This window comes from Thamnophis elegans, chromosome 9 (assembly GCF_009769535.1).
Source record: "Thamnophis elegans isolate rThaEle1 chromosome 9, rThaEle1.pri, whole genome shotgun sequence".
In the NCBI taxonomy this organism is placed as follows: Eukaryota; Metazoa; Chordata; class Lepidosauria; order Squamata; family Colubridae; genus Thamnophis; species Thamnophis elegans.
Window position 1 is genome coordinate 57,449,540 of NC_045549.1, and position 60,948 is coordinate 57,510,487.

Consider the following 60,948-nt stretch of genomic DNA (forward strand, 5'->3'; position numbering starts at 1 on the left):
CGTGACCTCAAGACTGGACTACTGCAATGCGCTCTACATGGGGCAACCCTTGAAGAGTATTCGGAGACTTCAACTCGTCCAGAATGCAGCCGCGCGAGTGATCGTGGGTGCACCTCGGTACACCCACGTTACACCTATCCTCCGCGAGCTGCACTGGTTACCGATCAGTCTCCGGATACGCTTCAAGGTGCTAGTCGTAACTTATAAAGCCCTTCATGGTATTGGATCTGGGTACTTGAGAGACTGCCTGCTGCCAATTACCTCCCACAGACCCATTAGATCTCACAGGGTTGGCCTCCTCCAGGTGCCATCTACAAGCCAATGCCACCTGGCTATTACCAGGGGGAGGGCCTTCTCTGTGGCAGCTCCGGCCCTCTGGAATGAACTCCCCGCAGGGATTCGGACCCTTACCTCTCTCCAGGCCTTCCGGAAAGCCGTCAAAACCTGGCTTTGCCAGCAGGCCTGGGGGTGATGAGTTCCCTCCCCTCTCGACATGTATGGTTGTGCGATTGTTGTCGACTTTTATTATTTGTATTTTGTCTTTTATGTTCCCCCTTTTTTCCCCTTTGAATTGTTCGCCACCCTGAGTCCTCCCGGAGAAGGGCGGCATACAAATAATAAAATACCAATACCAATACCAATTGAAGCAGATTCCCATGGAAGATATATTGCAATAGATCTGGTATTAGAAGGGAAAAAGACACTGCTCTTGGGAATATATGCTCCCAATCACCAACAAGACAAATTTTATAAAATGCTTCACGCTAAGTTAGTACATTGGGACTATAGATCCTGCATATTACTGCGTGATTGGAATGGTGTTATGGATACCAAGAAAAATAAGAAGGCTCTCCGCCAAAATACCCAAACGCGAGCAAAACTACCTAAGTCCTTTTTTGATATGATAGAGGATTTTGAATTGAGAGATATCTGGCGAGAAAGGAATGCAGAAGAATATGACCTTTTTTTCTGATAGACATCAATCCTTTTCTAGGATTGACTTTATATTAACAACCAATGATTTGCTTTCTAGGGTAAAGAAGATGAAAATATGTTCCAGAGCCTTATCAGATCATAATCTGGTTTGGATGGAGTTGGAATCCAAGCAAGAAGGTCTTGGAGACTGAATGAAAACTTATTTAGATATGAGAAAAACATTAATGAATGTAAAAAGTTGTTAAAAGAATATTTTGTTTTTAACATGAATAAGGGTACATCTATGGAAATGGTATGGGATGCAAGTAAAGCGTATATGAGAGTTCTGATAAATATGAATAGATTACATAGACGCAAACAGGGGAAAAAGAGAATTGAACTTGAAAACGAAATTAGGAAGAGAGAGCAGGAGCTAATCTTAAAACCAGGAGACAAAAAGATTAAAGAAACAATCACATTATTAAAAGAGCAATTTAACATGCTGATGTCAGACCAGGTGGCTACCAATTTGCTATATGCAAAACACAACACTTTCTGTAATGCAAATAAATCTGGTAGATGGTTAGCATATTTGATTAGGAAAAAACAGAAGTCTTGTAATATATTGAAATTACATTTTAAAGGGAAGGAAGTGTACCAACAGAAGGAGATTCAAAGGGCTTTTCGTGAATTTTTTATAGGATTGTACACGAATGATAAAATCCAAAGCTTAGATATAGATAGATACCTGGATAAAGAAAAAATACCCATAGTTAAAGACGAGCAGAGGGAAAGACTGATCAACCAATAACTTCGGGGGAAATTCTCCAGGTAATTAAACAGCTAAAAGCAGGGAAAGCACCAGGTACAGATGGCTTGAAGGCGGCTCACTACAAAAATTTGCAATTAGAAATGGTAGAACCGCTTAAGGAATTATTTAATAAGATCCAAGTGGAAGGGAAGGTACCCCCATCTTGGAAGACAGCCTTTATATCCTTGATACCCAAAGAAGATCAAGATCTTACTCAACCAAAAAAATTATAGACCCATATCATTACTCAATATAGATTATAAAATTTTCACTAAAATACTAGCGAAGAGGTTAATGTTGACTATTCAGCAATTGATTCATAATGATCAAACAGGTTTTATTCAAGGGAGACAAATGAGAACTAACGTAAGACTAATTCTCAATACATTAGATTACCTGGGAAAGAACAACCAATTTCCTGCTGTGCTTATATTTTTAGATGCTGAGAAAGCCTTTGATCGAGTGAATTGGCAATTCCTGCTGAAAATATTGCAAAAAATGCAAATAGGAGAGCACTTTTTACAATCAATTAAAGCAATGTATCAGGAACAAACAGCTCAAATCATAGTTAATGGAAGTCTAACAGATTCATTTAAAATTGAGAAAGGTGCAAGGCAAGGTTGTCCCTTATCCCCATTATTGTTTATCATAACTTTGGAACTATTGTTGAATAAAATACGGGGTTCAGGGGACTTATATGGAATCAAGATTAGACAGCAAGAATATAGAGTATGTGCTTTTGCGGATGATTTGGTTATAACATTAACCCAACCACAGGAATCTAGTAAGATTTTAATGAATATGATTAATCAATATGGTCAAGTGTCAGGATTTAAAATAAACTTAGGGAAAACAAAGATACTAGCTACAAAAATGAATACTAAACAAAGGGAAGAACTAGAAGGAATGACAGGATGCAAAATAGTTAAAAAGGTCAAATATTTAGGAGTTTATATCTCAACCTCAAACGGGAAGTTATATAAGTATAATTATGAACCACTATGGCATAGTATGGCATAGTATACAGATAGAGATGAAAAAATGGGAGAAATTACAGTTATCTTTGCTGGGAAGAACAGCAGAAGTGAAAATAAATATTCTACCTAAATTTTTATTTCTTTTTCAAACGTTACCAATACTTTAAAAAGATGCAAGCCTGCTAGAATGGCAGAAATGTATTAATAAATTTGTATGGGCAGGGAAGAAGCCGAGAGTAAAACTAAAAATAATGTAAGATGTGCGTGAAAGAGGAGGCTTGAAATTACACAATTTAAAACTATATTATGATGCAGTAGTTTTATCTGTAATTAGTGACTGGATTAATTTAACAGAGGATAGAATACTTAATATCGAAGGACATGATTTGGTATATGGTTGGCATGCTTATTTGCTATACAACAAAAAGGTGGATAAGATTTTCAAAAGTCATATTTTAAGGAATGCTCTACTGCGGGTTTGGAAAAAATATCAATATAAACTAAATGATAAGATACCCATGTGGGCTATTCCCAGACAGGCAATAGACAATATGAACATAGTACAAAAACAGGATGTAACTACTTACAGACAGCTTCTTACCGCAGAAAGAGGTGTACTACAACTGAAACCCTTGGATGTACTAAAAGAGGAAAAGGTAATTCAAACATGGTTTCAGTACGGGCAGTTACAGGCTAAATGGAAAATAGATAAAAAAATTGGCTTTATGCAAGTCGAGGATAATTTACTTAAACAAATTAGAGATCAAAGTCCAATGCATATAAAGAGACTATATAATGTATTAATAGAAATTGACTCGGAAACAGAACTAGTTAAAGACTGTATGATAAAATGGGCTCAAAATGTTGAAGAACCAATAATGTTGGATACATGGGAAAAGATTTGGGTGAGAAATGTAAAATTTACACAAGCCCAAAACTTGAGAGAAAATTTTTATAAGATGTTTTATAGATGGCATTTAGATCCTAAAAAAATGGCTTCTATGTATCTGAACTTACAACCTAAATGCTGGAGATGTGATTGTGTGAACGCTACATATTTTCATATATGGTGGACTTGCAAAAAGGTTAAAGCATTTTGGATAAAAATATGGTGGATTATGCAAAATGTTCTTAAAAAAAGGATAAATTTTACCCCTCAGTTATTTTTGTTAGGCATAATTACTGATTGTACAGTTGTAGAGACTAATCTGATATTGCATTTAATAACTGCAGCTAGATTGTTGGTGGCGCAATACTGGAAGAAAGAAGATTTGCCTACTATTCAAGAATGGACATTGAAAGTAACAAACCTAGCTGAGATGGCCAAAATATCTGCATATCTTAAGGACCATTCAAACGAGAGATACAAACTGGAATGGAAAAGATGGATTGACTATACTCAAAATAAATACGGGACTAAGAAATTCCAGATAGTTTATGATTAGAGAGCAGGAATTACAAATTATCTAGAATTAGTCCAGCAAGGAGGAGCTAGACCTCAATGGAAATACGTTATTAACTATCTTTTTTGGTTTTTTTTAAACTGTACCTTAGATTCTCTTTGTTAAAGATTTATACCCTGTATTGGTTCTGGGAAGTCGGGGGGAGGGGGAAGGTTGGGGAGGGTTTGGGGGGGAGGGTGGGGGGGGGGAAACTAAACATTTGTAAAAGTTTGTTTTTTCAAAAATGCTCAATTAAAAAAAAAACATCAAAATAAAGAGATTGTTGATTGAGAGAAGAGCGGCCGCCATTTTGGACATTAGTTCAGGGCAGCCGCCATTTTGGATTCCATGTTTTTGTCTGTCAGAAGCAGCAACAGCTCCGGTCTTGTCTTAAAGCCCCAGTCTACTAGTTCCAAGGAAGCCCCAGTCTACCAGTGCAAAGAATTCTGCCTGAAGGTACCGGTCTACCAGTTGCCTGAAAGTCCCAGTCTACCACAGCTCTAAAGACTTCAAGTCAGTTGCAGACACAAGAAGTGGTGCCAGCGCCAGAGGCCTCGAACGAGGCTGCCCGAGCACTCCAATCAACCCAGCCCTAGGCTATTCACTGTCCAAGTACTTGGTCAAAGATCTGGTGAGGCTGTGGCAGAATTTCATCTCCGGAGTTGATCGATCAGACCTGGTCCCGAGGTAGTAAGTGGGGCATTCGCAGTTGCCATTCTAGCTAACCACAGGAATGGCTGACTCGTGTCACGGGGAGGAAGAACCCTGCCCAAGCCCATCCTCCATCTTGCAGCTAGCCCCAAGGAGAAAGGTGGCTAATGGCAAGTCCTCCAGCAAGTCAGGCAGGTCTAAGACTTACTCTCACAAGTCTTCTACAACAGATAGATATGCAAGCAGGCACTTGAAGGCGTAGGTAAAACAATTTGCTAAGGCGCAAAAGGTGCTGATGGTTAATCCATCTTCCCCAAGGCAGGCTGAATCCACTCAGGCCAGGGATGAGGTACAAGATACCTTTCCAGATGATATTTCAATCTCACAAGGTTTCCAGGCAGCTTCTGTTGAGGATTTTGCTCCCTTCAAGTGTCTTCCTGGGCCAGCTGAGGTCTCTCCTAATGGCCCCAGGCAAGAGGAGGCCACAACCAACTCTAGGCCTACCTCAGCGTGCTTCTCTGTAGAACTGCAGGAATGTATTTCCCAGGCCATAATGCAAGCCATGGACTTTGCCTTTCAGCGTAGGGTCATCTCCAGCAAACAGACACCTCAGCCCCCAGTCCAGCAGGGCCAGAGTAAGGACAGTCCTATTCCCATTCAGGACCCTTCCTCTCCCAAACCTTTTGTGTGCAGTGAGGAATCACTAGCAACAGAGAAGGTGGCCATTGAGCGAATCCTTTCAAATGATGAGGATATGACCACTGAAAAGCTGGCCTTCACTGGCCTCTTCAAGCCTGCATTCTTCAAATCACTTCTTCACAAGGACAAGGCAACCACTAATTCAGAACTGGCCAGTACCTCGGATCCAGTTTTGTGGATCGAGGGTAGAGAAGACATGAGAGCCAGGACTACAACAGAACTCAAGTTTATTCATAAGATAGTTGACAGCGATTCAAATGTATCCTCCGCTTGACATTGTATTTATACAGGCAGCAAGAACAAATGGGCCAATGGGCGCTCTCCAAGCGTCTGGCAACTGCTGACGCTGTGCCCTGACCAATCGGGATGGCTTTAGCAGCTAGCAACAGACTATGCTGAGCCTCAGCCAATCAGGGCGCAGCCTGGTATGTTGCTAGCCTCCCGGTCATAACTCGAGGACTTTATGAGTCCTCAACAGCTACTAAGGAACAACCAGCCAAGAAAGCTAAGAGCAGTGCCTTTCTTTTCTGAAACATCTCCAGAATGCGAGGATGTTCCTACCTCTCAGCTGTTCCTCGACGTTGTCCAACACCAGTGGTCTCAGCCTGGGTCTATCCCAGCTCCTAGTGGTTGTGACAAATGGTTATATGCAGTGGCTCCTGATCCTTGTGAAGCCAATGGCCACCGGGCCTCATGTATGCCTTTCCCCCGCTCACTCTCATCCCGTGAGTGATCAGGAAGATCCTCACCAAGGGGGCAGAAGTGCTGTTGGTCACTCCATACTGGCCCCGCCATCCGTGATTCGTGGACTTGGTTAGCCTGTCGGTCTCCCGCCCGTGGAGGTTACCACAGGCCAAGGTCTTTCTCAGCCAGGGTGTCAGGCCTGCAGCAGTTCCTTTAAGAATCTTTGGCCTGCTACACTCTCTCTTCTAGCTTCATCTTTAGTATGCGTATTCATTAGTGGGGGGGGGGGAATAGAAAGGGGTAGAATGTGTTGTTTTCAAAATAAAAAATTCTTTTCTAGGAGCTCAAGGTTATTCTTTGTCTCCGCACCACTGCATCTGACTGGAACCAGCTGGGTGGAGATGCCAGCGTGGAAGAAGATTGGACCATGTGATGGATTTGTGGGTGTAGGGACAAGATCATGAACTTTCAACTGGGTGGAATTGCAGGAAGTGTTTCAGAACTGGGATTCCACAGTACAATGCCAACATGTCTGATTTATTAAATTGGAACTTTAAGAATAGTTTTGCCTTGGATTCTGATTTAATTCTGCATGATATTTGGAATGCTGACATAATCCCAATTCTCCCTTAAAATTACTTTATCAGCATCCCAAGCTGGGAAGCTGTCAGGGGTACTGAATCCCAGTTCTGATCCAACCCTGGGCAGTACGACATTTCAGTGAAGATGGAGGAAGAAAAAATGGAGCAGAGAAGGCCAAAGATAACGGATCGCTTGTATTTGTCGAGACTACCTATGCGCCTTCTAAAGAAATAGTTGAGGCTGCAGAAGCTAAAGAAAAGGAATTCTGGCTGGGAGCCCGGTGAAAGGAACCAACCCCCAGACTTCCCTCACAGACGGAATTAGACCTGTGAGATGAAGCTCAGGATTTATGACTTCTAAAGAATGCCTGCTAGAAGGAGGGGGGGCACCAGGGAAGCTCCAACAGATGACTGGATGATGGCCAGAAGGTCTGATGAATGGAGATCTCAGCTACCCTCACACAGTCATTCTCTGATGGGCCTCCCAGACCAATTCGGATGGCTAAACGTGAGTGGAATCAAACCCCTCGCCTCTTCAGGACAGTAAGTGGAACCTGGCACCATCCACTTTCTCCTTTCCTAGTAGAGAATTTGCTACGCAGTGGAGTGGAGATCTTGGCTCCTTCCACACAGCAACCAGCGAATCAACCCAAACCCATGCTGCTGGGGTAAAGCCAACATCAGTCACATCAGCACCCCTCTCTCCTTCTGGAATGCAACCAGGGCCCCCACCAAATTGGGGAGTTCAATCCAGCCAGCAGAAAGGGACCTGGAACACATTCACCTCCCCCCAGCTGCAAAGGGGTGGCTCCGAGCCCATGAATCAAGAAACCCAGGGTGGGCTTTCTTCCCGGGTCATGGATGGACTCAATGTCAATGGATGCCTGCCCCCTCCCAGCAGATGGTGCCATTCCAGATAACTGACCCTGGGCAGAACCAGGGACTGGGACCGCCACAGGGTCCAGCCTCCCCAGCAATGCCTCCACAGGCTTTTGCCCAACCGATGGGTGTGGCCCAACAAAGGGGCTTACCACCCCAGGCAGCAGGCCAATAGGCTGCCCCTGTTCAACCACCAGCACCCCCTCCTCCCACACCCCCATGATTTCGTGCAACATTCGACAGGACCCCAGATAAGCTGGCTTACTTCCTGAATCGAGTATGTTGATCAAGTAGGCCCACAATACCTGTCAGATCGAGAGTTGATCCAAGAAATAGCCAAGGGGATGAATGAAAAGGAGGCTGCACAATGGATAGCAGAGCTCCATGAAGAAGCAGCTCCTGAGCTAGATGATGTAACTGGGTTCATCCAACTGATGCGCGCCCAATTTAGCATGTCTGATTCCCTGAGTTGCTAAATAAGTCTCAACAACAGGGCCCGTTGTTCGAGACTAGGACACAGGCTGTGTGTGGAGAAAAGTCTCTGTAGCACCTTGATGACCACCTCTGCCATGGTGGCGGTCATGAGGACTACCTCTAACCACTTCGAGTAGGCATCCACAACTACCATGAATACTTGGCCATGCACGGGGCCAGCAAAATCAATGTGCACCCTGGACCAGGGTGCCTGAGGCCATTCCCATTCCTTAGTGGGTGCCTCTGGGGAAGTTGGTCTGGATTCCTGGCAAGGAATGCAGGTTGCCACCCATTCTTCTATCTCCCCATCCATGTTAGGCCACCACATGTAACTCCTTGCCAAAGATTTCATCCAGACAATTCCTGGATGAATTACGTCTAAGGTCTCTAATACTGCAATTCACAGTTTGGGTAGAACAATCACCCTGTCCTCCCACAGAAGACACCCCCGCAATACAGACAATTCATTTTGTTTTTTAACAAAAGGTTTGAACTTGGACTCAACCGGCCCCTTAGGCCACCCACTCCACATCCAGTTGAAGACCTGAGAGATCGTCTTGTCTCGCACTGAGTGGCGGGTGACCTCGTTAGATGAAACCAGGCCAGCATCAAGGCACTCAATTAACAAAACTACGGTTTCTGGGATAGGATCGTTCAAAAGTTCAGGGAGTGGGTACCTGCTGAGGGCATCAGTATGTCCCAGAGAAGGTGAACAAGGCAGTAGCTGTAGGCCACGAGGAAAGTAGTCCAATGGGTCATTCATGGTGACAGTAATGCAGGAGTTGGTTGGTCCCCAGCTAAGAGCCCCAGCAGAGGTTTAGGGTCCGTGATGATTTCAAAATCACAGCCATACAGTTATTCATGAAACCTCTTGACCCCAGCCACTGCAGCCAAAGCTTCGCGGTCTAATTGGCTGTAATTGCACTTGGTGGCTGACAGAGTCCTTGAATAGTAAGCAAGGAGGGCTTCAGGCCCGTTGGGCATGCGATGGCTGAGGATCATTTCGACACCAAAAAATGAGGTGTCGCAAGTCAGGACAAGTGGCAGAGTCTGGTTATATTGGACCAGGAATGTGTCTGTTGACAGCAGTCTCTTTACTGTGGCAAATGCAGTGGCCTTGGCTCTGCCCCAGGTCCATCTGGCGGTTTTGCTGAGGAGCCGATGCAAGGACTCAGCTACAGTTGCTTTCTGCTTGAGAAACACAATGTAAAAATTTAGAAGTTTGAGGAACGCCTGCAGCTTGGTCTGGTTGCAAGGTGTGGGTGTGTGCCTTGATTGCCATCAATCAAATACCATAGGAATTCTACCCTTGGTACAGCAATTTGACATTTTTCTTTTTTCAAATGGAGGCCCTTGTCTCAAATTCTAGCCAAAACTATTCGTAATTTTTTTAAAAGTTGCTCTTTATTTGCAGCTGATACCGAGACGTCGTCAAAATAAAAAATGACTCCCAGTATTTCCTACAAAAGCCTTTCCAGTCCAGGGGCAATACTAACACCAAATTGTAGCCAGGTGCATTTAAATGCATCACAATGGTCTGGGCCTCTGCTGAAGTGCCATCTACCAGCAGTTGCTGGTACACCCGCACCATCTAATTTTGCAAATACTTTTCCCGGGCCAAGGGAATGAAGTAGATGCTGGACAATGGGCACCGGATAAGCACTCTGTTGGAGACCCTTGTAGAGGGTGCACTTGTGGTCCACACAGATGCAGACAGACCCGTTAGGCTTGACCGGGGGTCACAATAGGGGTGACCGGGGTCACAATAGGGGTCTCCCAGTGGGCACGATCAACCGGCTAAGAACTTCCTGGCCAATTAGCTTGTCTAATTCTTGGTCAATTTTTGGTTGGAGGGCAAAGCCCTGGGGCTTTAATTGAATGGGGGTGATGTTGGGATCCAGAGCTTCCATGCCTCTCGCCTGGGTGGTCTTGGTCATGTGGTCTGGGCGGCAGGCTGTTTCAGTGGTGGTGCGGCTGGAAACTCGGTCCTGCAGACTCTTGCAATGTGTCTCCTACGATAGCAGCATTGGCAGATTGCGTCTTGGAAATGGCAGGCAGATTGCTGGTGGTTGCTCCCACAGCTGGCGCAAGGCGGGAAACAATGTTCAAATTCTCGCAGTTTCCCTCCTCTCTGTGCGCATGCAGAAAATCTCATCCTCGCTTTCAGAGCGTTCTCGCTCGGCAGTCTCGTGATGAACTTCAGAGGTTCTGCACATGCTTTTGGGGCTATTCTGCCTTTGCAGCATCTCCATCGACTTGGTCAAGGACTCTATAGCCCTGGCTTCGTCCAACACGATTTGCAAAGTGAGATTGGTTTTTGCTAGCAATCTCCTTTGCAAGTTAATATCTCAGACGCCGCAAATAATTCTGTTCAGCAACAGTTCATCTAGATCGCGAAACTCACAATATGCTGCAGCTTTTCAAATTGCGGCAACATACTGGTTGATGGTTTCACCTTCTTTTTGATTTCAGAGGTTGAACTCGTGTCTCCGGACATATTTAGATGGTTTGGGAGCGTAGTGTGTCCTCAATGTGTGTTGAAGCACCGACCAGGTGATAGTCGGATAGATCTTTGGCAGTGTCAAATACCTCTGGCTCACAGTAGCTCAGGAACATAGCTTTCTTGCGGTTCTTGGAGAGCCCAAGGAAGGTCATTCACTTCCAAGAAGCACTTGAACCTAATCATATACAAGTCCCAGTGTTTGGTTACTGGGTCATAAGGATCTGGTGGGGCATGCATTGTCATCTTGTTCAGTCAAGGCGGCTTCGAATTTGCCACTAAAAGATGGCCACTTTATGCCGCGCTTGCTCTGGCTGGATTGTATGTCACTCTTTTTGGCCCTAGTTGCATTCCAATCACACCTTTGTCGCCCGTGTTAGATCGGGTGAATGACTGAGGCAGACTCAGGCTTAGCAGTAAACAACAGCTCTTTATTGGGTTCAACTATGTACAATCCAGCGCCGCTCTGTTTGACAGCAGCCAATGGGAGCTGTCAAACGGCTTGGCCAATCACCTTTGAGTAACAGGGCTACTTCTGACAGTAACTTTAGATTGGGAACCATCCAGAGTTGGTTAGAAAATGGGCAGCTATATAAATATTTTAAATAAATAAATAAATAAATTAATTTGCAGATCACGTTACATTTCCTTGGAGCCCAAGAATGGAGGTTGGTTACTGTCAGTCGCTCCCTCCCACTTCAACGTGTTCTCTGTGCCTGGCTCTTTTTGGACCAGTATTTAATGCTTTGTTAGTGTTTTGTCAAATACTCTCCCAATTCACAGCCTTCCATACTGAAGAGAGTGCCTGATGGGTTTTCCTGAAACGTTGACATTTAACTCTGCTAATCAGGAACAGGATGACACTTCTAACCCGGCATCTCTCCCGAAAGGCTAATTGCCGGCATCTACCTTGCTCTCGCCCGGATTCTAATTCCTCCGGTTTCAGTACCCCACAAACCCTTTACTCGGCTTTTGAAACGGAAAAAAAGGTGGGGCAAATGTGGGCGACCGCCAGAGGGCAGTGAGGGAATAGCTGGATTGTTGGCAGTCCGAATCCATGCAGACTCGCTGCGGGAAGCGTAGGAATAACTCGCCGGTTCCTTCCTTTCTGCCATTCCGGGCAGCCGCCGCCTCCAGGCGGGAAAGACGAACACTTGAGGCCCGGAGCTCCCCACAACCCAACCCTCTCCCGCTGCGTCGAGCCGCGGAGGAAGAAGACGCAGCGCCAGGATCCGAGCGACTTCTCCCTCCCGGCGGCGCTTTCGGGCCGAGCCCTTCCAGCCACGCCACACGGCGCGGTCGCCGTTCTTCCTCCGCCCGTCCGTCCGTCGCGCGAACAGAGTTGACTATATATGGTCAAAGCCGGGAGATAAACGAGAGCTGGGTGAGCTGCGCTTCCTGCTTTGCGCAGCCGGGAGTTGACGTCGCTCCCTCCCAGCCCCAACGCCACTGGAGGAGGAGGTGGAAGAGGAGAGGGGACTGGCCAAGCCCTTCCTTGCTTTCCCTTGCCTTTGCTCCCGCCGCGGACTCGTCGCCCTTGAAGCCCCCGCAGCAGCGACAGGCAGCCACGATGCCCTACCAGCTGAGTGAGTGGCGGCATTCCCGTTCCCGTTCGCGGGAGAGGCTGTTAGATAGGCCGGGGACTGCGGGAACCTGGTTCTGCCTTCCATGACCAGGGGAGAAGGCAGAGGAGGAAGAGCGGCGTCCCGGCTGGTCCCGTTACTGCCGATCCGAGGCTCCCTGCGCTTCCCCTTCGATAAAATGAGATGGCGGGCCTCTCTTGGGAGGGGCCCGGGAAGCGAAGCTGAATGGGAGAGGAGAGGCGGGGTGGTGGTGTAGGGATACGATTCCACCTCCGATCCGGAAAAATGTAGCTCCGATCATTCCGGAATCCGCCGTCTGGCCGGGGAAACCTTCCCAGCCACTCGCGCATCGCCGGGCCGAGGCGGGTTTCTTGATCTGGAAGGAGGAGAAGAGGGCTGGCTGGAGCCGCTTGCCGCTTCCATGGCTGAGTCAAGCAACAGGTTACATTTGGGGCCCGACGCCTCCCTCTTTCCTCCGCAGAGGCTAACCCTGTGTCTGTCCCCTTCTCTCTCGTAGAAACAGTGTTTGCCAGCCTCCCGCAGGTCGAAAGGGGGGTCTCCAAAATCATTGGCGGAGATCCGAAAGGCAACAATTTCTTATATACCAATGGAAAATCTGTCATCATTCGAAACATAGATGTAATGTATTCTAGTTTTTTTTATATTTGCTTAATTTAAAGCTTGCGTGGGAAACCACTTTATGGCTTTGTAATTTCTGTGTAATTGGGGAAGAAATGTTTGTGCCGATCTAGGAGGGCGTGGAGAAGCCGCGGTAGCGTATAAGTCAAGAGATCTAAGAATATCCAACAGCCAGGTTGCCTTTAGGGCTCCTGCCATGAAATCCAGAGTAGGAATGGTGGAGGGCAGCTGTTCTAAATAGCACGAAAAACAAAGGATAGTTCAGTGGTTATAATTACTGTGAGATATATTTAATTTGGGTGTGTGCCTAATTAATAAAAGATCCAGAATAAGTGCGTTGGATTGCAAGTACAGCCCTCCCCCCTTATGCTTCATGAAGTCAGCCCCTCTTTTTTTTCATATCCCTGTCAATTTAAAGTGGATTTTCTTCCTTTTCCCTCCTACTCAAGTGGAAATCAGAGAAAAGAGGGGCTGCCTTAGTGACTAGAAGGGCTGTGATTGTAGTTGCATAAAGTCCAAATCAATTTATCAGAATATTTTTTAAACTATACATACCCTTAATTTATATAGAAAAATGCAAAGCACTAGATACATTGAACAAAATTAAACAATTAAATATTAAGACCTTGCATGTTGTATTTTCCTTAATATTGTAACCAGTGTGGCAGAACTCCTGTATTAGTTTCATGAGTTATGATATTGCATGTTCAGATTGTATAAAATTATTATTTTACAAAAGGGGAAAGAGAGCCAGGATAGGCATCCTTCAAGGGCCAGGTCCATTGACAGGCAGGAGTCCTGGCTATGGTATCTTGGTCTCAGAAAGCAGAGGAACAGGAAAAGAGAAATAAGATAGGCCCAGCCAATAAATAAACATAAATCATCCTTTTTGATGATCTGAGCATGCTTCCCGCACATATGTTCATTAAAAAGCATTGGGACTCTTCTAACATTGGGAAAGGAAAAGAAAAAAATAGTTGGTAAATTTATTTATCAAATGTATATAGCCACCTCACCAGAACTGAAAGTTGCAAATGATCTCATATGGACTCCTTTTTACATGAAAGAATTTCAAAACAGTTTCTGGATGAGAGGCTAGTTAGCAGTGAGAGTTAATTGGGCATTGGAGTGGCTGAAATTACAAGTATGAAAAAGGTTACTATTCAATTGTCATATAAATCTCCATATTTAGATTACTCATTAGACTTTAGCAGAAACTTAAGAACTGATAATAGAAATTAAGAGATGATGTTGTTTTCTAAAAAATTGTTTGCCATGGCAGCTTTCTGTATTACCCCAGTAAGACCTATCTTCTCTTCTGATTTTACTGTTTACTGTTCCTGTTAGAAATGTTCTCATACCTGTAGGCAACATTCATTGAATTACATCCTATCATATCTTGAAGCTAAAATCCTTCCTCTCTAGTTCTGCATGTTGTTAGGGGATACCAGGGGAGAAGCATTCCAAGGGTTGGAGAAGTATAGCTTTGTTACAGTGCAAGTATACTATGGATTATGTACCTTCAGTGCAGCCACATTACAGGCAGTCCTTGACTTACAATAACAATTGAGCCCGAAATTTCTGTTGCTGAGAGAGTTGTTAAGTGAATTATGCACCATTTTATGACCTTTCTTGCCACAGATTTACCATATTTTTTGGAGTATAAGATACATTCCCCCCCTAAATGAGGGTGAAAATTTGGGTGTGTCTTATACACTGAATGTAGCCCTGCCTACCTGCCAGCCCCCACCCTTTGGCCTCTGCCTCCCAGCAATTTACCTCCTTGCAGCAAATGGGGAAAATGGGGCTTGTGGAGGCGGCCATAGACTATGGTAATTGATCTGAAATTGAAAGTGAAAAGGCTGTTTGCTGCAAAGAGGAAAATTGGTGGGAGGCAGATTTTTTTTTCTTGTGCAAATCAGGCTGTGCTGAAACTGAAACAGGCTGTTTGCTGTTTACTGCAAGGAGGTAAGTCAATAATTATAAATTCCTATAGAATGTTCAAATTATTAGACTTTTTTTTTAAAAAGACTGTTTTATTATTGTTCTAGACAACTTAACAAAATGAAGATTTTTTAAAATAAATGCTTGATCTGAAGAGGCCCAGTGCTCTTGTATCTTCTTTTAAATAGCAGTGAATAACATATACTTCCAGAAAGCCACATCAATTTTAACAGCATTTGTACAAGTATAGTCTGAAATGTAAAAGCACAAACATTGTATATTGTCTGTGCTGTTTGCTGCAAGTAGGTAAATTGCTGGGAGGCAGAGGCAGATTTTTTCCTCTTGTTTTCCTCCCCAAAAGCTAGGTGCGTCTTATACTTCGGAGCGTCTTATACTCTGTAAAAGCACGAACATTGTATATTGTCTGTGCTGTTTGCTGCAAGGAGGTAAATTGCTGGGAGGCAGAGGCAGATTTTTTCCTCTTGTTTTCCTCCCCAAAAGCTAGGTGCGTCTTATACTTCAGAGCGTCTTATACTCTGAAAAATACGGTAACCGAATCACTGCAGTTAAGTTAGTAGAATGGTTGTTAAGTGAATCTAGGTTCCCCATTGCCTTTACTTGTCAGAAGATCACAAAAGGTGATAACATGATACTGGAACATTGCAACCATCATAAATATGAACTAGATGTCAAGCATTTGAATTTTGGTCATGTGACCATGGGATGCTACAACAGTTGTAAATATGGAAAACACAGAAGTCCCTTTTTCAGTGATGTTGTAATTTTGAATTGTCACTAAATGAACTATTGTAAGTTGAGGACTACCTGCTTTTTAATTAACTTGTTTAAGTTACAACTATCTGAGAACAAAAGGAATGTACAATTTCAACAGCTGGATATTTTCTTCCATGAATATAAATGCCTCCAACTTGACCACACTGGATATACTGATTGCAAGAGGTCCTCAGTTAATGATGCCAAGTGGGATTGGAATTGCTGTCATATCATGCCATTGTGCTGCTTACCAATGACAATTCTGGCATTCTTGATGACACGGCTGCAGGGATGCTGCAATGATAGGAACTTCGAGGACCAGTCATAAGTTACCACTTGCTCAGCACTAATGCAAAATTGAATGGTTGCTGAACAAGTAGTCCTTAAGCAAGGACCATCCATATAAGTCCCCAAATTTTCAGCCAAATCCAACTTATCTAGATTGCATCAGGTTTCTGAATCTTGTGCTAAGAATTGTTTGCTTTTATGATATGTAAAACTTTAAAAATAAGAATTTATTCCACTGTCCTGAACTACTGGACTACTGATTTAAAATGTTATGGTAAAATTACTTTGTTAAACTGTTAATTACATGCCATCAAGTCATCATCAATACTTAATGGCCACGTACATTTTTGAGATGATCTGTCCTCAACTTGGTCCTTGTTTTTCATTGCTTCTATAAATGTATGTATTCACCTTGCTGCTGGTCATCCTTTTCCCCCTTCCATTTCCCCCTGCATTATAGTCTTAAGAGAGCTAAGTTTTTGCATTGTGTCTAAATTGGAGCCTGGCCATTCATGCCTTGAAGGAAAACTGGATTGATTTGTTCATTTGCTTGTTTTCTTGGCTATCCAAAGTATTTCCCCATCTTCAAAGTTCAAAAGTGTCAATACTCTTTCTATCCCTCTTCAGTATTTTCATTGTTCATCAAAAGCTGCTTGCAATACGTACCTGTTGTCATTAGTTTGGTCTTTACATTTAATCTTAGTCACAGTTTTTTACTGTGTTCTTTGACTTTCAGCTTGCAAATGTAGATTTTCAGCTAGCAGAGTAATGTTATTGATGTTTCTTGGTCCAGTTTTAAAATCACACTTGATTAGCATGGTGAACTCGCCCTGGCCTGTGACATCGAGGGGCACCTGTGATTGGCCAGACAAGGCTGGGAGGGGTGATCCAGGGTGAGCGGCAAAGCCTGGGGGGGGGTGGGGGGAAGCTGAGCATCAGGACTTGTGCGCAGCTGGGGAGCATGCTTGGTGGGGTGTCAAACAGTGCTGGGGGGAGACGAACTGCCCATTCAGTTTTAGACTGGAATCCAAGTGCAGAGGCAACAGCAGTGGGGAGAGGTCAAAATGGGAAGTCCCTGTCTATTGCTGCCTGTCCATCGGCTGAGGTGGCTTCCCCTTTTCACCTCTCTTCCCCTTTGCAGTTCGTGCAGTACTGTTCGGCACCCCCTCCCCAGGTATCCTCTTCATCTGCGCACAAGCAATGTCCTGCAGTTTGTGTAGGACTGCAGAGCAAGCTCATAGGAAATCAGTAGCGTGAGATCATGCGCTGCTGATTTCACACTACAGTAGTTTAGGCCTCTGTTGGCTTGTACCAGAGCCGTTTGAAATGCGTTTGCAAGATAAAATTTTGGGGCAGTGAAATCGCCTTGCTTAAAGCCTCCCATCAGCTTGAAAACACGTTCCATGCTGTTCCAACCTGTAAATGGCACGAAGAGCATTTACAAGCCGATAGAAGGCTTCAAGCAAGGCGATTTCACTGCCCCAAAGTCTTGTCGGCTTGGAAATGCTCTTTGCACCGAGACTGCAACAGTGCAGGGGTTTGCAAACCAATGGGAGACTTGAAGCAAGGGATTTCGCTGCCTCAAAGCCTTGTCAAACACTTTTCATGCTGTCTGAATCTTCCTCCACACTCAGAAAAGTATGAGGCCAGGGGGAGCGATTGGCATTGCTGCGGCCGGTCATGGCTTTCCCATGCAAGGGCGGTGCGGTCCCAGTGAAAGGGGACTGCAAGGCCTGATCTACAACTTGGTGTGGCCATTCGGGGCAGAATATGGCAGCCTTAGATCTGACCCATGCGGTCGCCCTGAAGCCAGCGAGAGACCAACCCCACTGCCTTGGTGTCCCGTCCCCCCCGCGGGCATGCACACAGCAGACAGCGAGCACATGTGACCTGGAAGAAAGAGGAGCACTCAGAATATAGTTAACCCGCGGGGCAAGACGGTCCCCAGGGACGGCAGGGCCTGCAAGTGCTCACCGCTTCCTGTGAGCATGCTTAGGGGGTGGCAGAGTAGCCTCTTGAGTCCAATCTAAGGCTAACAGTTCAGGCCTGGATGTCCGCCACCAGGTTGTAGAATAAATCAGTGCCATGCCTCCATGACCCACTAGTTGTCCTGGTCTCACACTCTGAGAGGGTTTCCTTTCACTGGGAGCCCCCCTGCATTGGAAAGCCACAGCCAGGCTTCTCGGCTGCAAACCCTGACCCTGGCAAAGCAACCAAGGGGTGCTCTGCATGTGGCCAGAGGCTCCCTCACCAGATGCCCAGGCTACAGTCTCCAAATTACCCACTCAAGCACAGCCCCTCCAAGTCACCCCAAACTCACCTCTGCCCTGTGGCACCCTCCAGATGCGATGGTTCGCAGCCTTGCCTGTGGATACCTCTGGCCAAGCCCCATCTGTGGGTGCCGCCTCAGAGGACAGGATCGAGGCTCCGGCAGCCTTTCCTCTGCCTGTAAATCGGGAAACCTGGACCAGCTTTGCCAGTGGAACTCCTGCCTGGCAGGTTTAAAGGATGCGGGAGCCCGCAGGCGCCGGGCATGAGCTTCCAATGGGGAGAGGGGCTGTCCCAGTGAAAGGGAAGTGCTGCCAGTCTCTCCCCTTCCCCTTGTCTGTTTCTGAACCTGGTCTTGTAGTCTGTGAGGCTTCCCTTTCACTGCGACCGCCCCAGGGCCTACATTGGAAAGCTGCGACTGCCAGCTGCATGGCTACCAACAGTACTGGCAATCTCCCTTTGGACTGTGGAGTCACCCTGGAAACAGTAAAGGACTGGTTTGCATCACCTTGACCCGGCCCAGGCTGACCGAGCACTGATCTACAACTTGTGGCGGCCATCCGAGCCTGAACATGGTCAGTTTTAGATATGACCAATGCAGCTCCCTGGAGGGACGCCAGGGCCTGCATGTGCTCACAGCCTCCTGTGAGCATGCTTAGGGGGTGGCAGAGTAGCCTCTCACTGGTGAGAGACCGCCCTGCTGCCTTGGTCTCGCCCCCTGGGGGGCTGTGAGGGCAGGCTGGGGCTTGCGCACAGGAGGCGGTAAACCCTGGTGTCCTTGATGAAAGGGAGGCACTCAGAATGCAGTGAGCCTATGGGGCAGGCTGGCCCCCGGGGATGGCAGGCCCCGCATGCTCGCCTTTTACTGTGTGCGTGCCTAGGGGGTGGGGCAGGGGCAGCCCCCTGCCAGCTCTGGCCCTATGGATTTAAGCCTCACTGCTTTCTGGCCTGGATAACCGCTGCCAGAATCAGCACCAGGTCGGTCTAGGCCGAGGCGCTGCACGCCAATGCTCCACTGTTTCCAGGGTGGAAACCTATGGGCCAGATCTAATCACATTGTGTGCCTTTAGTTTGACACTCCTGTTCTAAGATACCTTGGATCTGGACATCTCTATTCTATAGAATTAGTATATTTCTATATTCGATATTTTCTGAACTTACTTTGGCATCCTATACCATACCAATTTATGCTCCTGAGTTCAGAGATCTTTAAGAAGATTATTTTTTGTATATCTGTTTCCATCCTAGATGTTGTAATAGAGCTTTTTGTCTTTTCTAAAAAGTCTCTGAAACTGTTAAATTCTTTCCTGAGGTCTTTGCCTTTCTAGGCTTTGCCTTTTCTTTAAAACTGCTGGGTTGAATTATGAAAACTGGCTTTGTTCTTTGGTGGTGTTATTTTGCTTTAACTTGACTTGGAATTTGCACTTCAGCAGTTGAGTTTATAATCAACCTGCGGTTACATTTTTACTGTAATATCTCCCTTTATCAGTTTGATTTCTTTAAATTCTACCCCGTGATATCTATGTATATATGTATGATATTGTTGAAAGATTCTATGAGCAATAAAGAAATAATTGGATTAGAAGAACTGCATGTCGTTCTTGTGCTTCATTTTAGTCCCTTGAGCCATGTAATCTGACATTTTCCTCTGTATTTTCAACTTTGTTATTTCTGTTTCCAATCACATTTTGCTTGCACATTCTGTCAGTTTCAGATGTAATTTGATTTTAAAATTCATCAGCCTTATCTTCTGTAACCTACGTAATTGAAGTATAAACTCAGATAATCATTATAGTAAAAGGTTACCTGCAAAGTTGAATTATGTTATTCAGTCATTGATTATATTGTATTCAATTATTGTCTTTACAGACCTTCTTAGTTAGTTAGTTGAAAGGTTCCTTTTTTCCATATAAAACAAGATAGTCTCTCTGCAAGCATCCAGTTCCAGTCCATTTCAATTCCCTGATGCCTAATCTGTCAGTTTGTTGTCTATTGGTTTCATCTTTCACTGTGTTGAGCATATTCATTCCACATTCCCATTGTAATCTTGTCTTTGCAGCTTTTTCCATCCAGGAAAACTGTCTTTATGACAGGTCCCAGATATTTTTACAGGGACGCTGGCATTTTGGTGGGAGGAAGGGGGAAGGAATGGAGTGATCTGTATATGAAGTTTCTGTTTCCTGCATTACTGTGCTAATCTCTATATGAAGTTTCTGTTTACCTGCAATGATGTAGTGTCTGTGTGGGGGTGGTGGTGGTTGGTTAGCATTGCTTTAAATAGCTGGTTTTAAGTGAGAAGCTTCAGTTCTTGCTAGATCTCTTGTTATCACAAACCTTCCAATAAAAACTCATTTTGGAACCACTGCAGTATCAAGACTGGGGAAGAAGCCCACCCTAAAAAATCTCAATTGAGGCCTTCAATGCTTGGGTCAAGGAGAACATTGCCTCAAGCACCGCTGCCAAGCCGAGGCGGTCCATTGGTGTTGGGAAGATGAAAGGCTGGGGTGGCGGAACCAAAGATGTCACCCTCATCCGTGGGAACCAACAACCTTGTTAGTAGCAGGAGATGGGAGACCTTTATGAACTATGATGAACTGGAAGGAGCCCCAGACTGGCCTAACTAACTCCTGAACCTCATGAAGGAGGCCATCCATGGCATGCAGATCCAGGATGCCCAGGCTTGTGCTGCAGGGCAGTTAGGAGTACAAAAGGGAACTACCAATGAACGAAAGGGCAATGGCTGAAACTGCGGGGGCTGCTGATGAACCCATTTCCACCATGGAAGATCCACTCAGGAGACATCTCAATGGCAAGCAAGGCTTGCGATTCAAGAGGAGGCTTCCACCCATAGAATGGAAGGCGGCTCCTCTTGGCGTCAAATTCAACGGGAATCCCCAGCAACTGGATTTTTCCTTGCACACATACTGACCTACATGCAGGAGTATGGGAGGGACCTCCCTACAGAAGGTGCCAAAGTCAGGGTTGTCACCCTGGCTCTGGAAGGATCAGCTGCAGTTGGATGGTGAACCTTCATAATGCAGATGCAACAGAGCTCCACAAATTCAACTGTTTCATGACAGCCCTGAGATGGAGATTTGAGGACCCCTTAGCCAACTGCAAGGCTAGAGACTGCATGTAGTCCAGTCATTGAATACATTGTAGAGTTTTGTGATCTGACTTGCCACGTAGATTGGCCAGAGGAAATACTCGTGTACTGGTTCAAAGATGGTGTAAATAATGACCTGTACAATGCCTGCATTGCCCCTGGAGCCCCAGTCTTCCTGCACAGCGAGTGTCTCTTGGCTGAGGAAGTGGAAATAATCCAAGCTCGAAACCAGTACCGTGCGAACCGCTTCTGGAAAAGAACCCCGCAGGAAGGGAGAAGGGAAGAAACTAAACCTTGCTCTGTCTCGCCATGCTCAGCCGCTTGCTTCCATTGCGGGTAGGAAGGTCACCGTGCAAGTGAGTGCCATGTGACAATGTCCACGCGAAAGGGAGAAGCAGGTCAGAGGGAAACCCTCAAAGCCACCATTGTGTTCCAAAGATATCGCCACGAAGACCCATTCAGTCATTGAGTTCCCCCTGGAATCAATTATGTTGTGAGGAACTCTGACCCCTTCCGGTGGAGGGTCAGTCTCAGAGCAACTATGAAGACCCTTTGGTGAGTGGGGTTGTCGAACCCTTTACAACCCGTATAGAACTGTTAATTCCAGTAACTGGGGGAGAAGTGAGACTTAAGGCATTGCTAAATTTGGGGTGCACGAGAAACCTAATAAGCCCAACTCTGGTTGTGGAACTGGGCATTCAACTAAGGCCACTTAAAACCTCAGTCTCCTTCTGCCAACGATGGGTCTATTGCAGGGGGTGCCCTGGCCATGTTTGCCACTGAACCACTCGAATTAACGATGGTAAATCACTCTGAAACCATTGCTTTCATTGTGACACCAGGGATGGATTTGGCCCTAGTTTTGGGGCTAACCTGGTTAAAGAAGTGGAACCCAAGGGTGGACTGGACAGAGGGGACCCTCCAATTCCCTAATGATGAATTAATTTGGAACGAAGAACCCCACCAGACTGAAATACTGCAGAGTGAGGAGGTAGCTGCAGTTGTGGCGAATGGACCCTTACTGGGCATCCCCAGGGAATACTGGGATTTGATGGATATTTTTAACGAAGTGGCCTCAGATGAACCCCCCCCCCGGCCCGCAGGTCTACAGATCGTGACATCGAGATTTTACCGGGGACCAAACTACCTAAGCCAAAACTTTACATAATGACTCCCCAGTAACTGGATGAATTGCAGCAATTCATAGACAAAAATCTCAAGTATGGGTTCATAGAATTGGTGAGACCTAAGGTGGCTGACCCCTCCTGTTCCAGGAGGACGGCTCATACATTTTAAGTGTGGATTATAAGAATTTAAATGTTTTTGCAAGGAAAATCTTTATCTCCTATTCTTAATGAAGGACATGCTGGCCCATCTGGCAAAGGGGATGCTTTTTTCTAAACTAGACTTGCAGGAGGCTTATTACCAGATCAGGATCTGATAAGGGGACGAACAGAAAACAGTGTTTAATTGTCTGTTGGGATGTTTTGAGTTCAAGGTTTTGCCATTTGGACTCCAAGAGGAGTCATTTTAATGCAGCTAGTTAATGAGGTGCTGCATGAGCACTTGTATAAGGGAGTTTTGGTTTATCTTGATGATATATTGATTTATACTGAAACTAAGACTCAACATGTTAAATTGGTGCAGGAGGTTTTGAAGAAATTAAGGGCAGCTAAGTTTTTTGCCAAATGTGATTTTCACCAAGATAAGATAGATTACCTAGGGTACAGAATCTCTCACCAGGGGGTAGAAATGGACCCCACAAAAGTCAGAGCAGTCCTTAAGTACCCCCCCGTACTTGCAAACAATTGCAGAGCTTCCTAGGGTTCACTAACTTTTATAGGCAGTTTATCCCCTCTTTTGCCCAAATAGTGTTGCCGATTACAAATCTGTTAAAAACCAAAGGGGTAGATAAACCGAAACCTCGCCAACCACTGAATGGAATTCCAAGTGGCATTTGAAAAACTGAAAAACTGTTTTCGGCTGAACATGTATTAAAACACTCAGACTCAGAGAAACCATTTATAATCCAGGCCAATGCCAGTGATGTGGCAGTCAGTGCTGTTTTACTCCAAGAGAACGAGGAAGGCAAATTAAACTGTGTGAATTCACCTCTAGGAAGATAACTGAAACTGAACAGAGATGGGCAAAATGTGAAAAAAAAAGGCTTTTGCAGCTAACTGGGAGACATTTGTTGGAAGGAAGTAAAATACCTTTCGAAGTATGGACCAACCACAAGAACTTAGAAGCACTCAAAACCCCAACCAAAATATCTCCAAAACAAATCTAGGGGGCATAGTACTTCCAAGCTTTAATTTCACTTTTGACAGATGCCTTGTCCAAACTACCGCAATACAACAGTGTCAATACAGAAGTAATTAAGCCCATGGTTCCAACCTCCCAATTAGCAGCTAAGGTCGTCACATGTTCTCAGGCGAAGAATGATGCCTCCACCTTAGACAATGTCACTACCACAGATTTCAAAAAAGCCTTAGAAACAGTTTAGTGCCAATAAACAAACTTGCATAATAAAAGAGGGGTTAGCTTGGGTGGGAAATAAGATGTATGTCCCAATTAGGGAAAGGCTGAGGACTATGCAAGCTTGCATAGTCCTCAGCCTTTGCTGAGACCAAATTAGCTGGTCACTTTGGTTTTGTAAAAACATTACAGTTACTGAAACTGTAATTCTGGTGGCCCTCATTAAAAAAATGACATACAAAGTTATGTAGCAAGGTGCCCCATTTGTGCTGCCGCTAAATGCAGGCAGGGGAAACTCCCCGGTCTACTGCAGCCGGTGGCCAACCTTTCAGCACCATGGAGAGAGATCTCCATGGATTTCTTTGTTAAATTGCCCAAGAGTTCTGGTAACATTGTGATCTGGGTTGTCACAGATCTTTTCTCAAAACATTTTTCTCATTTCATCCCATGCCAAAAGATCCCTATGGCTAAAGCCTTGGCTAAACTGTTTTTGGTCCATATTTACCACTTGCATGGGCCCCCACAATGTATTATTCTGGACAGAGGGTTACAATTCAGGTCCAAGTTCTGGAATGCTCCTGACCACGACCAAATCTGGTTCCCACCAAAAAAATTCACAAATTTTTTGAATCTGGTCATGAACACATACTCGGGTGATGATCAAACATGGCCATGGACGATTTCCTCTTCCGCACCATTTTTTTTGTAAGTACCAAACAACAGCGACATCATGTGGCTGCTGCATTAATTTTGGTTAGGTTCAGGTCATGACCAAATTGGGTTGCGACCAAAGTTATGAAACAAATTATGGTTGTGACCACAGGTTCTACTGTACTTGAGATTTAGTTCTAGTCACCATACACAGACAAACGGGGCTATGGAATGAATGAACTCGGTTCTGGAACAGTACTTGCATTGTTTTATTAATTACAAGCAGGACAACTGGACCGAACTACTGCAGAAGTAGCCTATACTAATGCCCTTCATGCTAGCACAGGTTTTACCCCTTTCAGAGTGGCCACAGGACAAGAATTTAATGCTATACCCTCACATGAACCAGATATACCCTTCTTGAAACAGTGGATCAGTCATTTGCAATCCATTTGGCCGGTGGTCCGCAAACCCTTGAATGAAGCTAAGGCTGCCTATAAAGCACAAGCAGACAAGAAACAAACAGAACCCAAACCTTATAAAGTGGGGGACAAAGTTTACTTTTCCACCAAGTTTCTAAAATCTTTGCAGCAGTCTAAAATGTTGGATCTTAATTGGGCCTTTCCCCATAGTTCGTATCATTAACCTTGTCATGGTGGAATTACAACTCCCATGCTTTCCATTGTAACTTATTGAAGCCTGAAGTCACCTCTGATCTTCATCCGGCTACTACCCCTGTTCCACCCCCAATTATGGTAGAGGGTGAACAACATTTTGAGATTCAGGAAATTCTTGACTCTAAGAAATTCCACGGGACCACTCAGAACCTAGTGGCTTGGAAACACTTCCCCTTCTCACACAATGAATGGTTTCACAAAAAACATACACATGCCCCAGATTAGTACATATATTTCATCACTTGTACCCTGACAAACCTCGTTGATTTGTTTCCTTTGTCTCTCCTTCTCTGTTTTTTTTTAGGTGGACTTCCCATTTTTCTATGGGGGAGGAGCATGTCAGGTCCCAGATATTTCTACAGGGACGCTGGCATTTTGGTGGGAGGAAAGGGGTGGAATGGAGTCATCTGTATATGAAGCTTCTATTTCTGTTTCCTGCATTACTGTGCTAATCTCTCTATGAAGTTTCTGTTTCTTGCATTACTGTATCAATGTCTATAGTTTATGTTTCCCTGCAATGATGTAGTGTGGAAGGGGTTTGGTTAGCATTGCTTTATAAGCTGGTTTTAAGTTGAGAAGCTTCGGTTCTTGCCTAGATCTCTTGTTAACACAAACCTTTCAATAAAAGCTCCTTTTGGAACAACCACAGTTTCAAGAGTCCTGCTTTCTTGGGAAGATTGGAGAGGCAAGACCTTACACTTTATCTGATGGCATCATTGGAAACTAGGTGTCCTGAATTTAACCTAGTCATAACATAAATATCATCAGTACTTCAAAAGATTTTCACATCTTTTTCAGTAGCATATTGAGTGCCATCTATCCTGAGGGATTCATCATTCAGTGATTTTATCTTGCCTTTCCATGTGGTTTTCTTGATTAAATATAGCAATGTTTTACTATTGCCTTCTATGTGCTATTGAAGCTTTGCCATTATCACTCAAGAGATCGTCTGCCTCCAGCATCTGCCTACATGGGTAATGCCCATTAGAAGTATCTGCTTGCTTCACCTGGCTAGCTGGAACGATCTTGGTGACATCACTGGCATTCTGTATTCTTGGCATGCATTCCTTGCCTTTCGTCCTTCCCAAGAACACTCTATTGCAGGGGTGTTAAACTCAATTTCATTGAGGGCTGCATTAGGGTTGTTTTTGACCTCGGGGGGCAGGGAAAGCTTGGCCAGGGTGAGCATAGCCAGCTTGACATCACTTGTGTCAGGGGCACCTGTGGCCCAAGCAATCTGCCAGCAAAAATGGTCTCCTGGGCTCCGTTTTTGGCTATGATGGTCTCCTGCAATCCTCTGCCAGTGAAAATGGAGCTTGCGAGGGCCTCGCCAGCTCCGTTTTTGCTGGTAGAGGCACCATGGGCCAGTCATTTGTTGTTTCCAGGAAGGCCCTGTGGGCCAGATCTAAACACCCCATAGGTCTGATCTGGTCCGTGGGCCTTCAGTTTGACACTGTCTCAACATCAATGAAATGGTGACCAAATACAAAATGGGACTCTATTCAAGTTGACCTAAATGCATTCTAGAATGCTTGAAGGAATGTAAATACACTTTTGAAGAAGTTACCAGAAAAACAAGTTACCACAAATTATTACCCTAACATCCTCCCACAAAAAATTTTAACTTTAAAAATGGAAAATATTCTGCAAAGCAATTTTTAAAAATATGTTTATGAAAACCTTTAAAAAGAAGCCACCTTTAATTACCTGCACTATAGAAAGCTCCCTGAGTTCAGCAAGAAGCTTTCTCAATCAGGTTCTTTGGGCTTCTGTATGCTTCTATTTGTTCAGCATTTCCCTTCCTATGTATGTGAGCAGAGTTCTGCATTGGTGTTGGAAATGGCTGTCCTAAGATACTTGTAGAAAGAGAGTTGTATGAGCCTCAGCATCCCACTTTGTAGTTACAGGGAGTTCTCAACTTCAAACAACCATTCATTTAGCAACATTTTAAAATTACAACAGCACTGAAAAAAGTTCTTTATGACCGTTGCAGCATCCCCATAGTCTGTTGCATGATCAAAATTTGGGTGCTTAGCAATCAGTATGTATTTACGATGGTTGTAGCAGTGATTCACGAGATTACCATTTGCCATCTTCCCAGCCGGCTTCCAATAAGAGGAGTCAATGGGGGAAACTAACTCAAGGACTAGATCCAGTTAACCAGCATTTTAACCATAATTTATTTAAGCAACTGTGCCCTGGTTCAAAGTAATATTAAGCTGTAAGAAAGTGAGTTCCAATGGTGGGAGTGGAGGGAGTCTCAAAAGTGATCTGTTGGAGTACACCAGGCATTGAAGATTGGGGGCAATAAGTCCCCAAGCATTTTTTTTCTTTTTGGCCTCTTTTCTATATTCTGAGTAGTTGCATGGGCTGGAGGGAGTCACTGAGTTATTCAAAAAAAATGATCAAGAGGCATTTGTTATAGGGTTAAAGAACCCAGCACTGATATGCTGGACTGGGCTTCAGAAATATGATTTTGCCTAGCAAGAATCTTCCCACCCCATTCCTGCTTTAAATAGGTAATTGTTTTCTTGGTATATGCTTCTGAAATATTTTAGAGAAGTATTTAGAGTAGAATTAGTTAGCCTGATATTTAAACTGGATTTGGCATTTTTATTCACCTAATGAGTCCTTCCCAAAGACCTGAGATAGGCAGATGTTGATGTTTGACGGTGTTAGGGGTATTGTCGCAAGATGTAAACTGTTCTGAGTAAAGCTGGCTTTTGCAATTGACCGATGGTGAATTTGTCATTGCTGATGGTATTCAAATGGTGTTCCAGTTGTGTTGGGATTGCACCCCAGGCAATTATAGGTACTTTCTTTGCTTTCTATTGCCACAGTTGTTCTACTTCTATTTGCAGGTCTTATATTTTGTTACCTTTTCCAGTTCTTTCTTTGCTATTCTATTCTGCTGTCTCCTCGTACTACTACGTCCACTATCCAGACTTTTTTTGTCTTATCGACAGTTGTTAAGTCTGACCTGTTATGCAGCAGGTGCCTGACTGTTTGTATTCTAAAGTCCTTGAGAACTTGAGCTTCTTCGTTTTCTATTACTTTTTATATTTTATAGTGCTACCACTTTTTGCTTGCAGGCAAATGGTATTTCTTGCAGACCTTACAATGCACCATTGTTGTTACTTTGTCATGCTGTTCTTTGTGTAATCTTCTTGCAGCATCTAATTAGTTAATTAGATGATCCACTGTTCCTTCAGCTTTTTTGTAGAAACGGCACTTGTTATTTGTTAATATCTTCTCAATTCTGTCTTTGTATGCATTTGTTCTTAAGGGTTGGTCTTGTGTCTTAGCTCCTCTTTCTCTTTCTTCAACCTTGTTGATCTTAGCCTTTGTCAGCCATTGTTATTATCTGATTTCCCTGCCATTTTCTTTAATGTACTGACCATGTAATGCTTTGTCTTCCCATGTCTCCTTTCTGTTCTTCATTTGGTCTTTCTTGTAAGCCAGTTTGTTCTCTCCTGTATTCAGTTGGTCTTCCTGACATACTAGCTTCAAGTGCATCTTCTTCACCCTCCTTCAGTTATTCTTCCAATGCCCTTTTTGTTCTTCAACCATCTGATGTACTTGCAACATTCCATGCTCACCTATTTTCCTAGTAAACAGAGTCTGTCAACATCACTGTGTGGATGATGGTCATGATTCATTGTCATTATTTTTCTGAGAATAAATTATTATTAAAAATTAATACATTATTATTTTTAGTTATTCAGTTCCAGAGAGTCAAAATGGCTTAAAAGAATAAAAGGATAAGAACGATTGCCCTTTCCCCCACATAAAAGCATAGCCCTCAAAAACCTTATCCAATTAAAAATTAAAAATGTCTTTGCAGAAAGCAAGTAGAAAGTAGAAAAGAAGAAGCTCAGGGTTCCTCAGGAACACACTGTTTTCTAGGTTGTGAGCTGTTCCTGACAAAGCCAGCCATTTGCCCCATCTCTTATACTTCCTTGAAGCATGGCCCTCCTCCCAAATGCCTTCCCTGGATAAGCATCATCTAATTAGCAGAGGAAGGTCATCACAAGGCAGATATTGATACTATTCATACTAGCAAAGAATCTTTTATCAGATCGGCTGGCAAAAATGGGTAATTGGCAATGGATGGGAAACTTCCCTTCTTTGGAAAGTTACATTTTTAAATTCTGTTTTTTTTTTCTTACAGAACCCAGCAATTGCTGACATCTATACTGAACACGCCCATCAAGTTGTGGTGGCCAAGTATGCACCCAGTGGCTTCTATATCGCATCTGGAGGTAGAGTTAAAAGCATAAATATGCGTTTCATTGTAATTCGATGCAGAGTCATGCTCACTTATGCCCATCAAGAAGTATGTTTCTCTGCTTACAGTTTTCTCTGACTTTCAGTGTTGTATACTTAGATACAGCAATACCACTTAGACTTATATACAGACCACTCTCTGAGCGGCTTACAATGTCAGCATATTGCCCCAACAAACTGGATCCTCATTTTACTAATCTCGGAAGGATGGAAGGCTGAGCCAACCATGAGCCAGTCAGAATCAAACTCCAGGCTGTGGGGAGAGCAAGCCTGTAATATTGAAATCTAACCCCTGTTCTACCAGGGCTCTTTTCACTTGCTGTTATTGATATAACATTGTATCAATATCAATATATCCTTGGGCTAAGAAACTGCAGTGTGAATCTTTCGAATGATACCTTCATTGCAGGATCCAATCTGGGTCTGTCACTGAGACCAGAACGTACCTCCGTAAACTATTCAGGCACAATGCGTACCCCCAAGCATATATTACAAGATGCCTGTGCAACATGCAAGGAAGAGAAAGGAAGAAACGCATAGAATAGGAGCCGACGACTTGGCAACATAAGGAAATAATATCGAACAACTTAATAGCTGGCTAGCAACACCCCAATCAACCATTTGAAAAGAAAGGCACCCCCAACCAGGCACCATATAAATGTTGTGCATAGAATAGCCCAAATAACACATTCTGGTAGAGAGAAGCATGAGTCTGAAAGCTTGGAAGACTAAACCTCTGATCCCATTGTCTGACCCAAATTGGATCCTGAACATTATCCTAGGACACATATATTTGCCTTCATTCATGATTCATTGGTGGATTAGATGTGCTTCTACTCTAAGCCACATTTCTCCTCCACCTCTCTCCCTTCTGTGTGCTATCAGCTAATCTTGGAGAGGAGACAAGGGCAAGAACATTAGTGCTTAAAATTTTGAATGTTCAATATTTCTGCATAAATATGACCTAAAATGTAATCTGTTGTCTGCACAAATTTATTTATTGAGGAAAATGATCCAATATACGTATTTGTGTATGGCAAAGTATATGAACCTTTGCTTTCAATACCTGTGTGACTTCTCCCCCAGCCAGCAATAACTTCAACTAAATATTTCCAATAACTGTTGATTAGTCCTACATACCAGCTGGAGAAATTGTAACCCATATCCTTCTTGCAGAACAGCTTTTTCTCTGGGACGTTGGGGAACTTCCTAACGTGTGTTTGAAGAAATATCCATCTGGGTTCAGTTCCAAGTGGGGAGAAAGACACTGGAAACATGGATGCTGATTGGAAACATGGTTTAATGGAGCAGAACCACTAAGCACATGGTCCTGGTGCAGCTGAAAACATGGAAGGGAGATATATATTTATACTCCCTCTTGGGCCTTGCCCTTGAGCGTCCTGTTCCTGTGCAAGAAATGTATTATTTTGGTTGTCAGACTCCCAGGGGGCTATGTGAGGGTCATAGCTAACTTTGTAGGCTGTCTGTGTTCCACACTTGGTTGACCGGATGATGCAATGAAGGGCAATTCCTATTATGGCTTTTTCCAGAACTGGGAAACTCAGAACTGTGGCTGAGTTTCTGTCTCCAAGAGCATATTTCTCAATTTCTCATCCAGAGAAAGAAAATATTCTGCCTTTTTAATATTTCCTAAAATATTTCATTCTTCTAGGAGAGGGGTGGGTGCTAATGTTCTACACATGAATTGCTTGCTTCAGTCCTTCCACAACATTTCTATGGAATTAAGGTTAGGATTTTGGCTTGCCTTTCCAAAACATTAAGTTTCTTCTGCTTTCATCATTCTTTGGTACTATAATTTGTATACTTTAGGTTGCTCTTTAGCTGCATGATCCACTTTCTCTAAAGCAGTTTATGACATATATCATGACACTTTCCTGTAGAACTTGCTGGTATAATTCAGAATTCATAGTTTCATCGATGATGACAAGCCAACCAGATCCAGAGGCAGAAGAGCAGGGCCAAAATATGGAACTGCCACTACCATATTTCACAGATGGGATAAAGTTCTTATGTTGGAATGCAGTATCTGCTTTTCACCAATGTCATCATACTATTTTCAGACGTCAGAGGTTTTCAGAGGTCCGCAGGCCTCCTAAGCCTCCCACATCCCTGTATTGTATTGTAAAGACTTTGATAATGAACACCCAGAATGTTGTTCTTTAAATAAAGCATCCTCCCACTTATTATTATTCCATTGATTGAAATCCCGACTCTTAATTTTCCCTTCTGCTGAACTGAACATTGCACATGCTTTTGCCAAATATAAATATGTGGTTTTGAATTATTTTCCCCAATGAATAAGTGAAGACTATTAATGTTTTTAACTGATTTCTTCTTCTCTTTATCTAGTTTTAGGACTTGTGTAGAGAACAAATGTTTTTGGTCACATTTATGCAAAAATATTGAAAATACAAAAGGATTCATAAATATTTCAGTACACTGAACATGCAGATGCTGTTGTAACATCAACATTACATAATAGCTTTCTGCTTGGTGCAAAATGTACCTGGGGTATTTTTAGAATGAATGAAGTTGCCTTGAAAAATTACAGTGATTTTCTCTCTCTTACCATAAAAAAAACAAACTAAACCCAAGAATTGACATCCTTATTTTGCTCATTTATCAAATCAGCAGTGCAGTTTTATTTATACTTCTTACAATAATATAACCACAGTTACATACATTTTGCATTAAATTGAATTTGGTGAGCTTTATACATTATGTAAATTAAGCAGATCTTCCTTTCTGCCTTTAGAAAAGTTGTTGACTTCCTCCAATTTGTAACTAAATGAGAATTATTTTAACTTTTTAAATAGAAAACAATACATACTGTAAATGTTTTAATTTCATCCACAAGGTATATGCTGAAATAGAAATTTATCCACCTAAGCTCTAAAGATAAAAGCATATGATTATTCTCAGTGAGATGCTTTATTGATTCAGCCCTGGCAGTGAAAGAATATAAATAAAGTCGTAAATGAGGGAATAACTGCCTGTTTATAAATTTCGAAAAGTGCCTGCATGGTGAAGGGACAAGAAAAGGTTAGTTTCACAAGCAAGCCTGTAGTGTCTTTTGAAAAGATTAAATTAGGTAAATCAAGCAATGCAAGGAAAAGATTAAAGGGTACAGCATAATGTTGCTTTCTTGAAATGTAACACAGGTCTTCATAAAATGAAGTGGATTTTATTTAACATTTCTTTTTTAATGGGATTTTATTTAATATCTATAGATCCAGGCCATCTGGCAGGATAGGGCTAGTGCATCTGTTCTCATGCTCCCTGATCTCTCACAGCTTTCAATATTGTTGACTGCAGTAGCGTTCTGGACTGGTTGCAAGGTTTAGAGGGGAAGGTCACCATGTTGCAATGGTTCTCTAGCTTTCCTTATGGCTAGTTTCAATTGGCATTGAATAGTTGTCCTCGGGGAGTGTGGCAGGGGTGGTCATGGCCAACTGGGCATGGCCAGCTTGACATCACTCACGTGGGCTGGGCAATATTGGGGAGGGTATGCAAGGGTCTCTGGCTGGTGGGGTGGTGGGTGAGGGACTCATCCCACAGAGGTGAGGCAACATGGGGTTGGGTGGGGGTGATGCTGCCGTACGGCAATGGAAGGGATGGAGTAGCTGGTGCTGGAAACCATCAGGCATCGCTCGCTCGCTGCCCTTTGTGCATGGCGGCCAATGTTTTCCAGCTCCTCAGCTGGCGCACTCTCCGATTCTGGAGCCTGCTCCACCGGGCTCTCAGTCTTAGCAGCACATGCGTCAGCAGACGAAGGCGGGGGGAAGGCATGTGATGCAGACCGCTGGACATTTTGCTGGGACAGAGCAGGTGGCTGCTCGGCACATCCAGCAGGTGGGACTGTTTGTTTCTCCCCTGTGCCTCTGCCTCTGGGTACTGCCACCGCAACCAGCCAAGACAGGAAGGTGTGGGGCGGCGGCTGCCAGACATCATCAGCCCGCCTACTCCATCCCATCTGTTTTTGTTTGCGGTTGGATAGCAGGTCGCTGCTCGTCATCTCCTTGGCCCCCACGTGCGTCTTGCCCTTGGTCTGCATATGAAGCGTGTTCCCCTTGTGCACCCAATGCATCTTGACAGTGCTGCGGGCTGCCGCTGCCAGCAGCCTTGCCCAGCCCGAAGGCGGTAAAGCAGCGAGGTAAAAAGGCAGTGAGCGGGGAAAGCCAGATCCCTATCAGTGGCATGGCCGCCCAGGCCCAGCAGAAACGGGAAAGGCATGCGATCCTGGCTGGGCCTGGGGAGCCATAGTGCCAAAGGGAACCCAGGTTTCTCTGCTTGCAGTGGCTACCTTTTGCCTGCTGGGTCTAGGTGAGCTCTACCACGTCTACTGAAGTTTTCTAGCTGGTGTGCTTCACCTCTTCCATACTGGGCGGACCGGTGCTCCTGCATGAGCTGCTGGTTGCCTCGATGGTGGCAGTGGCCGAGGTGCATCAGGTGCGCAAGGGGAACACACTTCACATGCAGGCCAAGGGCAAGAGGGTGAGGAGTAGATGACCAGTGGCGACCTGCTCTCCAACCGCAAGCAAAAACAGATGGGACGGAATAGGCAGGCCAATGGTGTCTGGCAGCCACCGCTCCATACCCTCCTCACCTTGTTTAGGCTTGCGGTGGTAGCAGTAGCCAGAGACAAGTGCAGGGGAGAGGCACGTGATCCGCCTGCTGGATGTGCCGGGAAGCCACCTTCTCTGACTCCGCCACATGGGATGGGAGCAGGAGTGTTCGGTGGTGCACATCATGTGCCTCTCTCCTGAATCTGCCTGCTGCTCGTGCACAGTTTGCGCAGCTATTCTGGAAATGGTAAGGGGCTGGCCTGCATCGCTTCAGCCCATCCCATCCCGGCAGCCACACACACGCACAGGCTTGAACTTGCCCTTGGTGCAAATCAGTCTTCAATGAAAGAAATGAGCATATCATCACTGTATTTAAAAAAAACCTGTATTAATTGTCCATTGTCCTCTAGATACCATACATGCTAATTTTTAATGTTAATTGATATAAATTTAACATTTATTTAAATCATTGTTTAGGTCCTTCCTATTTGAGGCCTCCAACTCCTGTTAAATTGGCCTGGTCATTAAAAATCCAGAAGCAGAAGAGAGCTTTCTCCTGTAGCTATGAATGCACTCTTGCAACATGGATTTCACCCCCATGTTTTTCATCTTGAGAAGAATAGCATCTCTTTGGCCAGATTTTAATGGATAGTGGTTTTATTATTCATTATTTTTTATTATTTTTATTAGCCATACTCAGTATATAATTTATAAAGCTATCTTGATTACTCTTTTTGAGCAAAAAGACTTCATAAGCAGAAATAAAAGCAAAACTAATGTTTGTTCAATAGTAGTCATATGACTACTTTAGAACTGGTTTATTTTAAATTTTGTAAATTAGGATCTGATAGATATGCAGTATTTTAATCTCGCTTGAGAAATTATTTTTCTATGTGTTTGTGCTTTGACAGATATCTCTGGAAAGCTTAGAATTTGGGACACCACACAGAAGGAACATCTATTAAAATACGAGTATCAGCCATTTGCAGGAAGGATAAAAGATATTGCATGGACTGAAGATAGCAAGAGAATTGCTGCTGTTGGAGAAGGAAGGGAAAAGTGAGTAAGCTTAAATTCTCCTGTGTGCTACTTAGAGAGTCCAAGCATGGGTTAACTTCTGTCTATCTGCCCTGACTGAGTTGTAAATTCTTTGGCCATGCTTTCTGCTCTCTACTGAATCCAGTTTTCAACTCAGTCTATGCCAGGAAGGATGTATCCAAAGAATTTCCAGTCTTTGACCAGATTAGCTTGGACTCTCAATATTTTTTTTTCTTCTTTTTAGTTTAACTTTTTGCTTCACATCTATTTTCGTTCGGGAGCAGACTCTGTCGGAGGTGTCCCCTACCGCTGTGCGCGGTTTGGGCAAAACCACCTCAGCAGCTGGGGAGTGACTGGCCCAACTGGGTTGTCATTGGGCCATCACCATTGTCGACCGCCAATTCGGGCGGACAGCCTTGGCGTTGGTTCTGAACCTTGGGCCATGCTTCAGACGCAGCGGTGGGCTTTTCCCTTGCGCCAAAAGCGGCAAATTAAAAGTTTTTTTTAATTTTGTGCGCTTTCAGCTGCCGGATTGCTGCTTGCGTGTCTCCTTTGCAGCTCACCATGGGTGCGTGGGTGGATCCTATTCAGGTTGCTGACTGGATCGCCACCACCCTTTCTCATTGCAGCACTGGAGTCTTGGCCAACGCTGGTCATACTCTGTGATTCTAGATCTGCTTTGGCACAGCACAATTGTTGGCGGTTTACGTCCTTTTCCATTGCAGTCAGCCTGTTGATCAGCCTGGGCGCCATGGAGCCATTGTGGTTTGCACCATTTTCGTCTCCACATTTGCAGCTATCGGTGCGTGGAGCTTCGACCTCCAGGCCCTCTGTTTCTGCGGACTCTGCCTTCCTGACTGTTGTCACGGGACCCTGTTCTGGACATTAAGATGTTCTGTACTCAGACAAACTTCCCTTGTAGTTAGATAGTGAGAACCTTGGCTTTAATTCAAAATGGCAGAGAGAGGCCAAGCAGGGAACAGCGACAAGACGTAGCTTTCAACTAGCCACCAACGCAGGCCCTGTCCTAGGAAGGCTGGGGTTTCTGCGAGAGAGGCCTGGAGAGGAGCCAGGGCCTAATGTTCCCCCATTAGGAAGGGATCCAAGGGCCCGGACAGGGACACCTCTAGATGCCAGAGGGCGCTAGAGAAACAATTTGTATTTTAGAAGAAGAACATCAAGATTGGTCTCCAGATGGCACCACAAGGGCCCTAGGTTCCGCAGTTCCCTCTATTGTGGAGGATTTTGCCCCCTTTGACTGCACTGTTTCAGCATAGGGAGGCAATCAGGTGTTCACCCCAGGAGGCCACATTCACACCCACTGCGGTGGGGCTCCATCCAGTGGAACATCAGGGACCAGCTCTTTCTGAAGAGATGTGCAGTGTCATCTCCCGGGCCATTTCCCAAGGAATCGCTGAGGGGCTCCAAAAAAAAGGGACCAGCGTCCTGCCAGACTATCTCCCAACAGGCTGCTTCCACAGGGCCTCCTTGACAAGGCGCATCTGCCGGGGCCTCCCTCTCCATGTCCCTCCCTAGGCAGTGAGGAATCCACTGACTAAGACTATCAGAGAACGAAGGTCTTATTCCGGACAAGCCCGCCTTCACGGGGCTTTTTAAGCCTGCCTTATTCAAAACTCTTGTGCAAGGTCAGGACCACCACTCACATGTGTGTTAGGGTTACACTTGAATAGGAAACCACAGATCTTGAGGATTCCAGTGAGGGACTATTTAATGAACCTGTTCCAGTGCAGGAGATTATCCCATCTCCTAAGCTGTTTGTGGACGTGATCCAGCATCAATGGTCACAATCTGGCTCCCTAGCTGCCCCCAGTGGCAGTGATAAGAAGCTATACAGTCGATCCTAACCCAGAAGAGCTTCTGCAATTTCCAAGAAGCACATTGATTCCATCAGGGCGTCAATTCCTCAAGTCCTGGAATTCTTGCAGGAAGGTCTTGACAGAGGGTTATCTCCCAACACCCTCCGGACTCTCCAAGCAGCACACAGGAGGAGGAGCGTTGGTTTTAACTGAATGGTCATTCTCTGTGCGCTGCGGGAGAATCCAACTCCACCCTGGGGTCTTCTTGGGGTCCAATGGACAAGAGTATTCGGAGTGCAACAAACAGATTATGTCTTCAGCAGGACCACAACCTCATTGAAAACTGGACTCAGTAGAGAGCAGGAGGCGTGGCCAAAATATTTACAACTCAGTCTCTGGGCAGATAGACAGAAGTTAATTTATGCTTGGACTCTCCTGCAGTGCACAGAGATCGACTATTCAGATAAGACCAACGTTTCTTCTATTCAATCCCTTCTGTTCTTTATTCTTAGCTCTTTCTTTGGGTTTTTAATTTCCAGATGAAATCTACTTGTTTAAGAGCTAAATCTTTCTTGAGAATGCATCCCCCTGGACTCCATAAGCAAAACATTCTCTTTTTAATGATATTAATGTAAAAGATTTGTTGTATTAAATCCTCATTATCAGTAATTCATGGGATTCATCCTGTTGTAATTCAAAATATCAGAACATCCCTGTTTAAAATGTGATGGGACAACACAGGAAAGTGGTTGGTGCAAGAATTATTTTGTAGGTCACTTAATTCTAGCTTTTGTTTTCAAAATTCCACATCCAAAGCAAAAGTGGGGTTTTAAAGAATTCCAATTCTAAGAAATCTCCATATATAAAAGAATTTGATGGGCAGTCATATCTATTCCGTTGTTGTTGTATGTACATTTATCTTTTCACTGTGGTTCAGCATCAATCATTCTTTATGTTACTATAATTATAAAGATTTTATTTGCCAGAAGGTGGAGAAAATCTAGGAAAAAGGAGAACTGATTTCAGCTTTTCCATAGTGAGGTCTGCTGCCTTTATGTCCAGAAATATTGGCACCATATTTTCTTCTCTAGCTTTGAATGCTGTCAACATCTTTTTTTTCCTAATATGGAGCTTCTGTTATGAAATACAATATTTTTCATTCCAGCTTCCTTCTATAAATACACAGAATATATCCTTTCAGGAATTAGGCATTTGTAAATAAAGCAATAATTTAAGACATTGTTATGTCAATAAGAAACTCATGCTTTGCTTTGCTAGTATTCACCATGCAAAGAAGATTTATTTAAAATTATTATTTGCTTATAGATAAAATTCTTTTCTTGTGTGTTCTTGAAGTGTAGAATTAATCATATCTTTAGCAGTTGTTGCAGAAAATCAGTTGGTATTGCAGCCTATTTTTGTTCATCTTTGAGAATCTTTTTTATTGTATTCTTAAATTACACTAAATAACATGATAAAAGCATTAAGTGGGAAGAACAAAAACTAAGAGGAACAAATAGAAGCTTATTTTTTTAACCTTTGATTGCATTATTTTTTACATGATACCATAAGAAGTAAAGTGGAAGTTGCATGAACATAATTTGTTACTTTAATGTGTATTAAAAAGAATTAAGTCTTTGTTTTGCATAAACAGATTTGGAGCAGTCTTCTTGTGGGATACTGGCTCTTCAGTAGGTGAGCTTGCAGGTCACAACAAAGTAATAAATACAGTGGACATTAAACAGACGAGGCCTTACCGCTTAGCAACGGGCAGCGATGACAACTGTGCTGCTTTCTTTGAAGGACCACCATTCAAGTTCCAGTTCACCATTAGTGTGAGTTTGTTTTCTTTCCTAAGCAGAGTCCACCTTTGTGGTCAGAATCTTCTCGCACCTTCCTGTGGTAGCTGAAAGCAGCGTGACCCGTCAAAAACGCGGTCCACAAAAGCGCGCTCGACGAAAGCGCGTACGTGACGTCATCACAGCGCGACGAAAAAAATTAAAAATTGAAATAAAAATAAAATTAAAGCAAGCCGATTCACATAAAGGTAAGGGTTAGGGTTAGGGTTAGGGTTAGGGTTAGGTTAAGGGTTAGGGTTAGGTTTAGAGTGTTAGGGTTACGTTTAGCGTTAGGTTAAGGGTTAGCGTTAGCGTTAGGTTTAGCGTTAGGTTAAGGGTTAGGTTTAGGGTTAGGTTTAGGGTTAGGTTTGGGGGGGTTAGGGTAAGGTTTTCGCTTTAATTTTACATTTATCGATCACAGCGCGATGTTTTCGTTGCGCTGTGATGACGTCACGTACGTGCTTTCATTGAGCGCGCTTTTGTCTACCGCGGTTTTGTGGTGGAATCGAAAGCAGTTTCCACATCTTGAGAAATGGGCAACTTTACTCATGGAGGACTCTTGTAGAGGGTCTGCATATGCAGTATGTCAGTGAAGCATTGCTTCGGGAATGGGGTTTTGAAAGTTCCTTTGTACAAACAGGATGGAAAGGATTTGTAGCAAATGTGTTAAAAGTCTCAGAGAAACCTTCATAGATAAGGATCCATATGTGTTGATTTTTCCACATGTGGAAATCTACATTGGTGCTAAGGATAGAGAAAGCCATATAAGCCTGTAATCACACAATAGTCAACACAGGTAAAACATAAGATTCTTGCAATGATCTTTTCTGAATGCCTGTCTAGAAGTTTCAGTTAAGTATAACTCTTAGCAATGAGGTAATTTTTGTCATCTTTTCTCTCTCTCTCTCTTGGTTCACTGAAGCTAAACTGCACAGATACTCCATTGCTTATAGTGCACAGCTATATCTTTTTGACTTATTCATGCTATATTAATGTGATTACTAGCATGTGGTTCATGTTTAGAGGAGAATTAAGATTGCAGCTCCATGTCATTTCATAAAAGTTTCTTGATAGCATCATGCATGAAGCTGATATAGCAGGCTATCTAGATTGGGTTGTACTAGATTAAGCTGCCTGATTCCCACATTTTGTATAAGCATTTTGTATAATACTACTGCATATGCAGTAGTATTAGATAAGATAAGCATCATTTGCATATTTTTGAACTTTAAACCTTTTCAACATCCTAAAAGTATTCCTATTTCACTGTTTCCGATGCTTAGGAAATAATGTAGATTAACATGCAAGCTTCAGTCCTTGCCATCTTTGAAGTGGGCTCCTGACTTTATTGCAGTTGAAAATGTGGACCATGCTTTGTCTGGGAACCTGCTGGCCACAAACTGGCCTTCTGTTTCAGCCTATGAAGTGTGAAATAAGATTTAACATTGACTGCTTGTATCTCCACCAATAATGTGTCTGATACACAGAGATAATCGTATTCTGGACTTTTCTTAAATCCTAATTTTCCCAGACAACATAATTTGTATATTCCTATCCTCTGAATACAATCTTTTAGTGTCCCTCCCGTGAACTGCTAGTAATCATTCTCAGCAGTTTGATGGACAAGACTGAAATATTAGATATCTTGTGCATCTGGAGGATGTTTTTTATGAGCTTTGGAAGCAGGATACTCTGCTGCATATTTATTTATTTGTTTGTTTGACTTGTTTGCTGCCCATCTTACCTAGTATAATGTTCATACTGTGTATTTCTTCTCCTTCAGGACCACAGCCGCTTTGTTAACTGTGTGAGGTTCTCTCCTGATGGAAGTAGACTTGCTACAGCCAGTGCAGATGGTCAGGTAAAAAATAATAATAATAGAAGGCATGCTTTGAATGAAACAGGTGTCAGTGTACAGTATTTGAATTTGAATTTGAATTTATTGACATTTGTATGCCGTCCACTCCCTTGGGACTCTGGGCGGCTCACAGACAAAACAAAGCATATACAAATTTAAAATAAGAAAAATAAGAATACAAATTATTAAAATTTCACAACATGCATACAGTTGGAGTGGGGCTAGATACCTATCAACAGCCCCAGGCCTGCCGGAACAGCCAGGTCTTGGTAGCTTTACGGAAGGCCGGAAGAGTAGTAAGGGTCCGGATCTCTACGGGAAGATTGTTCCATAGGGCCAGAGCAGCTACAGAGAAGGCCCTCCCCCGGGGAGTCGCCAACCAACATTGACCAGCCGATGGCACCCGGAGGAGGCCCAATTTATGTGATCTTATTGGTCATTGGGAGGTGAATGGCAGGAGGCGGTCACTCAGGTAGCCAGGTCCTAAACCATGTAGGGCTTTAAAAGTAACGACTAGCACCTTGAAGCGTGTCCGGAGACCAATGGGGAGCCAGTGCAGCTCGTGGAGGATAGGTGTAACATGGGTGTATCTAGGTACACCCAATATCGCTCGCGCGGCTGCATTCTGGACCAACTGAAGTCTTCAAACACTCTTCAGGGGCAGCCCCATGTAGAGCGCATTACAGTAATCCAGTCTTGAGGTGACGAGGGCGTGAGTGACCATCCGAAGGGCCTCCCGGTCCAGATAGGGCCGCAACTGGTGCACCAGGCGAACCTGGGCAAACGCCCCCCTGGTCACAGCCGACAGATGATGTTCTAACGTCAGCTGTGGATCCAGGAGGACACCCAAATTGCGGACCCTCTCTGAGGGGTGTATAATTTCACCCCCCAGGCTAAGAGATGGAATATCTGGACCATCCTTGGGAGGGAGCATCAATAGCCACTCGGTCTTGTCGGGATTGAGTGCAAGCTTGTTTGCTCCCATCCAGACCCTGACAGCCTCCAGGCACTGGCACATCACTTCCACTGCTTCACTGAGTTGGCACGGGGCGGACAGATACAGTTGAGTATCATCCGTGTATTGATGGTATTTAATCCCGTGCCGGCGAATGATCTCACCCAGCGGCTTCATGTAGATATTAAATAGGAGGAGGGACAGAACCGAGCCCTGCGGCACCCCAAATTTGAGAGGCCTAAGGGTCGATCTCTGCCCTCCAACCAACACCGACTGCAGCCTGTCCGAGAGGTAGGAGGAGAACCACTGTAGGACGGTGCCTCCCACTCCCACCTCCCGTAACCGTCGCAGAAGGATACCATGGTAGATGGTATCGAAGGCCGCTGAGAGGTCAAAAAGCACAAGGATAGAGAAGTGTCCTCTATCCCTGGCCCGCCAGAGATCATTGATCAGCACGACCAAAGCAGTTTCCGTGCCGTAACCAGGCCTGAAACCCAACTGAAAGGGATCCATCTTTGGCTCAGTTCTCAACCAAAGTTTATCTCTAGTAGTGGTATCACCATTTAGACGAGGTCTTCCTCAGGCAAGCCTACTTTCCATATATGCTTTGGAAAGTGCTCTGTGGCTCTCTGAGATACTCAAATGGTAACCTGTAACCACTATTGACAGTGTAGTGGTTGAAATCAGACTTTTTAAAAGTGGCAATCTGAATCCTTAGGGTTCCAATGCTGACCCAATTTTGATGCCTACTGTTTCTCTCCAAGAATAAATATAGCAGTGACCGCATGAAAAAGAAATATATATATATAGCTGTGGAAAAGGAATTTGTTTTTATTTTTAGCAAGGCTTGCATGCTTCTTAGCTCTTGTGTTACAAATAAATACTTTTTTTTTATTCATTGATTTGAGCTGTGGTGGCGCATTGGTTAGAATGCAGTAGTACAGACTAGTTCTGCTGGTTGCCTGCAATTTGGCAGTTCATATCTCACCAAGCTCAAGGTTGACTCAGCCTTCCATCCTTCCAAGGTCAGTAACATGAGGACCTAGATTGTTGGGGGCAATATACTGACTCTGTAAACTGCTTAGAGAGGGCTGTAGAGCACTGTGAAGTAGTATATAAATGTAAGTGCTATTGCTATGTTAAAGGTATTCTTTTTTGTGAAATATTAGTGTTTCACTTTAATGCAATCCTTAAACTAACTCTTCTAAGATAGTTGTCTCTTTTTAAATTTCTGAACAGATTATTATTTATGATGGCAAAACTGGAGAAAAAATTGATGCTCTTGGTGGAAACAAAGCACACGATGGAGGTATTTATGCAGTAAGTATATTCCAATTGTGCTCTATGGATTTATATCACTTTAATGACTTATTAAGCTGCAGAACTATTACTATACCTTGTAATAGACACAACAGCATCATAATGGTGTGGTTGGGCAGCTATACCAGAATTCAACGTATCTCATGTCAGGCACAGACAAATAAGTTCCTGGATTCACCAAACTCAGAACTCTCCCAGGATTACATTATTTGAGTGGTCAAGGGTGTTATCCTGTTAAACCAACGTTTTGGAAGTGTCTGGATTTTAGTGAAAAACTGAAGAAAATCCTATCCAGGACAGGCTTTTCATATAGATGGTGCTTGACTTACAACCATAATTGGGACTGTGGGAATGTGGGAAAGGTGCCAGAGAGAGTCAGAGAGGTTTCATGGGGGTGTGGCATGGGCTGGAGAGGATAGGTAGAGGTAAGCAGAGGTGAGAGGGAGGCTACACAACATTCAGGGATAGTGTGTGGGGTGCACAAAAGTCCTCTTCTTCCCAAGTGTGATTGAATACACAAGGAATTTTTCCTGGTACATAAACTCTCAGTGTACATACAAGCAATAAGTGATAAATCATTAGCATAGTCATCGTAAAAATACATTAATAATAAAACATAAGATACAACACTTAGTGATAGTCATAGGATTCTAAATAAGCAATCAACATAAATCATACTATGATACTAAGTAAAGAGTATAACTCATAAGATACAAGCAACAAGTTATAATCAAAGGAAGATGAGATAGGCAATAATAGAATACATTTGTTTAGCAGAGTGATGGCGTGGGGGGGAAAAACTGTCCTTGTGTCTAGTTGTTCTGGCAAGCAATGCTCTATAGTGTTGTTTTGAGGGTAGAAGTTGAAACAGTTTATGTCCAGGATGTGAGTGGTCTGTAGATATTTTCACAGCCCTCTTTTTGGCTTATGCAGTATACAGGTTCTCAATGGAAGGCATTATGTAGTATTAATGCTAAAAACACTGAGCAAGAAAAAATACTATCTGTCCTGTGATTTGTTACCAAAACAAGCTAAAGACCAATCAGCCTAACATTAATACCTGGGAAGATACTGGAAAAGATAATAAAAAAAAAGATCTGCCAACATCTAGAAATGAGTTGAAGTAATAACTAGCAGTCAGCATAGGTTTGTTAAAAACAGATAATTTCAAACCAATCTTATTTCGGTTCACCGACAAAACCGCGAAGCCCTTATCCGCGCCGACATAAGCGCGGAGGGCAAATCCGCGCTGTCCAAAGCGCTAAGGAAAAAGGCGACCCTAGCGCAACGACATAACCGCGGAGGGCAAATCCGCACCTTCCGAAGCACTCAGCACCCTAACCCTAAACCTAACCTAAACCTAACCCTAAACCAAACCCCTAAACCTAATCCTAACCCTTACGTTAATTTAAATCGGTTTTCTGCTGCCGTGCTGTTTTAAAGAGCCCTTCTGTTGCCGCGCTGTTGTCGCCGCGGTGATGATGTTGCGGCTTTAGTGACGCGGTTTTATCGCCGCTATTTTGACGAGCGCGGTTTTGTCGGGCCACGTCTTATTTCATTCTTCAACGTAGTGACTAAATTTATAGACCAATGAAATACTGTGGACATAATATGGCATTCGACAAACTAGACCACAACCTACTTCTTGGTAAACTAGAAAAAAGTGGGATAGATAGCATCACTACCAGATGGATTCGTAACTGACTGACAAGCCTACTTCTCGAGTAGTCCTTAATGGTACTATGTCTACATGGAGGAAAGTAAGCAGTGGGGTACACAAGGTTTCGTCTTAAGCCGTTATTCTTCAATATCTTCATAAATAACTTAGATGAGGGAATTGAAGGGGAACTTAGCAAATTTGCAGATGATACTAAGCTGGCAGGAATAGCTAACACCCTAGATCAGTGATGGGCAACCTTTTTGGCGTGGTGTGTCAAAAATCGGCAAAAAATCGAGCATAACTCGCGTTGTGTGTCACTTCGCCAAAAACATAATTTTGCGCAATTTATAGTTTAAACTACAAAAATGTATAATTGCAATATATAATTGTATTTAATAAACCAAAAACAAATTATTTAACATACCTGCTTAGTAACTTCTTTCATCCTCACTTTTTTCCAAGAGCTGGGAATGATTAGTTTCAAAATGTCTATTTATATTCCACGTTCTGCTTACTACCGTTTCAGTACATAGAACGCAAAATGATCTGCCATTTTTTTCTATAATGCCATACATCTCGCTCCATGTTTCTTGAAAGGGTCGGCCACTGCCACTACCACTCCCTTTACTTAACCTTTGTTTTTTATTTTTTGGGTGCTCCATCAGTGGGCCAGTGACAGCAGATAGAATTATAGATAGCCAATTAGGGGTTAACTAGCCTAACAAGCTAACACAACCTCCCCCTCACTTATCTCAGTTATTGTGGGCAATTACAAGTCCATGGCACCCCAATAGTTGCTGCTAATGGCGCTCACAGTTCCCGTTGGCACTCCGCTGTTCCCTGCTGTGGTGCGGTCGTAACCGACAGTCCCAGGAGTAGACTCTCTGTGCCGGCCTGACTGGAGAGAGGCGCGCACTGTTCCCGCGCTCCTCTCCTGCGGGTCCTCCCTCGCCGCGCTGATGACGTGTGTGCGCACGGCACGCACGCCTTACTAGCAGCCCCTGCGCTCAGAAAGGGGCGGCAGCGATACAGTAAGTGAGTGTGGGCGGGGGAGATCACACGTCCCCCCCCCGTTCCTCCAGCACAGATTCTTTCATCCTCGGCGGCCGTGCAGGAGCCGAGGATGAATCGCATGAAATCCTGTGCGTGTCACCCCAAATGGCTACGCGTGTCAGCACTGACACGCGTGTCATAGGTTCGCCATCACTGCCCTAGATGATATCTTGACACTCTTGAACACTGGGCCCTATCTAACAAAATGAAATTCAGTGTAGAGAAAAGTAAAGTCTTACACTTAGGCAAGAAAAGCCAAAAGAACACGTATAGACTGGGTGAAACCAGGCTTAATAGTAGTAACTCTGAGAGAATTCTTGGAGTCTTAGTGGGCAACCAGTTAAATATGATCTAGCAGTGTGCAGTGGCAGCCAAAAAAGCCAATGGAATCCTAAGTTGCATTAACAGAAGGATACAATCAAGATCAACTGAGATACTAATACTGCTCTATAAAGCCTTAGTAAGACCACACTTAGAGTGCTGCATCCAGTTTTGGTCATAAAAAAGATGTTGGGACTCTAGAAAAAGTGCAGAGAAGAGCAACCAAGATAATTAGAGGAATGGAGACTAAAACATATAGTTTTATATATACAAACAGTTACAGGAACCAGGCTTGGCTAGTCTAGTGAAGAGCAGGACCAGGGGAGACATAATAGCAGTGTTCCAATATTTAAGGGGCTGCCACAGAGAGGAAGGAGTCAAGCTATTTCACAAGGCACCTGGAAGCCAGACAAGGAATAATGGATGGAAACTGATCAAGGAGAGATTCAACCGAGAAATAAACAGAATTTTTCGGAAAGAGAACAATCAACCAATGGGACAGCTTGCATTTGGAAGTTGTGGGAGCTTCATCACTGGAGGCTTTCAAGAAGAGATTGGACTGCCATTTGTCAGAAATGGTGTAGGGTCTCCTGCTTGGGTGGAGGGGGTTGGACTACATAACCTACAAGGTTTCTTCCAACTCTTTAAATCTGTTAAACAAGTTTGCAAAGTCGAAGAACTATTGAAATTTCTTCACTTTATTTCATAGGTTAACATTATTTTGCATTATTGAAGCAGATGGGACGTTTTGTAGAATTTCCTTTCTCACGCAGAACCTCACAATGATGGCTTGTTTGTTTGTTTATATTCAAATTTATTTGACTGCCCATCTGATGAAACTTAACTCTGCAGTTATAGTCTAGAAAATCTACAAGCGCACTAAGGGGAATATTCCATTATGGACCGGCTGAAGTTTTTAGTTAGTCTTCAAGAGCAGCTCCGTGTTGTCAGAATTGGAGTATTCCAAATGAGAGAAGGGTCTCCCTAATAGGAAAGGTTATAATTAGAATAGAATAGAAATGATTGGACACGTAAGACCCAGATTGTCATACAGCCCATCCTTCCCAGTAATGGTTGCAGGTAATTTTAAAGATGGTTGCTGGCCAACAATATGTGGATTCAATAAAAAAGGAAAATATTCCTGTTCTTTTATGTGCCCTATGTAGGCCTTCTTAACTGTCTCTGGCCATATTTGCTTCTTGAGTTCTGCCAGGGTTTTCCTAGGCGTCTCCTCTGTCGCTTCATGTCTTGTAGTTTCTTCGTAAATGAAACTCCTGGGTTTCCTCCAACAGAGGAAATCTCAATTATTTGATGAATTGGCTTTTACTGCAAATCTGTTGATACAGTTTTAATGATTTTAAGGACTTGCAGCCATTGATAGAACATTATCAGATACTTTTAACTCTTCGGTACATGTTTGATATATTCCAGTGGTGTCTACTTAAAAATATTCTTAGGCTTTTTATCTAAATAGGTTGTGAGTTTAATTTCTGTGATGGATTCCATCAAATGGGCAAGGCATCCCAGGTGCCTTTGCAGCAATAAGCTCCAAATTGTTCCAGAATTTAATTTTACTTCTGTTTGATATGAACTTCACCCCCAAGAAAGGAATCATTTATTTTTTATTTTTTTAATCGTTTCTTCTTTTCTTTTAACAGATTAGTTGGAGTCCCGATGGCCATCACCTTCTTTCTGCTTCTGGAGACAAAACAGCTAAGATCTGGGATGTTGGTGCCCAGAGTGTGGTGACTACATTTAAAATGGGATCAGATGTTCTGGACCAGCAACTGGGCTGCTTGTGGCAAAAAGGTCACTTGTTGACATTATCCCTTTCTGGCTATATCAACTATCTGGATGAGAACAATCCTAATAAGCCTCTTCGCATCATAAAGGTTTGTGGAATAATTAAGGCAGTGTGTTCTAGTTTTCAACTTCTGCTGCGTGCATCCACATTGTGGATGCCTGGCTCCGTTGCAGCATACCGGTTGCAATGGGATCCGGAACACACCACTGGCGCAAACACTTGTGTGAATTGGGAGAATTGAGCTGATGGCCATGCTGAGGCAATGATGGGGGTGTGGGCAAAATGGGAAGCCTCTGGCAGCTTAAAAAGGGAAAGGAAGGAAGGAAAGAAATGAGGCAGGGGGGTCTTTTAACTGGCCACAAACTACTAGCAAAAGTGGCATTTGATCACAAGGCAAGGATGCATCGAGAAATGTTTCTCCTTTTCCATTTGAGCATCCAAGAAGGGACAGGAAAGGAGAAAGAGGAAAGAAAAAGAAAAAAAAGAAGGGAAGATGGGAAGAGAGCAAGGAAGGGGGGAAAAGAAAAAAGGGGAAGGAAGAAGAAAGAAAAGAAAATGAAAAGGGAAGAAAAAATTAAGGAAGGAGGGAGGGAGATTATAATGAGAGGGAGTCAGGATCTGAGGGAAGTCCTGCCTTAGCACTTAGCCACAAGCAGCCCTGCTGCCCTTTCACCATCCCCTTGTCCCATCCTCCTGATCTCTCCAGATAGTCTCCCATTTTATTGCTGAGAATTACAAAGTCTCCTCGCATGGAGAGGGAGTGGGCCTCCTCCTGACCCACATACTTTGCCTCCCGCACACACCATGAGTAACCTACCCAAGGAGAGGAAACATAGCAGCAGCAGCCTTGAGGGGATAAGCGCAGCCAGGCACAACCTCGGGGAAGCGGGGTTGGGTGGGCTGGGCTCTGGGGTTCCAGTGCCCTGGAAGTTAGAGAGCCGGGCTGGGTGCTTTCCCTCCACTGCCCAGTGCTCCAGGCAATCTGCGGTGCTGTCCAGGGGTCCTTTGTAGGGCCTGAGATGGACAGTGAGGCTCCTCTGGGGCGACAAGGATTTGGTGCTCATTCGTCTCACCTCGCTCCACTGGAGACAATGGATCCCCCCAACCCTGCCTGGGCCACCACTGATGCCCCCAACATGAATGATGTTGAGCTGGCCCCTGCCGAGGTCAACCACAACCCTGATGTTGCCCTCAATAAAATTGACTTTGACACCCCTGCCATAGAGGGTAGGAAAAGCTGTCTCCAGAGTATTCCTTGCCTGGGATTTTTACTTTTCTTGTCACACAATCCTCAGTCATCTAGACCTCATATTGATCATTCAGTTTTTGGCTTTTTAAATCTTCCAGCCCAGAACACTTAATACCAACTTTTCTACTACAAATTCATTTTTCCCACATCACTTTTACCAATTCCTTGGCAAGTCTGCCCCAACTGCCTCTGTTCAGCACCCTCTCTTCTTCCCTGTTTTCTGCCTCAAAGGGGGATGTAGCATCCAAGGAAAGTGCCAAAATAAAATGTCTGAAAGCCCAGATAGAGAACAGCCAGATGAAAGGAGGCACTGCTGCCCTTACACAATTGAGAGACTTTGAAGGTATTTGTCCTTCAGCGGGTCTGATTTTTCCTTAAGGCACTCTGAGTGAAGTTACTTGTTCTTTTTCTCTCCTGCCTTGTCTTTACAGAACAGGTTTAGGTTTAGGTTTTATTTGACTTGTATGCCGCCCTATTCCCGAAAGACTCAGGGCGGCTAACAATCAGAAGGGGAGGGGGGCACAAAAATAAAAATAGAAAACAGAAATTTAAAATACAACAACAGTCATAACCTCGAAGGGGGCTGGATAGGCCACCTTACCTTTTCTCTAGCTTCATCCGAAAGAGCAAAACATCCCTTGCCTAGTTTTTCTGTGCTCCATGTGAATTATATTAAACTGAATATTCTGGCTTCTACTTGAGCTGCAAACTTCTCTGAGAAAAACACATAATCTTGGATTACGCTGTTATTTGCTCCAGAATATGAATATGAATATGGAATAGAATAGGAATACGGAATAGGAATATGGAATAGAATGGCTTTATTTGGCCAACAAGGAATTTGTCTGTGCTACAGAAGCTCTCAGTATATAGGCAAAACAACAGAATCATCATAATACCAATAGGAGGGGGGAGTAAAGAAGCTAATAAGAAAGATAAGTGATAATCCTACAGCCATACTACATGGGTAAAGTATCTATAGACACGAGACAGCACCATAGGGATGCTGCAGCAGATTGATGAAGGAGAAAAACGTCGCTGTATCTACTTTTTTTTGGCGTGCAATTCCCTATAGCACTGTGCCAAGGAAAGGAGTTGAAACAGTTTATATCCAGGAAGTGATGTGTCTATAGTTATCATAATCCTGTAACCAGTGGCGGGATTCAAATAATTTAACAACCAGTTCTCTGCCCTAATGACTGTCTGGGTAGGCGTGATTGGGTGGGTGTGGCCAACTTGACATCACATTGAAGACTGCCTCGCCCTGCCTCCTTGTCACACCCAGCAATGCCTCATCCCTCCCCTCTCAGCCACTCCTTGTCACTCCTAGCTTCGCCTCGCCCAGCCTCGCCTTGAATTACGGCCACAATTGAGCCCAAAATTTATGTTGCTAAGTGAGAAATGTATTAAGTGAATTTCCCCCCATTTCATGGCTTTTCTTGCCACATTTGTTAAGTGAATCACTGCAGTTGTTAAGTTAGTAACATGGCTGTTAAGTGAATCTGGCCTCCCCATTGAATTGCTTGTCAGAAGGTTGCAAAAGGGGATCACATGACCCTGGGAGATTACAATCGTCATAAATGTGAGACAGTTGTCAACATCTGAATTTTGATTACATGACCGTGGGGAAGGCTGCAACAGTCATAAGTGTGAAAAATGATCATGTCCCTTTTTTCAGTGCCGTTGTAACTTTGAATGCTCACTAAATGAATTGTTGTAAGTCAAGGATTACCTGTACAAAAAATACAAAAAGCTTCTTTGCTTGCAAAAAGCTGCTCCAAATACCATTCATTAGATTAGAAATGTGGGAATACACACTGAAGATCAATGACTCACAGCCGTCATGGAAACCTAAACCATTCTGTCTGAATACCTTCCTTTTCATCAGCAATACCTGCAACCCAGCTTTACAAATCAGGCAGGTTGCCAGAGCACATTGAGGAATTAAAATAGTTAAAATACAAGGATAACTATCAACAGCCAAGTTATTCTTGCTCATAAACTGAAACCCTTTAGCAGAGAGGTCATTTAAGTTCTCCAGAAAGTGGATGGGCATACCTGGGTGACAAAATGTCAAGCTAAAGAGACAAATTAACATCCTGAGTGAAGGTTAATCCCATTCTGCCTTTGTTCAGAACTTGCTGAAGGATTTTTTTTTAGGAGAGAGGTGGGTGATAACTTTCGACAATTGGTGCCATGTTATTATGCCATATAATCATGAGAGCAAGCTAAAACAAATTGGAAGGATGATTCACTTATTATCAGTGAGTAATCATGTTCCTTGCCCACTCCGAAGCAATGCAAGAGCCTCCTGTACCAAAGATGCTTTTTCAAGAGGCAACTGGACTTTCTGGAAACCAAGAAAGTCCAGTTGCCTCTTGGAAAAAATCACCTTTGGAACAACCATGACCTGAATGATTGAAGAATCTCCATAGACAAGAGACTCCTGTGCTCAGTGAACTGATAAATCATCCTTTTCCTCCCAGGAGAAGCAAGCCTCAGATCCATTTGCACCATTTAAAGATACCGGCTGGTTTCACCTCACAAGATATCCTAAGGAAACCATCCAGATTTAAGAAAAATATCACATGCCCCCAGAAAGGCAATTAAAAAAATCAGACAGAGTGCCCAAGCTTGCATCCTGCCTCTTAGCCATTGCTTAACTCGATCAGGCATCCTCATCGCTTTCCCGTGTGTGTGTGTGTGTGTGTGTGTGTGTGTGTGTGGTGGGGGAGACCTTCTGAAGCCCTTTTATTAATAACAGACAAGCCAAAGACTAGCCGGATTGCTCCATTTAGAGAAGATTACAGATTCAGGAAAGAAAGAGTCCAGTGATCACCCCCTCCCACCCTTAATTGGGGACAGAGAAGGCAAGAAGTGGTTCAGCTGTGTTGAAAGTACACCCCAAAAGGACAATCCCAGTAACCACTAAAACATTGCAAAAAGGTTAAAACAACTCTTCCCCTTTAACAAAGTCAAACATCAGAATAAAAGTACCAGCAAAGAAAAAAAAAACTCCAGAGAAGCTGCTCAGGCTATAGAAAGTAACAGCTGATACAATGTAGCAAGGCTTAACTGCAAAGGCAGTTTCAGGAAACACTTAAGCAGGGCAATAAAGATAAGCAGAATTAGGCTAGAAACAGCACACAGAGGCGCACCAGAATCCCTCCTTCCTGCCTTCCTGACAGGATTAACCCAGTAAAGTAGGAAAAACAAAAAGTTGTTGGGTTTCTTTCAACAGCCAGTTCGCCAAACTGCTCAGAAAGTTAACTACTGATTCTCTCAAACCAGTGTGAATCGGCTAAATTCCACCACTGCCTGTAAGCATCACATTGTTTTGATCTGAAATGTCTGAAAAGGGATTTTTCATTAGAAGTGTAGGCTGTTGAGGGAATCCTGTGAACTTTTTAATGTTTTAGAAGGTTACAGCGGCAAAAAAAATCTTGGGCATGGTTCCACCACAAATCCGCGAAGCCCTTATCTGCAGAGCCATAAGCGCGAAGACTAATTCGCGCCGTTCTAAGTGCTAAGGAAAAACGCGACCCTACCGCGATGACATAATCGCGGAGGGCAAATTCGTGCATTCCCAAGCACTTAGTACCCTAAACCTAACCCTAAACCTAACCCTAAACCTAAACCTAAACCTAACCCTAAACTTAACGCTAAACCTAACCCTAACCCTAACCCTAACCTTAAACCTAACCCTAACCCTAAACCTAAACCTAACCCTAAAACAAACACCTAAACCTAATCCTAACCCTTACCTTAATTGAAGTTGGCTTTCTGCCGCGGCGCCGTTTTAAAGCGCTCTTCTGTTGCCACGCTGTTGTCGCGGCGGTGATGACGCGCGGTGATTTTATCACCGCGATTTTGACGAGCGCGGTTTTGTCGTGCCACGCTTGGGCATATAATAAGATAATAGTTACCTTGTTTTTTCAGTAGTCAATATTCAAGTGAAAGAAAAGTTGGGCAGATAGTTTTTCCGATGGTCTATAAGCTTCTCTTTGGCTATCACTAAAGTAGCTGAAGCTTAGAAAACCCTTTTCTAAGAAAAGACCAGGTAGTTTTGTTGGGAATATGGGAGCTATTCCTGCTCCATTGGATCTAAGCTTCTAGTTTTTGATGTGAAGAAGTATAAGTAAATGATTTTGTTTTTTAAAAAAAAATAGAAACGTGGCTTTTGTAATAATTATATCTACTTTTTTGCAGGGTCACAGCAAATCAATACAGTGTCTTACAGTGCATAAAAATGGAAGGAAATCCTATATATACTCTGGAAGCCATGATGGACATATTAATATCCTTTAAGTGATTAACATTTTTTGTGGTAACCTGAGGTGGCCAAAGAGCTATTTTTTCATTATTATTTTTCTGTCATCTCTGCTACTACTGAAATATTATTAACAAACAGGATATACTAGGGCTGTTCATGCTTATTTGAATGGCTGAATGAAAACCTTAAAGTTGTCTAATCCTTTTTTGTAAGAAAGACTACTACATTCAATATAATTTGAAATTATTCTATTTGAATTGAATAAAAGTTAGCATAGAACCTCCTCCATGCAGCATTTCTAACTTCTCAAACTTCAGGTGACTTTCTCTCCCAAGATCCAAATTTTCATCAACACTCCAGCATTTTTCATAACAATGCATTTTTAAAAAAAGGAATTTGAATTTATGAAAGTCCTTTTTAACAAAAAAGTGTCTGACTTGACATGTTCCATTAGGGTTTACAGTGCTGATATTAGCATTTATTTCTTAAAACCTTGGGAGAATAATCATCATCATTTAGTTTAGGCATTTATTGTTGACTGTCTAAATCAGTGTTTCTCAACCTTGGCAACTTGAAGATGTCTGGACTTCAACTCCCAGAATTCCCCAGCCAGCATTCGCTGGCTGGGGAATTCTGGGAGTTGAGGTCCAGATATCTTCAAGTTGCCAAGGTTGAGAAACACTGGTCTAAATGTATGTGGCATAACATTTTTCCCCAAAGTTTTTTATTTTTTATTTTATACATCTCTCTGCCTGGATGTATTCAATTTTGATACATCAGGGAGTTTTCCACTCTCTTTAAGTCACTTTTATATGTTTAGTAATATTCAAAGGTCTTTTATTTAAATCTCCAATGGTGTTGAGGTAGAAGCCTATCCCAACAAATATTTTCAGACTTTTTCAGTATTTATTTCCAAAGTTGCTTAGTTCATCTTTTATCAGAAGATGGCACTCTCATTTCAGCCTCCTCCAGCCTCTCTGCTATATTGTTAAAAGAAAATCCAATTTCAGTTATTTTAAATTGTAAATCCAATAAATGAGCAGTAGTAATAAGACAGAAGTTTGGGGTGGTAATTCCAGCATTTAAAATGCCTTCTCCACATCACATCTTTTGTCTTTGAAAATCCAAATTTCTATTTGTATTTTTTAAAAAATATTTTCTTCTTCTTAGATTTGGGTATTTTCCTAGGTGCCTGGTCGCTGCTTTAACAAACATCTCTAAATATGTTGTGGCCCAGCAGGAGCCGTTGGAGCTGCCACCAGATTCCAACAGCAAGGGGCCCTATGAGTTGGCTCTGGAGGATGTGAGGATGCAGAGAGGCTGGTTGGCCACCAGGAGGCGCTTGAGCCTTGGACCAGTGGGGAGGAGACAAGGGAGTGTGATCGTGACATCATGCATTGGAGCAGTGGGGAGGAGACAAGGGAGTTGTTCTTGGATGCCCGGCAACAGAGAGCTAATAGGCCTAAGGAACAGTTACGCAGTTACAGGAGATAATTGCACTCAGCTGGTGGTAATTAGGCTCCTCTCAAGACTATAAAAGGAATGATTGTGCACACGCCCTTTGCAGGAGTCAACATATTCACTAGAGTTGGAGAAGCTTGGCAGGCTGGATTGCTGCCAAGGTTAGTTTGTGCTGGATTGCTGCCAAGGTCCTGTCTCTGTGTTAATAAATCCTTGCAGTATCTTTGTCTCGGCGTGCTTTGGTCTAGGACGAGGGTGGTCAGAACAAAATATATATTCCCCTTAGTTATCTTGGGTTGCAGTTAAAAGTATTTTCTCACCCAGTTTGCACACCATTCACTTTCTCAGTGCCAGCACAGTCTTAGGTATTCTGACTGTCCCTAGCTTTGTGGCAGCCATGTTTTGCTGGTATGTGGCAGAACGTTTGATATAGCTTGTTACATGGATTAGGTTTTGGATTTTCTTTTCCTCCTTATCCTGAAGAGAATTTCCTTAATTATTTTTTTGTACATTATTGGGATTCTGAAACAGGAGAAAATGATGGATTTGCTGGAAAAGGACACACAAATCTAGTTTCCCGAATGGCTGTGGATGACTTTGACCAGTTGGTCAGCTGTAGTATGGATGATACTGTGCGTTATACTAGTATTAACAAAAAGGAATACAGGTATTTTTAAGCTTCTATCACATTTTTTTCTGTCATCATACTATTAAAATATCTATTTCAATTTTTAGACAATTTAGTGTGTTTATGAAAATCTGTATCTGATAAACATTTTTGCCATACTGTGATTAATGTTTCAGTAGCATCCTTTTTACCATGTCATGTAACACACAACATAATGAGCAATTGTATTTATCCAAATTTATGCACATTTTAGAAGTTGAAATGAAATAATTAATATTGAAGAAGAAATTTCTAAGAGTAAAAGAATAGGAAAAAAAACCTCTACATTGTTATTATGTTAAATTGATTCTGAAGCCAGTTTTCATGTTCCAGAATTGGTGAATAATAATGCAACTTGGTTGTATCTTGTCTAGTTCGACTGTGTGCACCATGAGGGAAGTGGTCAGGGTTCTCTACAACCTTGGTTCTGCCAAGCGCAATCTCGATCCCTGCCTTTCTTGGTTGATGAAAGATGAAAGGGCCTGGTTTAGGAGGCTGGTAAATGCATCCTTAAATAAGGGGGTGCTACTGTCCTCCTTAAATGAGGCAGTGATTTGCTTTCCCTCACAGGATATGTGGGCAGTTATTAACCAACTTAAATCTTTCCTTTTTGGGAAAAGTGATTTGAGAAAGTGAGGGGCTGCAGCAGAAGAGAACTAGGGAGAAAACTGATGATCCATTTTAGTCAGGTTTCAAGTCAAGACCCAGTATAAATATGACAATGACCCTGGAGAGACTGGGATTGGGGAGTACAACAGTCATGGTGATGCTTGATCTTTCAGAGGTTTTTGATACCACTAGTCAGTAGTGCTTGGAGTGGGCAGTGAACCTGTAAAACATATTCAGAAGCATTATAACCTCTGCAGAACTGTGCCATAGTTGTTCTGGCTGCTATTTTTTTAAGCAGCATGAATACTTTATTGTATGAACCTGCTTGTATTTCTTCAATTGGGAAAATTAGTTTTTCTTTTTTTTTAAAGCAGCCAAGATGTTATAAAAATGGATGTTCAACCAAAATGTGTGGCAGTTGGACCTGGAGGATATACAGTGGTCGTATGCATTGGAAAAGTGAGTAAATTCAGAAAAACAAATCATAGTGCATTCTTCGATTCAATTATTTTAATCCTGTTGCTTTGTGATTTTAGTACTCTGGGCAGTTGACATTTCATTGTATTGTGTAAAATGTAAAAAATACAGTATAATTCAGTAAGATGTTGTTTTATGCTGTTAGATGTTGTTAGAATGCAGCAATAGTGATTTAGGGTGTTCCTCACCACAAATTAATAATAGAGTAGGGAAAGAGGTATGAACATGAAATGATCATGTGAAGGAAAAGGGATGTGGCACTTGTTTTGAACTCAGAGGGGGGAAATCCTGTTGCAGAAATCCCTGATTAGAACATTGCATTCTAGGCAAAAGAGCAAGAGCCAGATTGTTCTAGCGGTTAAGGCAGGGATCCTCAATCCGCAGGCCATAGCCCACTATCAAGCCTTGAACCCTTTGAAATTGGCTGCAGAAATGGTGGAAAAGTGCACATGCACACATCCCCACTTGCACAAGCAGCAGATGGTCAAGTCCACTCCATTTGCTTGAGTGACGTGTGCACTTGCACGCCACTCGCATTGAACCATCCCCTCTCCCCCCAGCTGGTCTGCACAGCTGGAAAGATTGGGGAATTCTGAGTTAAGCCACCAGGCTAGAAACCAGGAGACAATGAGTTCTAGTCACAGGACACAGGCATGAAAGCTTGTTGGGTGATCTTGGGCCAGTCCCTCTCTTGGACCATGAGATCAGACCTGACAACTGGTCAGTCACTTCCTGTTGCAACTAATGGATTATCACTCCAGTTGATTGGAAATAATGTGGACCCTGCACTTGCAGGGGACAAATGTTAGAAAGAAAAAAACTATAGGCAAAAGTTCATGCTTATGTTTCTTCAATTATAGATTATTTTGATGAAGGATAAGAAGAAGTGTTTTGCAATTGATGACCCTGGTTTCGAACCAGAAGTAGTGGCAGTTCACCCTGGAGGTGGGACAGCAGCAGTTGGAGGAACAGTAAGTATATTTCTCGTGAAATCATCTAATTTTCAAGCTTTTGACATACAGTACATACAGAACAGTAAGTGTATTTCTCATGAAATCATCTAATTTTCAAGCTTTTGACGTACAGTACATACAGAAATGCAGTAAAAGCCACCATTTCCTTTGGTTCATGCTTAAACTTACCCTTGCTATGTTTGTATCTCCAGGATGGGAAAGTGCATTTATATGCAATTCATGGAACTTCTTTAAAAAGTGAAGAGAAGGTCCTGGAAGCCAAAGGACCAGTAACTGACCTGGCATATTCTCCTGATGGTGCTTTCCTGGCTGTGACAGATGCAAACAAAGTAGTCACTGTGTTCAGCATTGCTGATGGTTATGGGGTAAGAACTATGTTAATCATCTCCAATTGGTTTTTAGTTTCATGTCTTAAATAGAAAGCATAATAAGAGTTCTACCACATGTCTCAATTCTAATCAGTTTGCAGTGACATCTGCTAATTTACTGTCAATCCTCATAAGCAGGTTTATTAATAGTATAAAGGCTGCTGGCCTATAGTTTTGGTAATTAAGATGCACTTTGGAAGAACTATGTCCTTCCAAAAGTATTGATAGGTTGAAATGATTAAATCAAATGTTATTATTGGAACCTATTCCCCCATTTAAAAAATGCATAACCATTTAAATGTAGTTATCAAATGTAATCTTGCATTGTTTACTCGGTTCCACCACAAAACCGCACTCGACTAAACCGCGTCCGACTAAACCGCGTAGCTGACGTCATCAACAGGGCAACAACAGCGCGGAGACAGAAGCACGCTGTAAACCCTAAACCTAAAATTAACCCCTAAACCTAAACCTAACCCCCCCTAAACTTAACCCTTAACCTAACCCTAAATCTAACCCTAACCCTTAACCTAACCCTAACCCTAAAGCTAACCCTAAAGCTAACCCTTACCTTAAGTTGAATCGGCTTGCTTTCAAAGCGCTATTTAAAGCGCCCTTCTTTATCCGCGCTGGCTGTTGTCGCCCTGTTGATGATGTCAGCGACGCGGTTTAATCGGGTGCGGCTTAGTCGAGCGCTGTTTTGACGGGTCATGGTTTACTATATTGGTTTCACTTATACCTTTGGTGTAATTAAAATGTGAAAGTACATAAATGGTTAAATAATTATTAGAATAATAATTAAATAATTAATCATCAGTAAATTGCAAAAGGCAGCTTTACTCTGAACAGCTTATATCCTGCAACATACCTTTAACATCATCAAACATCCACATCTGCTTATCCCAGGTCCTTGGAAAGGACTCGACAGGTAGACAACAATGCCAAATCAAGTACGAACATCTCGCTGATTGTGTGATAAACCATAATAATACAAATAATTAATTTAATTTGGGGATTAAACTATTGTGTAAATATTTTTTTTTTCTGAATAGGAACATAATGTATTCTATGGCCATCATGCAAAAATAATTTGTGTTGCCTGGTCCCCTGATAATGAGCACTTTGCTACTGGTGGCATGGACATGTTGGTGAACGTGTGGACCCTAAGTGACGCAGAAACCCGAGTCAAAATACCAGGTGATTTAGGCTTTTTTTTTTCCTTTGAAAGAATTGATGCTGAAATTGATTGAAAATTAAGGTGTTGCCGTCTATATTACTTATCTGGACAACATTCTGTTTGATAGACAAAATTGAAGTTTTCAGGAAAATTTTTAGAATTTGAAAATAAAATTTTCCAGAGTTAGTTGGAAATTCTAAAATCAGTTGTTTCTACAAGACGTAATTGAAGGGACGTCCATGCATTTTTATCTTCCCCCATAACAATTGTAGAATTTCACAGACCGAAGGGGCAATTCATTCTTTCATTCATTCATTTTATTCCAGTGTTTCTCAACCTTGGTGACTTGAAGTCCACAGGACTTAAAGTCGCCAAGGTTGAGAAACACTGTTTTATTCAGTTTACTCACTTATTCATTCAATTTGTAGAGCTGTTTCTCAGCATAGAAATCCATAATAGATGCCATATAGTTTCAGCTTTGAAATGTCCAAAGAAGGAGTTCCTACCATTTGTATGTCATTAATCCTGATATTAAATAGCGGTTCCTGTAAGCAATTTTTTTCCCTTTTTTTCATTTGGAACCTGCTTTCTGGCAAATTAAATTCCTGCTCTTTTCATGACACATGGTATTTAAGGAAAGTCTTCAATTTAATGTTAAAAGAGAAGAACCATAAGAGCTTCAGGAAAGGAATTAAGTACCAGATCCAACATTTTATAGCAGTGATATGAAAGATGAGCAAACAGTATTAGCCAAAGAAGCAATTATATGGCTAGCCAGACTGAAAGTCATATTAGTATTAACCTTTTTTTCAGAATGCATTGGACAAGATTGTAATTACTCACATTTCTCTTTCATTTTCTCTTTGCTAAGATGCACACAGGTTACATCACATTAGCGGTTTAGCATGGCTGGATGAAAATACCTTGGTAACAACATCACATGATGCCTCAGTCAAAGAGTGGTCTATTTCCTACAAGTAAAATGCCTTCAATCAGAATAACTTCATCAGGAGAGACTACTAGAGCATTTCTTTTTCTGAAAATTTAGCAAATGTATAATTGGAATTCTATAGCATATTATACTATCTTTGCAGGCAGTGTTTATATCTGTAATTACATAACTGTGGAAAAGCTTTAGTCAGTAACAGTTTGCACATGAAAAGCACTTAAATTATATTTGGAGTTTTAAAAAAATCTTTTTTGTGCTGAACATTCCAGAGTTTGCAACCTTAGCAGGGTGATAGAACTGATTTGGTTCCTTATTTTTAATACTATATGTAAAACACATATTCACCTGACATTGTACAGCATGAGAGAACTCTCATTTTTTCTACTTGCAGAACATTTCTGTACTAAATCATAAGAATGCTTGTTGTGATCCACAAAAATGAATTGTGATGTGCAGCTACTGTATATGGGCTTGTCTGTAATCCCCAAACTGTGGTCTCAGATTTCCTTCAAAAGAAAAGAGTGGGGTACATCAATAATAAAGTTTTTGGTATTTCCTGTGCAGATTTGTAGTTATTTTTAAGATAAAAGCTTTTTTTTTTTCAGATTGACACTTGTTACTGTTTTGCACAAATGAGAATATTTGATCATGATTTGTTTGGAAAAGGAATGCTTCTAGATCAGCTTTAAATATATACTTTTTTCATGAGTAGAAAGATGTTGATGTAAAAGAACTTGGATTAATCATAAAAAAATTTTTTGTTGTTGTTAATTATTAAAATAAACCAAATCATTATTTTGTTTTGAATTTTTCTTTGCAAAGATCAATCCAAACCCAGTGAAATCGAATAACTTTAGGAAATTAATGTTCTCAATACAGTTCTTCTGTAAAGCTTTAGAACATACCTGGAAGGGTCAAGGAATCCAATCTGCTGATCAAATAACTACCTACACCCCCTTAAGATCTCCAATGAAGAGGAACTTGGTTCCATGTTTCAAAAGTTCGGGTCATGAGCATTTTTCCTAAGATTCAATAAGAATCTGTCTTTCTGTGCCTTAAGTCCGCAATTGCCTGTCCTGAATTGCGAAAGAAGACGCAGGTTTTGATATTCTATGTGACATCTTTTTAACAGTTCTTCTAAAGACTAACCTTTTTCAATTCTTTTAGTGATGTGTCGTAAGAGTTA

At 42.9% G+C, this 60,948-nt stretch overlaps 1 protein-coding gene across 2 annotated transcripts; it reads left to right on the plus strand.

Moving 5' to 3' along the window:
- Positions 1–12,017: 12,017 nt before the first annotated feature.
- Positions 12,018–60,323, plus strand: WDR1 (WD repeat domain 1). 2 transcript variants are annotated; one of them, XM_032223870.1, is made up of 15 exons: positions 12,018–12,199; positions 12,714–12,835; positions 29,193–29,283; positions 34,806–34,953; positions 38,404–38,584; positions 40,371–40,448; positions 42,640–42,720; positions 47,413–47,646; positions 53,017–53,104; positions 55,052–55,208; positions 56,192–56,276; positions 57,155–57,265; positions 57,460–57,633; positions 58,689–58,833; positions 59,685–60,323. In XM_032223870.1, the coding sequence occupies exons 1-15, from the start codon at positions 12,184–12,186 to the stop codon at positions 59,792–59,794; spliced, it is 1,821 nt and encodes a 606-aa protein (XP_032079761.1). In that variant the 5' UTR covers positions 12,018–12,183; the 3' UTR covers positions 59,795–60,323. The 2 variants fall into 2 exon arrangements, with proteins under 2 accessions (XP_032079761.1, XP_032079760.1); XM_032223869.1 differs by having other exon boundaries at positions 12,019–12,199; positions 56,189–56,276.
- The last annotated feature ends 625 nt before the right edge of the window (positions 60,324–60,948 follow it).

Bases quoted from the DNA above. Each gene is read 5' to 3' on its own strand.
- WDR1 (XM_032223869.1), top strand. The intron at 12,836-29,192 runs GTAATGTATTCT...TTTTTCTTACAG, and splicing joins TCATCATTCGAAACATAGAT to AACCCAGCAATTGCTGACAT. The intron at 38,585-40,370 runs GTGAGTTTGTTT...CTTCTCCTTCAG, and splicing joins AGTTCCAGTTCACCATTAGT to GACCACAGCCGCTTTGTTAA.